Genomic DNA, 72,089 nt, shown 5'->3' on the forward strand with positions numbered 1-72,089 from the left:
GGATGAGATGAAAGTGTGGTCAGACGGATCCGGGTCAAGTCAGGCAGCAGAGGTTCTTGAGCGAGTAGACAGGCCGAGTCAGGAGCGGAGAAGAGGCAGAAGGTCAATCAGAGCAAAGGTCAAAACCGGAGGGATTCAAACACAGGAACAGGCTAGGTTTCTTAGGAGGAGACCGAGATAACCAGGCACTGATAAGCATTATAGCCAGCCTTAAATATCCCAGGGGGAGCATCAAGACGCATGCAACGCACACGCCGTGTGCGTGCGTGCAAATAGTCGCCATTCGTCAAGACGCATGCGCAGGAGCGCGCACAATGAGACGCAATGTTCCAGTCGTGACACGCACTGAGCATCGAATCCCATGCGGATGGCGGACTGTGCGGTGAACACGGTAAGTATCCTTACACTCTGAATAAAACTATTTCAGTTGGGTTTTTTATTTGCTAAAGAAGTGAATCATAAATTGTTATGCATCGATAAGAATCAACTAAATCATAATTGTGGATGATTCTGCTTCATAATACGCAATTAGATAGATAGTTATGTGCATTAAAAAGAGACATAAAGCAGCACAGGATGATGATCCTGCCTCTTATAAACTTGGTTGCCTGTCTGGTATGTGAAGAGTTACAGTGCACTCACTTCTCAGATCCTAGATTATTGGGGCACAATAAAGGGAGCACGGGCAATGACACAAAGTTATGTGAAATGAGGGGGCAGAGTACAATGGGCTAATATCACACTCAGTGGAAATGGGCATTATACACTGAATTGTGTGTATTGTATTCCTGTCACTGCACACAGTGGTACAGGCCCAAATCACCTCTGCACAGTGCACAGTTAAGTACATAAACAAGTAACATTCATATGCAATGTAAACACCGAATATGCCACAGCTATATATAGAAGATCCCAAAAAACACCATTACTGCACATGGACCTTTTGTACAAGCTGTGCCTAGAATGCCAGAAAATCTACAATAATACACCTAAAATAAAGGCACTGAAATCAATTTCACGATCATCTAATGAAAAATATAGAATTTAAAAACAATGAGATCATTTTATCATCTATGGGAATAGGTAAATGGCAAAATGACTATTCTGATTCCAATACATTGTTTTATTCAGAGAAGTAATAAAAATATGAAAATGTGGAATAAGAATACAGGTTCATCTCTTGAGCCATCAAACTATTTAACACTCTGGAATAGATTTAACTATTGCTCATTTGCACCTCTTGCAAGATGCAAATTGTATTAGTCTCTGAGATAATTAACACAGCTAGAATAAATCTCTTCACTAGTTTATTTTTTTTTAATAAAATTGAATCGTTACTTTAAAATTATTATGCATTTCAAAAATATTTAACAATATGTAAATGAAGGGCGAAACAAAAAGTAATAGTGTTGCTTAGTGGTTAAGTTAGTGCAATGAGAATGGTGCTAATATAGTAAAAGGTTCATTTACTTTTCCAGGGGCAGAATTTGTAAATTTGTATAGAGCAAAACGCAGTGTGAAAAGTGCAAAAAAAAGGCCCATTGCAGTCTATTTATATTATATAAATGATCCCTAATATCTGTTTATTCTGAGGTAAATTATTGCTTTCAAGAATAGCTATAGGGTTAACTTTCTAGCCCATTAGGGGACCAGGGGATTTCTTAGACAAAGTATTGGTATGGGCCTGTTATCCAGGATGCTCAGGACCTGGGGTTTTCCTGATAACAAAGCTTGTGTAAAGCTGGCCATACACGTGGCGATCTGACGATGGTCGCACGAAACATCGTCAGATGTGCCACACACCATTCAGGGCTGAATCGGCAGGTAAGGAGGTAGAAACAATAGGATTTCTACCTCCTTCTGCCGATTCAGCGCTGAAGGCAGATTTTGATCAGGCGCCTTCTATGGCGCCCAATCAAAATTTTCCAACTGGTCCGATCGGCGAGTCGGCCGATATCAGCAGCTTCCTGCGATAATGGTCGACTCGCCGACATACCATACACGCACCGAATATCGTACGAAACGAGGTTTCGTACGATATTATCGGTGTGTGTATGGTCACCTTAAGTCTAATAAAAAATCTTTTTAACATTTAACACAAAAGAGGGTTGATTCACTAAAGTGCGATAACGCATATCACATGCTTAAATTGCGTTAAAATTAAGGCGAAAAAAGTGCGATTCGTTAAAGTATTATCGCATGCGTTTAGTCACAATTAGCGTGCAACTGCATTCGTTAATTAGTTAATTAGCGCGCAGAAATAATACTAACGCATGATTAACAAACACTTAGACGCGCTAAATATCGCATTAGTCTATGCGAAAATTAACACCTACTTGGGGCAGGCGGCAATTATAGAAAAGTACAGTTCATGAGCTTTTGGCAACACAATATGGACTTTGCAGTGTGATTTATTCAAGTATGTGTTGGCCCTAGAGTGATGTAGCCTCCAGTGCAGGGAAATGGTAATTTAAAAAAAAGTAGTTTTACAAACGTAATAGTGTGTATGGCTAATATGGTGTAAGTAGCGCACGTGCGTTAATTAGCGTGCGCGACAAGTAGCACGCTGCATTAATTAGCGCACATTGCGTCAAATACCACATGAAAATAGTCTTCCCGACTTAAATAACGCAAACAGCATCGCCTCTAAATTAACGCAAATATCCTTTTAGTGAATCGTGCGTTAAGACGCAAAAAATAAGACGCAATAACATTTTTAACGCATGCTATAAATAGCGCTCGTTTTAACGCACTTTAGTGAATCAGCCCGTAGGATTGTTTTGCCTCTAATAAGAATTAATTATATCTTAGCTGGGATCAAGTACAAGGTACTGTTTTATAATTACAGAGAAAAGGCAAATCATTATAAAAAAACTGACTAAAACAGAGTCTATGGGAGATGTCCTTCCCATAATTAGGATCTGTCTAGATAACGTGTTTCGGCATAACGTATCCTATACCTGTAGTATCTAAATTTATACAGAAAATCTGCCATTACAATGTTTTTAGAAATTTCTTGATCATTGCATTAATCAGGGCTGTAACCTTCCCCATATTTCCAATTACTGAATGTAATAGATAAATAGGATTCAGAGGAGCTCATTTAGCAACACTGGGCAAATTTGCCCATGGGCAATAACCTATAGCAACCAATCAGTAAGTAGGTTTTTTACATTCTTGCCGGTGGGATGGCATTGCGGGGGAGATTAGTAACCCACGGCAACAAAGATTTGTTGCAGGGTAACTAATCTCCCCATCTGTCACCTCCCTAAAGGGCTTTTAACTAAAAATAATTAAATTTACGATTATATTGTTGGGGAGCAAAAGCATTTACAGTATCACTATTGCTTTGGAACATAAAATGAGAAGTCTAACTAATTTTATGTCTAAAAAAAGGCTCCAAAGCTGAGTTTCTAGATTATATTTCCCAACTGAGGCTCAAACCAGTGGATAAAACAGCCTGAAGGCCAGTCAGGATAAGATGTTTATTGGCTGTCCAAGATTTTCTTGCTACTGGAACAAAATAGTTGATGGGTAAGTGTTTTTATTTCTCTGTAATTATGGGGGTGCTGAACTCAAAATAGTGAAAACCATTGCTCTAGAATATAAGAATTTAACATTTCATTCTAAAACTTTGCAGGCTACACTTTCAATTAAATAACAAATCTACAGGAGGCTTTAATCCAATTTACAGTACAAATTAAATCTAACAGATAAAGCTTTGCACTTTCTATTAGGCTTGGTATTTTCCCTTACTTTCTCGGTTAGCTGAACTGTGGTCATTGAGCACTGTGGCCACACAAACTGTTCTGTCTGACTTATGAAGATAAACACATATACAGCTAGATGGGCAAATACAGTCTGTAAATGTCAGAAAATCTTGATTGGAGATGGTAAATAACCCTTGCTTTTTTTTTAAAGTAAATGGGAACAGATATTTTTCAATGTGTGCTACAGGTATGGGAACCCTTATCTATAGACCTGTTATCAAGAAAGCTCTGATTTACGGGAAGGCTATCTCCCATAAAGTCCATCTTAAGCAAATAATTATTTTTAAAATTATTTTCTTTTTTGTCTAATAATAAAACAGTACCTTGCAATTAACCCTAACTAAGCTTCATCAATTCATACTGATACAGAGTTTTCAGCAGGCTAAAGCTGGCCATACACGCACCGATACTATTCGGTGCGTGTATGGCATGTCGGCGAGTCGACCGATATCGCAGGAAGCTGCTGATATCGGCCGACTCGCCGATCGGCCAGGTTAGAAAATTTTGATCGGGCGCCATAGAAGGCGCCTGATCAAAATCTCCCTTCAGCGCTGAATCGGCAGAAGGAGGTAGAAATCCTATTGTTTCTACCTCCTTACCTCCCGATTCAGCCCTGAATGGTGTGTGGCACATCTGACGATGTTTCGTGCAACCGACGATCGCACAAAACATCGTCAGATCGCTTTAAGGTGATCACACACGGGCCCTGAGATGGGCCTACCTGACTGATATCTGGCTGAAAATCTCCATTGAGGGAGAAGCACAATGATGCGTTGATGCAGTCCTTGTCCCGATGGCCTGTATTCTGCAATGTGATCCAATAAATTTGATCCAAGGGCGACCTTGCCAATGACCGGAAGGTATGGTGATCCAAATTACATAAAGATTCCTTATCTAGAAGACACCAGGGTCTGAGCATACTAAATATTAGATCCTATACCTGTATTCTGACCACAGACAGGGCATTATGCATATTTAATGTATTTCTGTATTTACCCATGTAATGTTCTAAATGTGTTTATAAATGTAAAATGACTTTTTTTGCAGTGTTTTATTTGAGACATTTAAAAGTGAAGAAAACAAGACTAATATATACAGAATATCAATTCTGTAAATACAAAACAATTTTCTCTAACAGGACAATTATATCTAAGAGCCAAAATTAGCCTGGCTATTATACTGCAATTCAAATTAATCCATTCAAATGAAAATAAAAATACAGTTTATGCTGACAGTTCTAGTCAATGTAATTTGATCTCTCTGTAAAAAATAGCTATGTTACCTCACCCCTGTCATTATCTGCAATATCCATTTTCTGAAATGATTCTTAAAGTTCAAGTGGTTGCCAATAAAATTTTCTCCTCAGAATCTCATCTTTCTGCCATTAATGTCCAATTGTCTCTCCGCAACAAAATGCAATTGAAACAAAGTATCTAGTATCCATTGTTTGCAATGGTTCTAATTAGATTATATTAGCAACAGTGTTCACTTACAGTGTTTAAAAGAGATCAATATATGTTTACTGTACACATGCCAGAACTATTGTGTAGCTAAGGATGATGGTGATTATAGTTTGGCAATGGCTAGAGGGCAGAAGGATCAACATCCTACATGTGTAGAAGTTATATAGAAGATGACACTGTAAACAAACATTTGTTGAGATCACAAAGCAAAGACAAAGAAACTGTTTTATCTCTTTATATTGTTCTAAAAAGAGCAATAAATCATGATATAGCACATCTACCAATGTAGTTCTTTGTTGCTAGGCCTTTATAGAAAATGATTAGGAATCATAACATCTGGGGAACAACTGGGAGCTGAACACATTTCCATTTCTATGCAGTAATACTAAGCTTTCATTATTGCTAAAGGAACATATTCATTTATTTGCACATGAAACTCAATTTAGACAGCAAGGCAGAAGGCAGCCTGGATTTCAGTGTCACAAAGTTGGCAAGATGCTTGGCATTGCAGTTTGCAAAACTTTCCTTTTATTATTTGTTTTTTTTTTTTGTAATCCTTCACTGCTAGTTCAGTCTCATATAATCCTAAAACAATTTCACACTTTCATACACAGCTAACTCTAACTATTTTCCTGATAAGAAATGTATTTCTTATTTAAAATACTGTCAGGGTTCAAAGGTGTACCAGTATATGCTGTGCTGGATGCTTTTAAAATATCTAGAATATTGTATTCATTTTCTGGTATCTATTCTTTTGCACAATGTACTGTACGTTTTACAGAAATAAAAGGGGTATTTCCCTGATCAGATTGCTTTGTTCATCTAAAATGCTTAAGGATCTAATATACTTACACTTAGGGGCACATTTACTAATCCACTAACGCCCGAAAATCGTCCGAGTGCGTTTTTTTCGTAATGATCGGTATTTTGAGATTTTTTCGGAAATTGTCGCGACTTTTTCATAGCCGTTACGACTTTTTCGCAAAATGTCGTGACTTTTTCGTAGCGTTACAACTTGCGCGAATTGTCACGACTTTTTCGTAGCCTTCCCGCCAAGTACGAAAGTTTCGGATTCATTCAAGCTTCAGTATGGTGACTTTTCTTGGGCCAGGTTGGAGCTGCAGGGTGCCATTAAGTCCTATGGGAGGCTTCCAAAATCATGCTAAGTCTGAAAGTTTTGCCAGCAGTTTACGAGCGCTCAATACGAAAAAGTCGCGACAATTCGCGCAAGTCGTAATGGTTACGAAAAAGTCGCGACAATTTACGAAAAAGTCGTAATGGCTACGAAAAAATCGCAAAAAATATGAAAAAGTCGCAAAATGTTCGTTTTCCAATTGGAATTTTTCCCATTCGGATTTGTGGGTTAGTAAATCAGCCCCTTAGGGGGTGATTTATCAACATTAAGGTTTTTTTCACAATTCAGGTTTTTTTTTGCTTTAATTCAGATTTGAATTATGGTTCAAAAGCTTGAATGTCTTTGAGTGAAAGCTTGCGAGTTTCTATAGAAGTCAATGGGAGTTTCCTAGGCCAAGTCAAGCCATATTTTCAATTGGAGTTTTTCAAAGTTTTTGAGTTTTTTCAAGTTAGCAAATGTAAAATTTTAGGTATTAGAGTTTTTCTTATTTTTACATAATCGAGCATTCAATATGCAAGTTTATTTGATTTAGTGATTTAGAAAAACAAACTTGAATGAACAAACTTGAAAATTGATAAATAAACCCATTAATCTGTAAAATATAATAATCTTTTCATTCACAGCGGTCCATGTCTATTTATTATTCATGTGCTGCTGGCCATTATGGCACCATGTTAATTGGTAGTTTTCAGAAACAATGCTCAGAATCACTGGGATGTTAGAAGTGCCCAGTACATTACATATACATATTACTTTTCTTTAATTGCAGATCTTGATTTATATGCACTCTATGGTTTCTCAGTAGTGATGAGCAAAATTTTTCACCAGGCATGGATTTGCTGTGAAATTCTGCCTGTTGCCATTGGCAGATTTTTTGCAAAACGGACGCAAAAATTCGCCACAGAAAAAATTTGCAGAGTGGGGAAAAAGTTGTGGTTGAGTCAAAAAAGTCATGGTTGCATAAAAAAAAGTTGCTGTCACATCAAATACATCACATCAAAAAAAGTTGCATGGGTCATGTCATCGATGTGTTTCGCAAATTGCACACAACTCTTTTTTTTCCTTATTGTAGCACTGTCACTAAGCACACCCTCTTTTAGGATTTTCACAGATCTTGCTTTTTGAAATAAACAAGTAAAACCTAGCCTTGGCCTTGTACCTAAACTGAGACTCCTTAAGTTACATGTGATTAGGAGAAACAATAGGTTACCTGAAAGCAGTTTTAATGTGTAGTGCTGGCTCTTTCTGAAAGCTCAGACTCGGGCACAATGCACTGAGATTGTGCCTACACACCAATATTACAGCTAAAAAAATGCATTTGTTGTTTCAAGAATAAAATTTTCAATGGTAGAGTGAATTATTTGCTATGTGAACAGTATAATTTAGAAATAAAAAGTACACCATAACAATTATGACAGTATGCATTTAAGCTTGAATTCTAATGTTGCTAGAAATAATGATCTAATAAGTAAAGATTAAACTAGGAGTCATGTGTGAGTGATAACAGTCTAAAAACTACAGAGCGTTGAGCAGCATCAGCAGTGATCCTGGGGCTGCTGCCACCTGAGACAGCAGCCCCCTCTCTCCTGTTCCACACCTTACAATTTTAGCATCAGAGTAGGTCCAAGGGGCCACATTGATAGTAAAGAAACCACTATTTCACTCTCTGCGCTAGCAGAGCCAAACTTTCATTTTAAAAAACGAAAATTTGGTCTTTAAAGTTACCAGAAGTGGCTTTTTGCTGCCCCTGCTGCTTGATGGGAGGTTCACCTTGCCTCATGAGTAGCATAATATAAACCTTTTAGCTCTACCCCTATGTGACTAAACTACTGTAGATTTTTATTTTTTGCAAATACACCTGCTAAAGAGCAAAAGCTTTGGTTGAGCCAATAGCAGCAGGTAAGGCCAACTTTATCTTCTAGCTGTCCTTGTTGTTCTCATATGAGTAAATGAAGTTAGAAAATAGGAATCACACACACAGCTTCTTAAAGAACAGATACTGTAAACATACATGTATCAAGGATGTGGATGAATCTATCACCCTATGTACTATTGATGTAACTATTGATGTAAGAGATCTATTCACATCTATTTCCCATAATGAAGTGTCAATGAATATCTTTGTGAATCAGCTATACCTTAAATATATTTTATTTGTAACTTTGAATTTTGTTCTTTAAAAAACTACTTTGAATTTGATGATAATTTTTTCCTTCAAACACATGGCACTAGTATGGAAGCCAATATGGCTCCTGCCTATGCCAGGAAAAAAATTGTACCCCGAGAAGTTGTAAAACTGAAAGTAAAAGGCTAGCAAGAGGATTAGAATGAAAAGATCTGTTTACTAATAAAAAAATAAACTTCAAATTGACACCCCCAATACCTTCCAATTCCAATTTCCTGAATAATGTAATATAAAAACATTGGGGAATGTTACAAAAAGATAAGAGGTTTGGGAAACTTAAGCATAAGAGCATGAATATAGAGCATAAGAGAAAGATTAGAAATTATAGTCCTACAAAAGAACATATAAAAAATATGGAAAAAGAAAAGAAACAAAAAATGGAAGCATCCCTTGCTAAACAGTTTTTTCACTTGAAACACAGTGTTCCTCAAATTAGGTGGCAAATTTTGGAACATGTTGATAAAAGTAATAGTAATCCCAAGAGCACATTATTAAAAAGGGAGACATATTGGATTTGGACACTGTACAACCTAAAGGTCTCAATGAGTGTTAGAATTTGAACTGTTATTTATAAAATTCATTATACTTGTTTTTACTTTTTCCAGGTATTTATCCATTTGGAAGACATACAAACAATCAAACTGGTGTGCATAGTATAATTGTATAGCATGTTGGAATTGGTAAATGTATACTCATAACATGTTTTCCTACAAGTATATAATTTTGTTCCAACAAGTTTATAATTTTGGATTTATACAGATTATTTTAAATTACTTTTTTTTACAAAGGACTTTAATATATACTTGCACTGGTATACATTACCACCTATTTCTCACCCACTGGGGTTGTTCACTTAAATGCCTGTATTGTCAAGTTATCTGATGAAGGGTGGCTTGATTGCCAGAAATGTTATCTCACTGTGTCACCCTCGTTTGTTAATGAAACTTGGTGTTAAGCCTTTTTTTATGAAGCTGTTTATGTGCTTTCTACTTTGCAAGTTGAGCTACCTTAGTGATACCTTACCTGGTATCCAGGGAACATTGAATCTCATGTAAGTAAAGGCTTCCTAAAAGGTGTTAAGCATTCAACTATCCACCTAATATTCCATTAATATGCACTTACAGTAGAAGGGCAAATTCAGAGAGAAACTAGAAAAAAAGTCTGATATATTCATAGATTCGTACAAGGAAATTGTCTCAGCAGATGGTAGGATAAAATAGCAGAGCCATTGAAGAATAAAAATTCACTTTTGATGAAAACTGTGCCTCAGTGACAAATAATGTCAAATACTGCAACAATAATTTAGGTTGTCAAGCTTCCAAAGCATGGCAAGGCAGGAATAGATTTTTCTGGGACGGGGTTTGTAAGGCAGTGATCTTATTTGGGCTGATTGAGTGTAATTATTCAGAAGTATGAACTCTATTCAGCGGCACTGTGTTGTCACAACATTGTAAATTGTAGTGTAATTACTATACATTAATGGGCTGGCAATAATTTGTAGTGCCGTGTAATGGTTTGTTGCAAAACAAAATTGCATTTTAACAGCTATAAATTGAAACAAAATATGAACTCCATTATGCAAGCATGTTGTGTTGTGTTTATAGTGTCACATGGTCTATATTCAGCAATCTTATATCCTATATATTTGAAAATAAAATTAATTTATTATTGAAGATAAAGATGCAAAACTAAATTATGCTGGTGAAAAGAAGTGCAATTTATAGGATGGGAGTTTTTTAACTTAAGATTCTAATGGTTTGGCAAAATAAATTTCATGTGGTTAGCTCGACTCTAGTAATGACCCTGTAACAAGCATGTAGGTCCTGGAATCCATTTCAATTAAAAGCAATAAAAATGTAATATCTAAAAAAGTGAGCAGGCTGAATACAGGCATAGTATTATGGATCTTGTCTGTTATCTGAAACATTACTGATTTTGTCTTTTAATCATTTCTCTGGGATTGCAGAAGTTTGGAATAATGTTTTAGGTGCCCACCCTCCCTCAGATTGGACAAAACTGAACAGGATATGAGAAGACCACATCTAATTAAACATATGTTTGTATCTACTTTATGCCTCAGTATTATAAAAAATTGAACACTACTGACATTTTTTTTCTCTTTGTCTTCTGTACCTCTGACTAATACATTCAAAATCATATTTTACAGGACCCACTTTGAGTTTGGTTGGTTTTCTCAACAGGCTTGTAGGGACTAGAATATAAGACATTTGCAGTGATAGTACAATTATTATTTTATTGTATTGATTGCATGTATGGCAAACTGCAAGGTGAAAATATACCAAAACTTTAGGACTAGTATTAGAATGGCTTCAAGCACAAGTAAGAGCTAATTATGACATATCTCCCCAGCATGCCATCACATACTGGCCCCTGCTTTTTATCACATATTGACCACAACAATTCATGGGCCTACCATTCTAGCACATATTGGCTGCAGCATTCCATCCCATAGCATGTCAGTGGTGGCTAACTACAGAATGTAATAGACAACTGGGGTGACTGTGCTCTTGGGTCTTCCCATGGATGGCTGCTCCATTCATTTCTATTTTAATCAATCAAAGATTAAATATTGGATCCAGCTGATTCCATGCAATAATGGGATATAACAGTACAATAGCTGTGGAAAATCCATGGAGTATTAATAAGAACTAATGCTTTTTTGGCTCTTCATCACAAATATTTTGATTAGTTACATCTTGTCTTATAATCATGTCAGTGTAACGGTGTCCTGATCTATGCCTCTGCTATAATATACTGCTTTCTTGTTATTATTTGTAGGCAATCAATATTAATTGTTAAAGCTGATGGAACATGTTCTCACCTTATGTAACAGTTTTGCTTTTGCCTTCTGTGGAGTTCTTTTTCTGATTGAATTTCCTTGACTGCAGGCAGATAACATTAATTAAGCATTATAATGTTAAAGCAACTGAGAATTGAAATAAGCCATTATTATGTAGGTGCTGTCAAGTAAATATGGCTCTAAATAACTTCAACTGTTGTAATATTTACAGCGGTTTTAGCAGTTTGGTTGCACACTAAATTCTGGGGCCTAAAAAAATGAAATATAGGTGGCATAAAGAATGCAGTGTGAATGAGTGGCAGGGACTTGCAGTAATATAGTACAAAAGAATAATGTAATATGTGATTTGTACATCTGCATATTCTTCTCACAGTATAAGAAAACAATGAGATCTAAACTTTTCTCAGTTTTACTACTTAAACACTTTACTTAAAAAGGAAGCTGACACCTCTGCTTTGTAGCATTTTCCATAGTTACAAATTTAATTAACAAGGGAGGAAAACTAAGATATCCAGAATAACATAACAGTGCTTGAGGGCTCTGGAGTAACAGCTTGCATGCAAAATTCTATTCAGCTTGAGCTGCACTGCTAAAGAAATTGAAACATCAAAATGTCACATCAAATTTCTAAAGTTTAATTTTACTTACAAAGCCTTGGGGGATTGAATTGCATTGACAATACAATATGATGTATATGTATTTACTTATGTTTTTAATAAAATTAATGCAGATTGCCTTTTCATACATGATAAAGCAATTGATTCAAAATAACAAGCTGTATAGGACTGTTGGCTTTTAAATTGACTTTTGTAAACCACGTACATTATGAATAAGCTGCTAGCACTTTAATAGGGCTACATCTGTGTAGGCTCTGACCAACACAGGGACTCGCCTTTAGTTTTATAATGAATTATATATTGTAATTATACACACCATGATCCCTATTAAAAATCCCTAAAAGTTACTACAGGTTTGGTACATATTATCCAGAATGCTTGTTGCATGGGTTTTCCCAGATAAGTAGTGATGGGCTAAAAAATCATGTAGAAGTCAATGGCAGATGTCCCTTTTCCACAAATTTTTTATTTGTGCTTTTTTTTTTTTTAGATCTTTTGATAAAGCCATTCGTGGACTTTTTGTCCTCTTTTCTAACAAATATAAATCCGAAAGCTTTAGTAAATCTGCCCCAATGAGTTTTGAGATGTTGATAAATGGATGTCTAACAGGATCTAGCCATACATGAAAAGTTCTAGTTGGGTCAGGCTTCCTAATGAGTGGATATTTTCCCAGTTGTGAACCAAATCATCTCAATTATACAGCTCAGCATGCTGCAGTTTGACTGGACCACCACTGTTATGCTGTCCTATTTCAAGTCTCATAAATATCCCCAAGGACAAACTTCTACACCAAGGTCAAGACAGACTTCTAGTAGTAGTTTGTCTTTCTTTGTAAATAGATGTCCACAGTTTGACTCCATCCCCAACCCAACAGCTACTCATATTGTATACATTCCATTATTATACATCATATATTATGCAAACCACTGATTTGCAAGTGGGTTCATAAAATTTTGGTTAGTTCTGATGTTTTCAGCAATCACGTAGAAGGGCAGAAAAAACATCAATGAACTACTGTATATCCTTCTACTTTTGACATCACCGATTGACAAATATAATGGTTCCAAATAAGAATATTTATTTACTATAAAATGAATGCATATGTATAAATATGTAAAATGAACAGCACACCCAAAATATATATATATTGCACATATGGGTAAAAAAATGTAGTCTGCAGAGCTATGAATCTGAAAAGGTTAATTCTTTGTGATGGTACAAGATATTATAGAATGCCCTTTTGTTGAAAACTGCTTGTAAATAAAACAGAGGCATAGATGTGTTTGATATTTTACCCCATGTTGCCTATGTATATATTTATACATACATTTTGACCTACACCCAGGGCTGTTATTGTGGAGACGGGTGTGCTCCACTGTTCTCTCTCTCACTCTCTCTCTATATATATATATAGATAAATACACATAGGCAACATGGGGTAAAAATGATCTGTGTATATATATATATATATATATATATATATATATATTTATACAGTGCTAGTAAGCTGCACACCATGAGAAGAAGTAATACCTGGGTGCCAGTGCAGGAAGGGTAGGTATACAGGGTTGGAATGACAGCACACACAGGTTTTTCACAAAAAAGTCTCGTAGTTTAAGTAAATAAATGTGAGGCTTTATTCAGTCTGACATTTCTGTTCCTAAATGGAACTTTCATCAGGGACAGTAACACCACAGTGCAGTACACATGTTTATAAGCCCAAAGGGGCGCCAATGTTGTTGCTAGGCAACCCCAAACAAATATTGAAAGTGGCTAAAATAACAAAAAGCCAACAAAAAACACCACCAAGAGTGCATAAAAAAATGTATATACACAGTACATAAACTGTCATGGACATTATGTCCAGAGCTAATGGGTGAGCAATCGCACAGACCTAAGTGGCATATAGTAATCGCCAAATCTCATTAAGAGGTGCAAAGAATGGAGGAGCCCCGTGTTTTTTAACCCCCCTAGTGCTGGATGGAAGCCGCGTGTCTGTATGTCGACCCCAGAAGCACAGAAACTTGAGCACAATGTGTGCAAGGTTGCATCGCCATTGCTAGGCAACCACATAGCGGTGAGCAGGCATCAAATGTCCGGGTGTATTTAGCAATACGTATGCACAGAGAGCACTTGTGGGAAGTGGTTCAGCCATATATCATTGGGGACCAAGTGCCAACCGAGAGGGGTACCCTGATCATCGAAGGGGTGCTCATGATGTCGCAGTACTGGGTCACTTAACGTTCAAATGCACCCAAAACAGGGTAGGGTGCACATGGACTGACACACCACTACAACGGGTCAGCACTATATGCTGTAACCCATGCAGAACGGCTTCGTATTGCTTGCTGCACTACTCACATATGTGGTTCCTACTAACAATGTCAAGGTGCCCTTGGCCCTACGCAGGGCGTATACAAATACATGGGGGTGGGGGGAACCGCCTAAATTCCACACTTATTCCACACATCACATCCAGAAAAGAGGGGTAGACATGCCCCCCGCCTGCTACCCATGAAAACACCTTGTGGGGAGAAGTGGTAATATACAAAGTTGCCACAAGAGGTCTACAGGTTTACACTCAAAACGTTGTGACTGAACTGAGCATCGAAATTGTAACAATGTTTCAAGGAAGTTACACATAGTAACGAAAAAATAACCAAAAGAGTAGATAACATAAAATGTAACGGATAGATGGCAGTATAAAGTTGTCATTGATCTGTAATAAGAGATACAATTTGCAGTAAAGCTGTAGAGAGGAACTTTTACAATATATTGCAGAAATTTAAACAAGGCATCCTAATTTGTGTATCCAGCAGGATTCCCTCCTCAGCAAGGCCAGGTCCCTGTCACCTCCCCTCGATAGGGAAGGCTGGTGGTCAATGGCCATGCATTTAAATGTAGGCAAAGAGTGTCGCATGTTTAGAAAATGTCTAGCAACTGGTTGATTTGATTCACCCTCTTTGAGAGCTCTGCTGATGGCAGAGTGGTGGTTCCCAATACGTTCTCTCAGAGTGGTGGCAGTTTTGCCCACGTAATATAGACCGCAGGGGCAGGTGATAATATACACAACAAAGGTAGAGAGACAGCCAAGTCTGGGCTTATAAACATGTGTACGGAACTGTGGTGTTACTGTCCCTGATGAAAGTTCCATTTAGGAACTGAAACGTCAGACTGAATAAAGCCTCATATTTATTTACTTAAACTACGAGACTTTTTTGTGAAAAAACTGTGTGTGCTGTCACTCCAACCCTGTATAAATAAATATATATAATATATATATATTAAAAAATAAGTAGAGGCAGTTTGAATCTTTGATTTGAAAATCAACTGTATCTGCAATAATCAATCGGTATGCAGAGGTTTGAGGCTGAAATGGTTCATTCTTCGTAATGGTAAAAAATATCATAAAGGACTAGTTTTCAGCAGAAAACCTAAATGGAAAAAGGCTTGCTTTATTCTTCCCATTAATTACTTTCAAAACGGTTTTGTAAGCTTTCCTGAAAATGGCTTGCCTCTTTAAAATTAATTTCCAGTACTCAACACTTCTTTGGTCTTTTATACTCCAGTATATCTTTTCTAGCACGTCAAAAGAAAGAATAGATTTTCCTCTTTACAGCCCTCTAGGCTTTCAGCTAACATTACTATCTGGGATGTTGTAAGTTTTTTTCTTTTATGCAACTCTTGCACAAAATATTCTGTCTTACTTAATAGAAAATGTAATCCTTTTGTTATGAATATGGGGAATACTGTAGCAAACATGCTGTTCTCCTGTGTGTGGTACTGACGTCAGCAATGTTCTTGAATTACATAATAGGTTGTTTAAAAAAAAATGTTTGCTTTCTGGTAGAGCATTTAGCACAATAATGGCACTATGTTTCAGTATCTTTTGTATTATGCAGTCATTATGAATTGGTATAGTAAAAGCAGGAATATAAGCAACATAACTCCCAATTTTTTTTTTGGGACAAGGGTGCAAGTTGCATGAAACATAGATTTGTGCTTTGCATCCTGCCCTGGCTTTACTGCCCTAGACATAGGCTTTTGGGCTCAAGAATAGTGAGCAAAGACCCGCACTTCTCCTGTGAATACAGCATTGCCTGTCTTTGGCAGTACTTTATTCATGAGGGGCATGCCGTGGGTTGTAAACACTTGCATACTAGTAAGCACGAATGAATGAAAGTTTCAACAGGCACCATATTTACCACCTGCCTATGGTAGGTATAAAGTATAAGTCCGATAGCTCTGTATTTAGCACATGGTGCAAAGGGCGGACTGTACTGTATTTATACTAACAAATGGGTGCTGTATCCTGCTGTGGTGCTGGTGGGGGCCTAGTTTTATGTATCCCCCTACATTACTTTAAATGTATTAACACAGTGTGTAGATACAAATTACACAAATGTAGATGCTCAAAGGATGTGAAAAAATGTGAGCACTTGTATCCAATGATTTGATAAATAAGGCACAACGGGCCTGATTCACTAAAGGGCGATAAAAATTATTGCACGCTTTTTCGCGTTAAAAAACGCAAAATAACTTGCGCGCGATCCACCATAGTATTATCGCGTGCGAAAAATCGCCATTTTCGCATGGGGTATTTCTCGCACTAGTTTTACCGTTTTGCGTTAATTTCCGCGCTGAAAAGAATACGATCGCATGACTCACTATAACTTTTGCACGCTAAATATCGCATTCGGCTATACGAAAATTAACACCTACTACAGGCAGGCGAAAAATTATACAAAAGTGCAGTAAATGATTTTTTGCAATAAAATATGGGCTTACAGTGTTATTTATTCAAGTCTGTGTTTCCCCCAGAGTGACGCAGCTGCCAATTTGCAGCGAAATGTTCATTTTTAATACAGTAATTTTCTGCAAGTATTGGCGTGTATGGCTAACATGGCGTGCGTTTATTTGCGCAACTATTTCTATTTGGCTACAAGTGATGAAATGTTTCGCCAGGCATGGATTCGCAGCAAATTTTTGGACGTGCGTTGAATTTTTTTCGCGGCGGATTTTTTCATGCATTTCTCAAAACAATCTGCCAATGGCAAAACACATGAAAAAATTCACCACGCAAAAATTCACCGCACATCCAAAAATTGATACAAGTGTCAAAAAATAATAGTAACGGGCAACAATTTTTTTGCCCGCACAACATTTTTGCCGTTTTGGGGATCTTTCGAAAGATTTGCTAATTTTTCACTAAAGAAACCAGAACACATTTGCTCATCACTAGTGGCTACCATTTATATGCTACCATTTATATGTGGCTAATATTTATATGCACCATTTATATGCTTCGACAATTTTTATTCACTAATTCTATGCTACCATTCATATTCGGCGATTATTCGCGTGACCTAGCGCATGTACCGGCAAATACCGCATTGAAATAGTCTTTCGCGAGTTAAATAACGCTTGCAATATCGCGCGTAAAAAAGCGTGAGTATGCTTATAGTGAATCGTGCGAAAAATCGCCAAAATTAAGCGGCGGTAAAAATTTTAGCGCACAATAAGAATAGCGCACGTTTTATCGCCCTTTAGTGAATCAGGCCCAAGGTGTATGCATTTAATCATCAACTAAATTTGAAACTAGGTAGCTGAAAGTCAAAATTCCACTAAGGATTATAATGGCATAAGTACTCTGGTGTAAGGGGACATAATATATTCTACTGCATTGCTATTGTGCTATAAAGTAAAAATGTTATATATATAATGTTAGTTAATATTTACCTAATGAATATGAACTATTGGCACCAATATAGCTGTTCTAAGGGTTCACCAACCTCCTTCTATAATTGTGATGGCTTATCCTGAATGTAAGAGGTTCTAAACAAATGCCATACTCTACTAGGAGCCAGCCAGAGCAGCCAGAGAGTATTTTGGCAAACCCTGATAGTAAAAGTTAAATATATATCATGGGAGAACTGTTTTTTGGTCAGTTACATATCAATTTGTTTACCTTTTGAACCTGTGATATTTTCCACAGAATGTTTCAGTCCTGAATTTAGTGGACAAAGAAGCATGGCAGCATATTATTATCTCAGTGCTTGCTTCAGAATACAATCCTTTAAAAGATAAGTAAGCCATTTATCATCCCTAAAATATACAGCCCCCATAATAACATACCTTTCTCCCTGCACTCTCATGCAGATTCTGTATCATAAGCAGCTCAACTTCAGCTCTCTCAGTTACTAGTTCATAGTCTAGGGCAGGGATCCCCAACCTTTCTTACTCGTGAGCCACAGTCAAATATACAAAGACTTGGGGAGCAACACAAGCACCATGGAGGAGCCAAATAAGGGCTGTGATTGGCTATTAGGCAGCCTCTATGCACCCTATCAGCTTACAGGGGGCTTTATTTGGTAGGAAATCTTTTTTTTTATTCAACCAATACTTGCCCCAAGTCAGGAATTCAAAAATAACTCCCTGGTTTGGGGGCACTGAGAGCAACATCCAAGGGGAGCAACTTGTTGCTCACGAGTCACTGGTTGGGGATCACTGGTCTAGGGTGAAGCCCCTCCCCACTTTCTTTGCTTAGCTTTCCTTCTCTCTGTCTGCCAAGTCGAAGAGGTGTCGAAGCACATACTTGCTGCCTCAGCTCCAATAAAACTCAATCAGGCGTGCGCAGTAGACACCTCTTCGACCATCTTCACAGTCAGAGAGAGAGATAAGAAGAGGTCAACAAATAAAAGGGGGCAGAGCCTTATGCTAGACTTGGAAGAAGCTGAGAGAGCTGTAGTTGAGCTTCTTGTGATAAGAATCTACATGAGACCGAGTGGAGGGAGAAAGGTGTTTTATTCTGGGCACTATTTAGAGTCATTTTAGAGAGAGAAAAAATATTTAAATAAAAAGAATATATGTGCAGGTCGATCCTTTAGCCAGTAAGAATAAGACACCCTAATTCACCATTTATTTTAAATTGATAGGATTCATAGTGCACCATCTGTCATCTAATTTTCTGGTATTAGAGAAAGGTTTATATAGCTGCAACTTGTGGCTGTTCATATGTTCTCCATCAGGTTTTGCTGGGAGCTAGTTCATCAGCAGCTGGGGAGCCATATCCTGGTGTAGTCACATTGCTTATTAGATATTAGAGAGTGTATTTCAAATCATAAGTTTTAGAATAAGCTAAGTTTTTCTTTGCATACCTGTGAAATGATGAGTGTTTCTATTTCCTACAAAGAAGACCATTTAATCAATTGCTATATATAACCCCCATAGATCTGACTGCATATGGTAGTCAGCTCATAAGAATTTAAATGAAGATTGCTAGAATCTCAAAATGACTTTTTTACCTCTTCATCACTGAATGACATATTTGTAGTGTGATTTGCACATCATCTGTGATTACTACCTTGAGCTTTTATAAGCTTTTAAGATTCTATAAATGGAAGCTAAGTACTGCATGTATTAGGATGTCCCCTTCAGAGGCGTTCATCCCAAAATGTGTGAGATGTAATGGAAGATAAGAGGTAAGGCAAATGTAGATTTAGTTCCATAAAAAATAATCTTGATATCATTTTGTGAGTTCTTTTCCATTTGAGTATGCTGCTTGCCTTTACATCAGGCGTAGTAGCTCTATGCCATCTACCCTCAAGCATCTTTAGGTCATAAAGTGGTTGTGGAAGCTGAACTTTAGTGCAGCATGATCTTCTCTGTGGTTGCTAGGCAATAATTGTGTTCTCAAAAGTGACTGATTCAGACCCTTGGCTGCTACATTTGAGCATTTCATTTGCAATTCAAATTTCCTGACAGGCAGAAGCAACCAAGCTGTTCACCTAAGATTGCAAAAGTTATATTGAAATACTAGAAATATCCATTGCCTGGAGCCCTTTATAAATTTGTTTTTGATGGTAGTGTTGTGTGTGTGTGTGTGGGGGGGGGTTGATTTCATCACAATGTGAAGTTTATGAGACACTTACATTTGATGCCACCAGATTCCAGTACAGCATTTTATCTAAAATTGACAGAAGTTCAATAAATGGCACTCCATAAATATGCTTACACTGAATAACTGCTATGGCCTCTCCATTTGCGCATTGGTGGCTTAAGTCCCAAGTCCCACCCCTTGCAGATTATTGTCCATTATACAAGAAGTGCATTTTGCAAAACTTTCAACAGCTACTTTTATTAAATAATCCTCCCCAGTCTAGAAGCCCTGTGGAGCTCAAATGAGGAAAGGGGACATTTAATGGGAGGAGAGGGAACATGATTCACCAATAAGAAAGGGGGGGGGCTGTACTCATTATGTTGTGGAGCAGGTTTCTTATGGAAGGGATGGACTGTAATGGCTTTCTCTATCAAATCTTGGCTGCGCAGGAGCACCACCATACGCACTCGCAGGGAGAGATATTGCAGGTTAAGGAGTTTGTGGATTAATTGTAAGGTGGGAAACAAGGCTAAAGGGCATTCAGTGAGACCGCTTGGGGGGAGTTTTTGGCCTATGGTAGGTTAATGTAGAAGGAATTCTCAGAATGCAGGCTTAATTTAGGTTAAGTTAAAACAAACTATTTTATTCTCAGCATTGGCAGTGGTCCTGGGTAGCAATGGAGTGATGATTTTAATTGTTATGGGTCCTGAGAACTGGTTAGACAGTCTGGTGTGAGCCATCTCTGGCAAGGAGGGCCATGATAGCAGCAGAGTGAATACCATCAAATCAGTGTATTGGGGCTAATGGCCCATAAAATAACATGGGGTGCAAGAGTATGGATGAATAGCTCAGTGTACAGGAATAGAATCCCAGGACTGCTTGCCCAGTAAGACTGGCTAAAATTAGTGCTTGGTAGGGCAATAACACATAGTTTAACACAAAGTTTTTTGCACTAAACAAACTCAAATTCGAATTATGGCTCAAAAACTCAAAAGCCTGTTATTTATTAAATGACTAAATAGAGCGGACTATGGGTAGGCAGGAGAGGCTCCTGCTTTGCGCACCCCAATCGTTGCGCCCTAGGCAGCTGCCTACCCCTAGTTCTGGCCCTGGACCTGATGCCTAAACAATAATTTTGTGTTATTTGTTTGCTTACAGAAAGAGTTAGCACAAATCAAAAAGAAATGTATCACTGTTCTCATTGTAATATTTTTCTAGTGTGAAAAGAACTTCTCACCCTTATTCTAGGAAATGTTAACATTGGAGGACATTACACAATGAATCTGAATACATGTTGAGTACCCCTGTGGGGAAATACAAGTTTAGAATCTATAAGGCACTGTTGAAACTACCATTTCTCACATATCTGCATGAAGCCAGGAAATTGGTAGCATCCCTGTGAGTTCATGTGAGACTACCCCGGCCCCACTGTTCTATTTCTGTAAGAATCTATTTTCTGCTAGGCAAGACCACTAGACAAGGTCTTTATAAATCGAAAAGACAGTGACGTTTGTGTAATAAAAGACACTGGAGCTCATTTATAAATACTGGGTAAATTTCCACTGGGACAGTAACCCATACCAACCAATCAGTTTGGTTTAGCTTTTCAATCCGCTACGGGTAGATGAAATCAATAAAAGGAAACATTTGATTTGTTGCCATAGGCTAGTGCCTAGGTGCAAATTTGTCCAGTGTTTATAAATTACTCCAACTTCATTTGCTCTGGTCTAGTAACCCATAGCAACCAATAAGCAAGTAGCATTTGATGGTCACAGGTCAATGTAATAAAAAGTCTTAAGTTTGCCCATCAGTCCCTTTGCCAGTGAGGCTTACAATCACATTTTCTCACAACACGGTCAATTTCAATTGACCTGCTTGTGTATTTTTGGGAGTGTGGAAGGACAGCCACATGTAGAGAACACACAGACATACTTCAGATAATACACTGACTGGGATCACACCATGACCCCAGAGCTGCAAGGGAGCATGTGCAAGAAGGTCATTATAACCCACACTATGCTAGTATAGGGGATCAGATAACTGTTTTCCCTGTTTTTCTGTCTGCAACATCACCCAGCCCTGTTACAAGGGTGTTCCTTGCTTTGGAGCCAAAACCAGGGGGGTGGGCCAGCAGAGGTTATAAAGGATCCCTGCTGCAGGTGCCAGTCAGAGCCAGATCCAGAGACAGCAAGAGTGCAGAATGGAAAGGAGCTGACATAGAAACATGGTAACATGGAAAGCTGCAGGAGAAAGAGAGTTCTGTATCCTGTTCAGCTGCTGTGGATGCCTGTTGCCATTCTTGTGTGAGGACAGGTGTTTTTTGTGTGCCTGTTATGTGAGAGCAACTGCCTTATTCAAAGGGAGAGGTACTTTGGGGCAAGTTGCGCTACCTGGGGTTAAAGAGCTCTTAGGTAAGGTACATATTGCCGGGGACTGAACTAAACAATTGATTTGTCAACTCAGAGTGGAGTGTGGGACTGTAGCACATTGAGAGACTGTGCTACGTTTATAGATAGACAACACAGGTTTCCTGGGGCAGGGTTACAGTTTATAGTGTGTACTGTTTTATGCTTATTCCATCCTTTATATAAAGTTAATCTTTGTTCCTGTGAACTGTGTGTGTTTATTTTTCCTAGTGGAATTCCCCTGAGGTGTACTCCTCTGTGCCCATTAGGGGAAGGCACTGCACTGTATATGCCAGTTTTCCCAGTACCTTTCATGCAAAGGGGGCCAGGCCACTGGATTCCAAATAAAGGTGAACAGCCAAGAAAATAGAGTGTGATCCTATTCTACAGGAGTACGGTAAGCAAAGGGTTACACTTACAAACAGCTTCATTCTGTACACTCCTGTACTGAAAGAGCTAAACTTCCTGTGAAAAGCTGTAACTTTGTCTTATAAGGTTACTGGAACTCTTTTAGTTACCTCATATTACTTTTGGAAACTCACACGAGTAGCTGTAAAATACTGTAGCAGTAACATTTTGCTTATTAGTAGGCACCATTGTAGTTGTCTTTGTAATAGTGGTACTGTAAGCATAACATCCTTATTAATCAAGTGACAAGTTTGTGAATTTGAGAGTTTTTAAAATAGAAAACTTGTTCAAATAAAAAAAATTAAATCTGTCATTTTACAAACTCAAATAAAACATGAAAAACTTTGCTAAAGATTTGTGAAAGATTCGGCCAAATCAGAGAAATGGCTAAAAGGGCAAATGAATACTTACAAAACATAATAAGCAAAGTATGGAGTACAACTGGATAGATTCATGGCACCATTAGGAAAACATCATAAAAGGATGAGACCTGTATGTTTCAGATTACTTATAAGTTTCTGTATATAGCCAGGCAAAGCCAGCATGAAAAGGTTTTAATAGAAGGAAAAGGTTGTATTCAGTATTGTACTGATACAGCATGCTACCTCTTCTTCAAGGTTTACGATTAAGAAAATCCTTTTCATAATTTTCATATCAGTTCACTCCCATACACCTGAATATGTCTTTTTTTTCTTTGTCTACAAAAATTCTTGCACATCTTCTCTGTCACTCACAGTGAAACTGTCTTCTTATCCCACCTTTCTCCACTGCTGTTTCCTGCCTTAACACTTTCCGTCTGTGGAATTAATTCCATCCCTGAATTTTTTCGTTAGACTCTCAAAGCTCAACTCACAATTTGCCTTTAGGAGCACAAGAACAGTATTTGATTCATTCTTGGCACTTATGAGTCTGAACAACTGCATTTATCATCCCCCTTTTGTTACGCATCAACATAGACTGCAGGGTCTTTGGGACAAAAAATGCCTTCTTCCTGTATTAATACATAAATGCAGTGCTGGATACACAAGCAGCACTAGAGAAATACTTCTGATACATCTCAAACAAGGTTGGTCTCCTTAACATATATTTCAACTTGTTTTTATTTTTAAAGGCAGCAACAGTGAGAGTTTGCCATTGGTGATGTATTATTCTCCAGTACCGCAGAGGCTGGAGGGGTCCACTGGCTCATCTTGAGACTCAGCATATAGGATTTGTGCTGTATTGTCCCTCTAACCAACACATTTTATCATAAAAAAATAAAGAACAAATAAACTTTATTTATTTTCACTTTTAAGTGCTGTGAGTGCCTGCTGTGTGCCTTGCCCTGAGTGCCCTGCTTTATATGACATATTACTATATTACTTTTTTGCAGTGTGCACTCAGGCATTTTCTCCACTAAGTGAGTGCAGCTATATTTCGCACTTTATATATATCAGAAGTATTAAACATAATCCAAAAGTTGAATTCAAAAGGACTGAGGCGAACTTTCCATTTTAGGGGGATAAAAACACAATGAAATATTTAGGCACAAACATACCAAACATTGAAACACTATCTATAAATACTGTACATCTTTATAAACTCTATCTTTTAGAAGAGGTTAAAAAATTATTAAAGGAGACAAAAAAAGTACAATCACTGAGAGGAGTATCGCTCGCTGGCAGATATCTCAGGCAGCTGTCTGCTAACAGGAGCACTGGGTATCAGGTAAGCGATACCTAGCATTTGGACCCCCTTCCCCAGTGATTGTACCGTTCTTTCTCCTTTGAATAAATGGGACAAATTACAGCTAACCTAATTTGGAAAAATCAAAATAGTTAAAATGATGATAGCCCTGAAAATGCTATATTTGTTACAAATGCTACCCATTAGAATCCCCAATGTTTTGTTCTGTAAAATCAAATCAGCTTTCTCCAGGTTCCTCTGGAACAATAAAAAGTCCAGACAAAAATATAGTAAGTTCATCTTAAAAAAACAAGCAAGGTCGTCAATGCCAGATACTTACTGTTCCTATCTTGTAGTACACCTTGCTTCAGTGGAACCTAGGAAAAGAAAAAAAACTCTGGGTCATCACAGAGCAATACTTCTTCAAAGGGCCTCTCTATAATACTATTTGGGCCTCCACACAGAATATACCCAAAGGAACTATAAACACCCTCTGATAGGGGCTAAACTACAGGTATAGAGAGAAAGCAGGAGCATATGGCATCAGTCAATCAGTGATATCTTCACCTGTAACATCCTTATCAGGAAATCTAGATTTTTATCCTAGTATCAATAAGAAGGCCTTCCCCTACAGAGGCACCACAATATCTGATTTTTTACAAGATGGGAAAATTATATTTTTACAAGTAATCCAGGTAATTAAGCAGAACCATCCAAAAGATATTTGGTGTTACAAATACATCGCTATATCTCCTCATTGAAGCATGACTTAATCAATCACCAACTTACCTGGTGGGAACAATATCCAAATCAAGAACAAAAAACCTCCGTCAACATTCTATAAAGCATTAATAACAAACACATTTGAGTTGAAGAGAACAATTGACAATAAGTGGGAGAAAAAATAAGATATTAACATCAGGTTTGAAGGATGAAGCATTTATAGGTCCATGCATGAAAGCTCATCTTATTTCATAAAGTGTACACTAATGTTTCTGACAAACGCTGGCATTGTCTTGAAGAGACAGGTTCTATTATGCACATATGGTTTGAATGCTGCCATATTCAAAAATTCTAAAAAAATTCTAAAAAAAGATGCATTTGAGATAATCCAAGATATAACCCCATTGCCAAGTACCATAAGTATAACTTCACTGGTTGCTCTAGACTAGGGGTCCCCAACCTTTCTTACTCGTGAGCCACAGTCAAATGTAAAAAGTCTTGGAGAGCAACACAAGCATCATAAAAGTTCATGGAGGTGCCAAATAAGGGCTAAGATTGGCTATTAGGTACCCTCTATGCACACTGTCAGCTTACAGGGGGCTTTATTTGGTAGTAAATCTTGTTTTTGTTTATCCAAAACTTGCCACAAAGCCAGAAATTCAAAAATAACTACGTGGTTTGGGGGCACTGAGAGCAACATCCAGGGGGTTGGTGAGCAACTCACAAGCCACTGGTTGGGGATCACTGCTCTAGACTATAATACATCTAACAAGCAGGTAGTAATAAAACACCTTACACTGTATATGGCGTGGGATGCAAAAGCCCTAATCCCAAAAATGTAACAACAAAGTCCCCCCAACTCTAAGGGGGACATTTACTAATGATAGGATTTTTTCCCCCCAATTCTGATTTTTTCATGGTAAAAGTCCCCCCCCAAAAAGTTGCAACTTTTACTATGTGACATAACTGCAACAATTTCGAATCTGAAAATACTGCATCTAAAACTTCTAAGATCATGTAGAAGTCATGGCAGATGTCCCTTCCCTGGAAGATCTTTCTTTGCTTTGAATCTTTAGCGGTTTTCTGAATTTTTAACACTGCCTTTTGTGTGACAATACTAAAAAACTTTTTCCTACTTGTGCTTTTTCAGTTCAGATTTTTTGATAAAAGTCACATATTCGTGCAAATGAGTTTATTCACATTTAAAAGAAAAATGAGCAAAATAAGTTTTAGTAGATCTGCCTCTTAGGAAATGGAAGAAATAAAGAAATTCGAAGAAATCAGAAGGAAGAGGCAAGGCTCCCTTAATGTAGGTCTTTATAGGATCCATGGATTTCTTATAACAAAAGCCCCACTACATGTACAACAGATCAAAAACTTGGCACACATTAGCCTATTAACCAAGATACCTATACGGTTCAAAAAAAGATTATGCAACTTTTTTCTCCTATTCTCCCCCCCCACCCTAGTACTACTCTATATAATAAGAAATACCATTTAATGCAAAATGGATGTAATGCTCTTTTCTATGAAGGCATGTGCACAACAAATACTGTATTCTGTTGTTTTTCTCCCCCTCTTCTTTTTTGTTAACCCTTCCCCAAAATTTTTTGAAAAACTAAATAAAGAACTTACAAAAAAAACAAGAACAAGCCAAACATTTCAGTCTTATACGGGGAGTATAGTATAGTAACTCATCCTATGAGTACAGCTGCTTTGTTTGTATTTGCATGGTGTAGACAAGGTATGCAAAACAATAGTGTAGAAATGTGTTGTTTGTACCAAATGTATGTATACTATAGGTAAGCTCACATGCCACATCAAGGGTCCTCATTATATGGGAGTCCTACACTGCCTGCTGGTGTAAAAAATTCTATGGTGCATTTCAGATCATTAATTCCCATGTGCCCAGTTTACCTAAGCAGCAGCACCATGCTCACTTACCCTTTACTCAGGAATTCTGGTGACCAGGGAAACTTGTAAGCCTTGCTTGCAGCATTCTAAAGACTTTTGATTCCCTCTAGCGATGAGAGAATTTTTTCGCCAGGCATGGATTTGCAGCAAATTTCCAAATTTCGCCATTAGCAAATTGTTTTGTGAAATTTCTGTGAAAATTTGCTGTGGAAAAATTTGCCACGTGGAAAAAATTGCATTGCTCATCAAATTGTGCGCGGTTTTATCAAAATTGGGGGCAATTGCATAAAAATGGGCGTGTTCGCAACAAATTTGGTGCGGTCATGTAAAAAGGGGCGACCCGAAAAGTCACGGTCGACAAAAAACACACGGGCAACAAAAGAACTGCGTGACAAAAGCGTTTCACAAATTTTTCACCGTTTTGCAAATTTTCTTGCCGTTTCCCAGGTTTTATGGCAAAGCGTAACGGGACAGATTCGCTCATCACTAATTCTCTCACCTTACAAGGCACAGACAGGGCGAGGAAAGTTGGAATCAAAAGCTCTTGACTTGAATTTAAAAATCTGCATGTTAATAATCAAAATGCAGGTTAATGGCCTTTAATTTTAGTCAAATATAATTAAATCATGTTCCAAATATATTGCATTTAAAAAGAAAAATAATTAATAAACATCCCATATGTAGTAAAAAGCACTAAGTTTGCCCAGGAGGAGTAACCCATAGCAACCAGTAACATATTTGCTTTTATGCAGGTGACCAGTAAATTTTACCTGGTTGCTATGGGTTACTGCTCCTAGGCAAACTTAGTGTTTTTTATTAGTGCTTAGTGCTTTTTATTACATAACCCCATATATTATAAATTAAATCTCAATTGCAAAATGCAAAATTAGGAGCTATGTTGTGAGCAGGTCTGGAGGTTTCCTCCTAATTAGCCTGACTTTGCCCCTTTTATAAGCTTCAGTTATAAAACATGATAAAAAATATCAGATGCTGGACTAATTAACCAAAACAAGTAAAAAAAAAAATATTTTTGTCTGCATAGTATCCTTCCTGAGCAATTGGTGTAATCTGGGTGACCCAGTTTTAGGTATTTCAGGTGTTACATATTCATTTTAATTATTATCCACATTTTCCAAAAAATTGTTTGTTGTCTGCAATTAATGCTTCTAGAAAGGAACAGTAAGCAGGCTGATTACTTCCAAACCCTCCCCCCACAATCCTACTACATCCATATTCTAGGAATTAGCTGTAAATTTTGCTTATATTTGTATTTTTCATTCTTTTGTGAATTACAGTTTCGAAAGCTTTATTGGGTTGTTCTGTAAGTTATAATTACTGTGTATGTATTTTTCATGTACAGGTCAATGTATTAGGGCCTTTGCATCCTATTTTTCAGAACAAGAGAACTGGAAAGACAACAATGCTTTGAGACTAATTGACGGCTTTCTATATTTTGCTGCAATGCAGCCAAATATTTTTGTAGAGGCAGGACATATTTGTTATGCAGCTGTACACGCTTTACACCACTAGAGGGATCCATTTATCCGCAGAAATCAAATTTAATATTACAGCACATATTTTATAGCTGTTTAGAATTACTATTACCAACACTCCTTTTGCATCTGGGACCCCTAAAAAATCCAGTTGGTAGGGCTATGCCAAAATCTTTACATTTATTATTAACAGAAGGACCTAAAGAAAATCTGTAGAACTATGCAACTTTGTGCTATTACTGTAATGCTGTAAATGTGGTAATGTGATATCAGATAGTAACAGTGAAGTTAACAGAATTATGCATTGCTGTCTCATAGAAGTCTGTCTCTTAAAAAGTAAATCCACTTAAAACATCTATGGCTTTAATTGCTAGCTTCCCTTTTGTCACTGTAGATTGTTCTTAGTTATTCATGGCACTGAAAACCATAATAACTTGAGTGTTTGGTGCTCCATCCATTGTTATGGTACCTGTTGATCTGAGAATACAAAGTGCTGTAAGGTAAATTGTTCAAGACCAATTTAAACGTTTGCTTGCTCCAGAAAGCAGAGAGTTAGTTAATTCCAAATGTCCCATTTCTCGGGATCCTGCCAGTTTGGAATGCAAAATAAAAAGGGCTTTCGAGAAAGTGGATGGGTTTTAGAGCAGACCTTGACATAGCAGGTAGGGCTTAGGTAAACTAAGGGCACTAAGTTTGCCCAGAAGCAGTAACCTAGAGCAACCAATCAGCAGGTAGCATTTACTAGTCACCTGTTTAAAAGCAAACATCTTATTGGTTGCTATGGGTTACTGCATGTGGGCAAACTTAGTGGCCTTTATTACATATTGGGGATAGAATCAAAAGGGTGGTGGCCCATTGGAAAACAGCTAAAAGTGTTGATTTACCATTTCCCATGAATATATGGTATTGTGGGGGGAAATCATAAAAGTGGAGTAAACTAAATTTCGAGTAAGAAATATTATTTGAGTTAAATTGGAATTAAAAGAACATCAAACACACAAAAGCCAAAATACATTTAGAATCCATTTAGGTTATATAGCGATTTTATACACTTTTGTGTTAAACTGTTGTTCCGGAACTACGCTATAGTGAATCTGGAATACCAAATGTCTCCATACAAATCTGGAATACAGCTTGTGTTTTATAGTTGTTCTTATGTGCACATGAAATTCACACAATCTTAAATTTGTCTTTTGATTTTGTGGTGTAAACAAACATTTTACAACAATTTAACACCAAAGTCGAGTTAGCGCTACTTCAGACTCATAATCCCCCAAAAAGTCAATATCTACTAAATACCAGCATTGTCAAGTAAGCCTGAAACAGAACTGTGAATTACAGTTCTCTGTAAAATGCTTAAAATGCACTAATCACTGAAAAATTGGTGCTAATAGAGCCCACAATGCAAGGCTTACTAGCAGTATGCTATGTGGGCAGCCATTTTTGCTGATGTGCAGGCATATGACATAAGAGTGGTAAATGCACCCACCGAGTTTACATCACATGCAGGTGCATAATGAGCCACTTGGGGCACTCCCTCATTATGTGCATATTTGTGTACCCCAACCTGGCCATTGGCATTGACAGGGGCATATTTAGTGAAAAGAAGAATTGTATTTGTGTTTGCATATGTAACTCCTTAATGCCATAGCAACTCTGCCGCATCCAATTCTTTTAAAACTTTCTTCCATCCCCATCCTATGGATATATAAATATTGACAAAGAAGAGAGATCTTCTACATTCTTCAATTATTTTTTTTATCCCCACTGGGAAAAACCAGCAAGATTCTCCCTTGGTTACAACAGGATTTCAGTATTTTCTTTGTGCTTAGTGAGACGTTTTGTTACCGCTCGGCTGTAAGAGGATTGCAGGACTCTCAGAGATGAAACCATATAGGGCTAGAGGTGAAACCATACAGAATAAAGTTGCAGTTCCATTTTAAATCTGTCTCAAGATTAAAAATACACAGTGAAGGCCCGATAAATATTGGTTCCTAATGGGACCTTGCCTTGAAGATGCCACCGTGAAAAATATGCACTCTGTCACCCCCTGGCTGTTACTGCACTACAGTTCCCAGCATTCTCTGACAGCCCATCCCCAGATTTTTGTGCAGATGGCTGCTGTAATGTCTTCAGCTGAAGCCAATCAGTTAATTGGCTGAACATTACCTGCCCACCACTTTCTGTTGCAAACATGAGTGTTTACTTTCAGGAGCTACTGGTAAGATATTATTTTATTTATTACTATACACTAGTGCACTAAAGCAGTACACTCTATCAGAACTTTAAATATGCTTGTTGTGGGGGAGTTATTGCAACTGCTAGGAATGTTTAATGTTATTCTTTGACTGAATAAAAACCTAGATTTATGGAGAAACACACCAAAAGTGCTATAGCACACTATGTAAAATCACATGTATTTGTATGAACAAAAAGCCACCACTTTTCACACCAGCAATGCTTTTTGCCTAAATTTTAACAGGTTATGTCTTGAGCGGTATGATACAAAGACTTGATTTCATAATCCACTCTGTAATGGATTATCTCTGTAATTCAGCACATAGGCCTTTCAGTTTGATATGTTACAAAATTGGCTTAGAGAGTAAAGTTGGTTTTGGCCACTCTGAGAGAAATGTTGCTTTGCCCCCATCTGCTTTAAAGCTGCTTTCTGTATAAGCTGCAACGTCTAATTTGTGCGTGTTGTTCTATGTATGTGTCATTTTTTGCATATTTGCCCAGTATTTATAAATGAGCCACAGTGAGTTTATGTGACCATGTTTAAGTGCAATGTGGCAATGCAGGGTATAAAGTATATAGAATCAAATATTAATAACTGCATATTTTTACTGCAAAGGAGTTTGCATTGGTGCAAAAATACAAAAAGATTATTGCAGTGAACAATGTTTTGGGGGGTCTTCAGCTAACTTTTTCAGGTAATTGTACTAGTGCCATTAACATTAAATTAGACCCTGTGTGTTTTTCTTTTTGAAAATGACACTATACATATCAGTGGGAATAATTGGTTTTATGAGCTTCTCTTGTTTTCCTTCTGACATGTATCTCTGTCCTGTGCATACGTTTGTTTGTTCTGTGCTCAGTTTATATGTTTACTCCTCCTGTATAAGGCCATATATTCTCTTCATAAGAATGCCTTATCTTATTCCTATGAGATTTGTGTATTCATGTCTCTGTGAGAAGGTCAGTGTAGGTTTTCTATCTTTACAACAGATTCATTTTGGTTCGGTTTCATTTTAAGGAAAGTGACGGTGTAGGTATCTGCCTAAGTTGTAAAATGCCCATGTTTTAAATGTCTATGCAAAGGCCCAGCAATTTGAAACATACATGCCAAGTGAGCTGGCAGGTGATGTGTGAGTTGTAGTTAAACAGTAACTTTAGGACATCTACTTGCACATTCCCATAAAACTACAATTTGCCTTTTGTAAAACTTATACATAAATGTTTTAGGAACTAATGCAAGCTAATCGATAACAGAATATATGGCTATTTCATAAGAATACATGGATTGGCTATTGCAGAGTAAATGCTACAGACTGACCAGGTGGGCCTGATGAGACTTAGCTGGCCAATCAAGAAGCCGAAAGCCTGGCTGGTCAGTCTACAGGAAAGCTCTGACTGAGAGACATAGGTGTCTGTGCATCCAACATACAAGAGTAAATCTTGAAAAATTCAAGACTATTTTTTTTGCAACTTTTTTAGAGGTAAAAAATCTGAATCTGGAAAAAACCCCAAAAATCTGAGTGTTTGTAAATGGCCCATAGTCTTTCCACTGAAGTGGAAATTATTAAGGTGGAACAAAGGCAGTTATTAGACCTGAAATAATTTACAATTCTGTTGGTGTTTACACAGAATATTGTACATGTAAACTTTGGGTTGCTTGACTAATTCAAAATAGATTGTTACATGTAATCATATTTGCGGTTAACAGACACATTAGTAAAAAATTGTATTGGAATAAAATTACGGTTCCCATTGTAAATTGTACCATTTACAGTCCACTGAAATTACATTTCTATTTAAGACTGGAATGACTTCAAAGCACTAAAAATCTCATATGCATGTGTACATGAGACTTTTTATACAAATATTTGTACACATAAAAAATGTATATTTATATGTATAGTTGTACACATAAAAAGCTAGTTATATATTCCCATATATTAATGTACAGTGTATAGCTTTGGGCAGTAGCAGGTTAAGAACAGCTGGGGGAGCTACCCAGTGCTCATGGTTATGGGAGGGCCTGAAGTCACTGCTGCTCCCAACATCTATATTATAAACTATGTTTTGCTGTTGACACAGACATGCTTCTTTCATGTCTTTTTTACACAAGATTATTGCAATATCTTTGTTAAAGGAGAACTAATAGTTAACAGAAATGCAACATGGTTCAGTTCTTATCTACCTGTCCAAGGACACAACAGCACTTTAGCGGTAGTGGTTTAACGGGAAGATCTGTTCCTCAAAAGATGTCCCCATTACCATCCATTGTTCATTGCTGATTCACAGCACAGAGTTGCTGTCAGTTACCTGACTTAGGGACCGATTTACATCACTTGTTGACAAAGAAACCAATAGACTTTACATTACAATTAGCAATTATGACAGATGTCATTTCATATGCAGTGAACACCTAGGGGCACATTTACTAATCAGCGTATTTTTCGCGGCTTTTTCATACTTTGCGACAATCGTATTGTCACGCAGAGTACAAGAGTTTTGGATTCATTCAAGCTTCGGTATTGTGACTTTCCTTGGGCCAGGTTGGAGCTGCAGAGTGCCATGATTCCAATGGGAGGCTTCCAAAATCATGCACATTTTATGATTGTTCGGATACTAAAATTTCGTGACTTTCGGATCGCCAATACGATATTATCGTGATTAATACGATTTTTTCGTAAGAATATTTGTGATATTTGTGATCTTAAGAAATTATCGGATCCAATCCGAAGTTATCCCATTCGGAATTCGAACTCGCGTTTTCATGAATGTGCACCCTAGGGTAGTAGAGTATGTTCACTATACAAAATACTGCATTTTCTACACTTTTTTTCAAGGTTTAGTTCTCCTTTAAGTGTCACTTTTCTTGATTATAACTTACCTCAAACATTTCTTGGTCATACTATAGATACTTTCTCTTGGCTTCTGGTAATATTGATATATATGATATTGAATATATGATATTTTACTTTACCACTAATACTTTCTAATTTCTCTGAGTAGTGAATTTGTTGTATCTGACAGAAGCATGTAAAATTGGATATCAATTCCTATTCAAGCAAACTTGACTAGACTCTGTTTTATCACATTTTTTTAAATGATTCCCTTTCTCTTTGTAATAATAAAACAGTACCTTGTACTTGATCCCAACTAAGATATAATTAATCCTTATTGGAGGTAAAACAATCCTATTGGGTTTATTTAAATTTAAAATGATTTTTTGGTAGACAAAATATAGAGATACAAATTACAGAAAGACCCCTTATACAGAAAACCCCAGGTCCCAAGCATTCTGGATAACCATTCTGGAGTCCCATACCTGTGGTAGGAAAAAGGAAACTTTTTGTCTAGTCCATGCTAGAATTTAGCCATTCGTTTTTTGTTTTGCCAGAAAAAAATGCAGTCTTTTGTGCCAGATAAAATACCATGTTATTATTATGCACCCCTTGCCTTCCCCATCAGCCAATCAGATCAGAGCAATCCCCTGCTCTCTTTGCCTCTCCCTGTCTAAAAAGCCAAGTGCAGTGTTTGCAAGTTAATTGTACAATATTTTTTCAAGAATAGTTGTAGTATAGTGGAAATGAGCCTTTCTAACAAGGTAGGGCGATGTATATGATATTGCAGAGCTAAAAATGCCTTAACCCCAACTCCAATGCATTTAAGGTAAACATTTTTCCAGTTTTACTCATCCTTTATCCAATAGATTTCCTTCTATTACATCTTTAGATGATAGCACTTAGCTTTGTTTATATGGTGAATAATGTACCCCCTATTGTAAAATATAAGGAAAAATAGCTTTTATACAAGTCATGGAACATCGAGGTAACTTCTAAAAACCCTGGTTTTTCATAACAGTGGGTCTATTATTTATTATAATGCAGAAGTTTTAATGAGCCATCTGACAGAAATTACAACACAACACCAATTATAATTTATGACATCACTTAGCACCATTTATAAGGATATAATGTACCGAATATTCATGGCTAGTGATGAGGCATGGATTCACTGTGAAATTCGGAATTTTGGTAACCCCAAATTTTGTGAAAATTCATTGGGGCAAAAAATTTGCAGAGAAAAATTGTCCTTTTGGAGAGAGAAATAAGTTGCATGCCAAAAAAATCTAGACAGAAGTCTGAAAAATGCAATTCACAAATTTTTCAGCAATGTCGCAAATTTTTCAGAGAAGCAAAATGGAACAGATTTGCTTATCACTATTTATGGCTCTTGTGTCTTGTAACAATATAATTTGCAACATTGTGATGGCTCAAGTGTATATTTACAATAATGGGCCTATTTATCAATTTTTGATTTAGTGAGTTTGAGATTTTGTTTTTCTAATTCAAATGAACTTGCATTTAAAATGCTTGCTAATTAATAAGGAAAACTCATTTGAATAAAAAAAAAAACTCATATCTTGAAATTCTGAGTTTACAAACTCAAAAAAAAAACCTTGAAGATCTCAAAAATCTCTATTTGAAAATATGGGTTGGCTTGAAATATGACTTTGCCTAGGACAACTCCCATTGGCTTCAACATGAACTCGCAAGCTTTTAGATGCTGAAGTTTTACATTTTTTTTTCCCCTTAATAAATACCAGACATTTGAGTTTTTGAACTATAATTTGAATTGTGCGAGATTAAGTGCTAGAAAATTGTGAAAAAAAAATAGAACTTGAACGTTGATAATCTCCCCCACATGGACTTTATCAATTGTTCGAGTTTGTGATTTTTGAGTTTTTCTCTAATTTTGCATTAAAAAAAAAACTTGAATGCTTGCTTATTTAATAAAATAGTAAACTTGTTTGAATAAATAAAATACCTCAAATTTTCAAGTTTACAAACTCACACAAAACGCAAAAAACTTCTTGAATTGAATTGAAAATATATCTTGACTTGCTTAGGACAACTCCCATTGACTTATACATGCACTCACAAGCTTTTAGCTGGCAAATTTTTACATTTCAGTTTTCAGGGTTTTTATGCTTAATAAATAACAGATCTTTGAGGTTTTGGGACTTTTAGTGCAAAAAACATGAACAGTGAAAAAAATTCAAATTTGAAAGTTGCTAAATAACCTCATAAGTGTGTGTATATACATATAAAACAATTCAAATGTTATTATATCAATAAAAAATTAATATTCTGGAACTCCTTATTTATTCTGTGGGGTTTTGAAAATTCATAAATATGTATATACATTTTTTTTTTTGGGATAGTGACCATGGTTATTTTAGTGGGAAAATGGAGAGGAATAGAAGCATGCGCAGGAGGGTTTGGTTCACGAATGTGCGACATGCACAGGGGGTGACGAATGAGGGTGGCCTCGGGGTGCTGGTCTGAGCCCAATTGCTAAATATTATTAGATTCCTTATATAGTGTACAACCACCCCCAGCCCAAAACTGAGAACTTTCAAAGACAGAGGGGAAAAAAAGTACAAAACACCCCCCTTCATTTCTGTTTATGAAATTCATGTTAGTTTTGTTGCAGTGGTTTGACTGAATTGAGAAATTGTAATGCAGGGGTGGGATAAATAATATGACACTGGATAGACTAATGCTGATGGGGTATTGCATTGAACAGTTAGGAAACTGAGATTGCTGATGCTGTGACAGAAAGAAAGAGAAGGTTAATTCTGATAGATGGAGATAACACATAGTGGTAACTTGGGGACTGACACATGAGGTGAGCATTGGTGAGTAGTCCAGCAAAGAACTTCTAAATAAATGGGTACCTACTGTACAAATCAATGGGATGATATTGCTAATGAAAGGGGCTTTTGATATTAGGAAACCTTAATGCATGAATGGTCCAGTTCTAATTTTTTTTTTTAATTTGATGCTGGTCATGATATCCTATTCCCATATACTGTAGTCTGCAGGATCCTTTTTAGTTCTGGGGAATGTTTTGCAACTGAATAGTCCAAATGTGGGCTAAATAAAAACTTTAAAGACCTTTTTTGCTTAAAAAAAAAATCAACTCCAGGCGCCTCATTTGAAAGCCTTTGACATCAAGCTAAATTTAGCCCTTGATCTGCAAATAAAATAGGCTAGGTACATTAAAAATTCTCCTCGTGTTCCTCTTTGATGTTTATCCTCTGCTTCACCCCCATCAAAACCCACTTCACATTTTGATTGAACCTTTTAAACTTCCATATGTCCCAACGAGAAAAAAAACCAAAGAACAGGAAAACCGTGGTTTTAATTGGAAATTACAGCTCTGCTCTCAGTCTCGGCACGAACAGGAAGTTTTGATGAGCTCCAGAACTAAAACAATAGTACCAAATTGGATGAAGCTAGAAGGAATGACTTTTTCACTGCCCTACATAAGTGGAGTGTATAACATAATAGTTTATGTGCACGTGAAGTCTAAAGTGCTTTTAGCTGAAGTGAATTTATAAGCTAACTGTAAGAGAAATATGGTGTAAGTTTAAAGAACCATTTATATTCAGTATACATTGCCCAGTGAATGGAGAAGAAAAAAAATACTGGAAGACAAATGTTCAGGTGATTTTATCAGGTTGAATGTTCTAAAATGTTTTTTTTTTTTTTTTTCCTTCTTCCTAGTCACATTTCATTCCCTCTTATCAGGTCTCGTTTATAAAGGTGCAGTCAAAAGGCTCTGTAAAATCATTTCTCATACAACAGCACAGTTTTTATTCATGGCACTGCAATTTTTAAGGTAGTTAACCCTTGTACACGATTAATGTCATGTCTAAAAATGTACATACTGTAGCTATGTATGATAAACCCTTTCACCTATTCTAGTCCTTCCTTCCTTGTCTTTGTTTAACACAGTAAAGTGCATATTGAATTATTCAAACATTTAAATCTAGTCCAAGTGTTCTGTTCTATATCTTTTCCAGGGATTTATCAAATTTAAGATTTCAATATATAGCCCTCATCCAGTGATAGTGGGAGACAAGGACAGGTGCAGCCTAGGATGAAGTGTTTTGTAAGGATAGGTATAAACAATAGATGAAAGGCAGGAGAAAGTATGAGATAAACACAAGTTGAAAAGAATAGTCTGCTTTCACTGACAAAAACAACCAGTGCCACTCACTCCTGCCAATTGCAGAATGGTTATTTCCTGCAGACTGCAAAAATAGAAGCAATCATCACCATGTAATTTGATGAGTAATTTAAATGACCTGTAATTCCTTGTTAGCCAAAAGGTTTGGCCCTGGAAGCTCCTGGAACCACTGATGAGTATTTCATTAAGTAAAAAATGTCCTATAATTATGCCTAGTTCTGCAAAACTTGATCAGAAAATACATTGCAGCTTTGCAAATGTAGATATAGTTCAAAAGTCTATATAAACTTGTCAGGTATACACTCCACACATTTTCCAGGAATAGATGTTAAGATTTATTTGCTCACTAATAGAATGGTGGGTGCACTACCCTGGGCCTAACATTATAGGGAGGTGGGTAAACTGTACATACTTGAAGTAGCCGTCCCTTCTAGTGATAAGCGAATCTGTCCCATTTTGCTTCGCTAAAAAAATTGTCCCCGCGACTATTCTTTTGATGCGGGAGACAATTTTTGGACTTAAATCTTAACAACTTCTCCACAGCTTAAAAACAGCACACAGGAACTACATAACCCACAATGCAATGCACTGTTCGTTTTCTTATTGACATCACGTGTGCCGGGAATTGCAGGATTTGGAGGATACAGGCTGAAGGCAGGCTGAGGACACTCAACTACTGTTACATTTTATTTGAGTTTCAAAGTAGCCATCCAGATCAACAAGAGAACGGGGGGCTATGCTTAGATAACTGTTGCAAACCATATTGTTACATTAAAAATCATGAAAAGGCTACATATATTTCAATGTACATTACAAAGTTGCTGGAAATTGTGTTTCCTTTTTAAAAAGCTCAAGTTGTGTTTTTTATTGGAGGCAAAGCAATTCTTTTGGGTTGTTGAGTTTTTTAATGTTTAAATGATTATTTTTTTCGATTTACGATATGAAAATTCAAATTACAAAAGATCCCTTATCCGGAAAACCCCAGGTCCTGATGATTTTTGATGACGGGTCCCATAAATGTATTTAAAAATGATTAATTCTAGCAAGCTACTCATATCACAATGTCATGAGAAAACTTAACTGAACTGTAATTACCCTTGAGGAAGTCATTAATGTAAAACACAAGTGTGGGTGCCATTCATAAAATGGGTCAAAAAGGGCCAGGGTTTGGGACATTCACAGATCTTTGAGTGGCGTTGGCCTCGGTAGTAGATTTATTACTATTACTGTGCTGGTGTGACCCCTACAGATGCAGACTGACAACACCAGGCTCAATGCCAATGTCCATTTTATTTTGGCATATGTATTTATTTAGGTGTTAATATTCACTGATTGTTATTGTACAATGCGGAACAGTCTGGCAAATAATACAAGGATAAAACGATAAGCTATTAGTCATTTGGCGTAGTGCCTCCCAAACAGATAACTATATAATTATGTAAACAGCACAATCAGTCTTAATTTCCCTAAACAGTTTTGTTCTCTTTTACCTTTCCTTATTGGTTTATTTATTATTATCAATCATTTGAATTCCAGTGCAGATCTTTTCCTAATGTAAAATTAATCATTACATTACTATATTTTGCAATTTTTCTTTAATTCTGTATAATAAATTCAGCTCTCATACGCATTTCCACATGCAGCAGCATAATGAATAATTGTAAGTAACCCCTACTGTGCCCAGGAACGTTTATTCAAGTCAGCAGAGACATTTGATTAGTTACAAAGCCACAAGTCCTGCAGCCTTATAGATCTGCATAGATCTCCTTGGTGACTTAAATATCCCCATTTACACAGCAGGGAATACTTTACTCATTATCTTATTAACATTAGTAATGTAATAGTGATATTAATTACAACTCAATTACAATACCGGGCAAATCAGATGGGAATAAATTTGTACTGCAGGCAAATAACTGAAAGGGGAAACTGTGATTCACTTATATATACAAATGTGGATACTGGTTTGTCTGCATACATGGTAAAATATGCCCTTATATTTTATCATAAGTGAATCAAATGTGTCGCTCAAGCTGACAAATAAGCTGATTGCTGCATATTTACCTATGGGAATTCAAAATTAGAATTACAAATAATAAATTTGTGCTTGCAAATATAAACTGACTTGACTACAGTAACAAATAAATATGAAATAGAATGGCCATTTTCTTATTTGATTTCTGAACTGGTTCAGTTAGTATTACCTGCTGCACTTATTGTTTTTATTGTTTAATCCACTTTATTTGTGGTATTTTGTTTAATAGGACTGAAAAATATGTACAAATTGCAAGGACTGGATGATTTAATATTGTGTCAGTTTAAAAAAAAAAAAAAAAATACAATTGAAAAGAAACATTATATATCCTGAAAAATTTATTTATTAAGTGTCCCTATTTTTTATATGATCTGGTAACATTAGTTTAGCTGTATCACTGTGTTAGAATACAATGTACATGATGAACATTGTAAATTCACATATTTGCAAACAGGGCCGGATTTCTCTTTGGTGCGCCCCGAGGCCGCCCCTGTGGGAGTCCCCCATGCGCATGCGCGAACGCGCACCCCAGTTCGCATGCGCAAACGCGCTCCGGGTGCGCATGCGCAAGCGCGCTCCGGGTGCGCATGCGCAAGCGCGCCCCCAGTGCGCATGCGCAAAGCGCCAGCTCCCCATTGCGCATGCGCAAAGCGCCAGCGCATGCGCGAACGCTCTTTTTAACTCCCATATGGAGCAGTGGGGAGAGGTCCCGACTGCTACGTATGGGAGCAAAATTAAAAAATGTTCTTGCGGCGGGGCGGCATGCCGCCCCTAAACTTCTGCCGCCCTAGGCCCGGGCCTTTGTGGCCTCTCCGCAAATCCGGGCCTGTTTGCAAAGCTCTGTTATAATTTGATGAAAGAACACTGCTCATTATTTATGTGGTGAAACTGCAAAACTTTGATAAAGTGAAGTCAATGGGAAGGTGAAATCCCATTGTGTTTTTAGCCCTGCAATAGCATAAATATTTCCCTACCATGCTAGAGAATCTTCTTTCCACTATGCTACAACTGGTCTTCATAGAAAATTTTTAAAAAAAAGCCTCTCACTTTGCCAATTTTTTTCCAAACATGCTGCCCTGGCAGCTGGTTAGATTGTCAGTGGGAGAGCTCTGATCCGTTTGGTCGATGTAAAAATTTTAGCACAAGCTTGTGACAAATGCTTCACAACTGGTGAAACTGCAAATTTTACTGTTCCAGACAAATATTATACTCATACCCTACAGCGGTGTAATATTTTAGGGGTGCAAAAATGTTACCTTTAAAGAAGAAAAAAACAATTTAAAACCAGCATTGAATTCCACTTCTTTAACCAGTAGTTTAAATGTTTTATACCATATTTCAATGCACTTTTTATAATATTGCTGATTAACTTTTTGCATGGATTATGTCTGCCATCACAATCCATAGTTAGTTTACTTGTAAGGACTTCATTAGAGTTTCACAAATAATGGCACATATTTTACACCAATATCCCTATGAGATATTACAAGCATAGAGAAAACTCTGCCTCTTTTATTACATTATTATCTGAAATGAAAGCTGCAAATACAAAAACCCCATCCTGTACAATATTACAAAATATGATAATTCTTGCTATGTTTTGTTTAGTTGATCAGTCCCCGCATGCAACCAGATTAAGCAGCAGGAACTTCTGTCCATATTTTTGGCCTTCTAAATGTTTGCATGCTGGCTGTGCTTGTGTTATTACAGGCCATTATAGCACACAAGCTGGCATTTGTCAAAACATACAAATTACAAACATCCTTGCTAGCTCACCGACCATGAAAATAACAATGGTTAATTAAGACATAAAGCATCATTTATAGGTGTTTGAATCCTTTACAGGTCTCAGGCTTATTAGCACTGCTATTGCTCTTTGAAATTATATGAATAATTTAAGTCACTGTGTTTGCAATATCGAGTCTGCAGTAATATTGGGCTGCCATAGTATAACAAAACACATTGGAAAGAGCTCAAGCATGAATAGACCATGTCTGATAGTTACTTTTAATAAGCATAGTGGAGAATTGAAGCCGAAGAATTTGTTTTGGTCACTGTTAGAAACTGACAAAATACTGTTATTCATTGTGGACACTGAAACATATAATGATGATGATAATAAGCAATTTGGCTTACAGAGTACTGAGCAAGCTTTATCTGCCTGATGTCCATTGCATATATTCTTTATTAGCTTTATATCATAGCAATATCCTGGGTTTCAAATTGTTCCATACATTTGCCATAATACTGTACACTAAGTGGGTGATTTATCAACAGTCGAGTTTGATTTTTTTTTTTTTTTCGGAGATTTTTTGCTCTTAAAAAAACTCATTTGAGTTATCGTTTCAAAACTTGAATACCTGGTATTGATCAAGTGCAAAAAACCTGAATGTAAAAATTCACCATCTAAAAGCTTGCGAATTTCTATGAAAGTCAATGGGAGTTGTCATAGGCAAAGTCAATTTTTATTCAAACGAGTTTTCCTTATTAATAAATTAATGACCTTCCTCAATCCATTGTTAATATCTACTGTTAAAACGCCATACACCAGAAAATTACATTGCACAGGTATGGTGCTTTGACTCCCTGTACAAACCAAGACATATAGACGAGTATTCTAAAAACTTTTTTTTAAATATAATCAGATCTCCACAACTCTATTGTACACTATTGACACTGTTGATGTTTTAGAAATGTGATAATATTTAAGGTTAATAAATGTGATTCTACTACAGTTATGTTATGAATACACAATGTGTGCTGTCTAATGTGATTGCTGTGCGCATTTGTAGTGAGCCTGTAATTTAGACACTACCAGGCAGAGCTCTGTGATGCAAAAGATAATTTTACAAGAGAACTAATGACATTGAATAAATATTTTTGACATGATAGGCCTTAAAGTTAATCAAAATGATTGATAGAGAAGGCCATGTATTTTACACCCATGTCAATAAACTTAGAGCTTTACATTGCTTCATACAGAATGGTAATGACGTTGGTTTTCTTTTATTGTTAATTGCGCATTAAGGAAAACCTGTTGCACAAATTCAGACAATGGGGCCACAGAAAGGTTAAAAGCTCCATCAGAATGCAGGTGACTAGCTGTAATAAAAGTTTTCTGGTAATGTTTTTGCATAAAAGCTATCAATCTCAGCAGTTTCACCATCTGTTAATAGGTGTACTTGTCATTTAGCACAAGCCCTGCAGATAAACATTAATCTAATCTCTCTCTTGGGAAACAAATAGCACCGAACATTAGGCACATGCTCAAAAGGAATCTAACTGCGGGCTTTTCTCTCTCATTGCTTGCTAATGCGGAAAGCCAACTGCGTGCATTATCTGATGTTGGCAAAATCGCTCTGCAGTTTTTCAAGGAAATTTGGGAAGCTAAATCTTTATGGGAGCAAAAACAATTTGAACCTTGGAAAATGAACAGGTTTTAAAAAAAAAAAAAAAAAAAGTTAGTGTTTAATCATTTATAGTAAAGTGTTTAGAAAGGGGTAGAGATTTGTAATTTATAAACTGTCAAATTTGAATGACTATTTTCCATCATAATGTTTGTAAATTGTATTTTGTAATTGATGTGAAATATTAAATCCCTCAAATTTCATTTTGTTTCATTTAGATTTTTGGCAGGATTCTTTATTTATTGCTATAGCTCAAGTGATCATGGGAATTAACCTTTTCATTCAACATTTTTTGCAGATTTTTCTTTTTACATTTAAAACCTGATGTTAACAAATGACTGATAATCACACAGTGTCACTAGACCCCAAGATTTGCCACCTAATTTCTTAATGCTCTGACCTGCACATACACGATGCACAGATGTTAAGGATGCATACTGTATTCTAGTTAACTTTCAATGTGCACCTAGTATAAAAGAAGTAACCTTTTAACCTTTTCTAATCCTTTTAATCAGGATGCTCAGTTACACAAGTTATACACCCAAGAACAGCAATAGGATCTTCAAGACTCCTTGATGTTTAATTTTTCCTTTTAAAATGGATCAGGCAAAGTGTAGTACATCAGTGGCCCTGCCACAATGTGCCACTCGGGCCTGCATGCACTTTATATTGTATAGAAAGATCTCAAAATCATTGTCCCTTTTATTATAACACAGGGTGATAAGTGGCAGTCACACATCTATTACTATATATCTTGGCATGTCTTCACAAACTACTGCAGGTCTTTTCTTTAAACTGTAACTCTATCTATCTATCTATCTATCTATCTATCTATCTATCTATCTATCTATCTATCTATCTATCTATCTATACCTCTGTTTCTTCTACTGTGAAACAGACTTCTACTGTGAACTACATTAATTGCATAAATACATAAATAAATAAAATATACATTAAATATATAAATATTTTGTTAATTCTTATTACCAAAGACCCTGTGCCTGCACCGAAATGAATGAGATACGCTGGGGTGCAGGCACATGTAGCCGAAATACGCATAAAAACGCAAGAGAGCGTATCTCATTCATTCTGGTGCAGGCACAGGTAGGAGGTGGAGGGCGTATTCCCATCAAGCCGAAAAACGCTTGCTACATCTGACATCAGTCTCCTATAGAGATGCTGAATTTTTCCCAATAAATTTTCAACCCTCAATATTTCCCAAATTTGTCTTCTTTACCCAAGACAAGAGGGCCCCAGTTAATTCAGATATGATAGAATGTCATCTGTGTATATGGGTATATATTACCTAGTTTTGGTGAGGAGCAAATTAAAGGAACAGTAACACCAAAAAATGAAAGTGTATAAAAGTAACTAAAATATAATGTGCTGCTGCCCTGCACTGGTAAAAGTTGTGTGTTTACTTCAGAAAGTCTACTATAATATATATAAATAAGCTGCTATGTAGCCATGGAGGCAGCCATTCAAAGGAGAAAAGGCACAGGCACATAGCAGATAACAGATAAAACACTATTGTATTCTACAGAACTTATCTGTTATCTGCTATCTAACCTGTGCATTTTCTCCTTTTTTCCAGCTTGAATGGCTGCCCCCGTGGCTACACAGCAGCTTATTATATAAATTATAGTAGTGTTACTGTAGCAAACACACCAGTTTTACCAGTGCAGGGCAACAGTGCATTATATTTTTAATACTTTAAAGCTCTTTCATTTTTTGGTGTTACTGTTCCTTTAACGTGAACAGTGGTTTCACTGCTAGGTGAACAACAGGAGCAATAGTGGGCAGCCCTGTCTGGTGGCCCTAGACATAGGGAACTGAAATGACACAATATCATCTTACGAGTATGATCTCATATTATATTCACATGCAAATCTTCAAACACCTTAGCGGGGTCTAAAGATACAACTGCTCTGCTCAAACAAGAGTGTATAAGTTATGTGATTACTTGTTTTAGCCTAGTGGCTAGGATTTTTAAAAATAGCCCACAGCTATTTTTTTGTCGCTCACGGCTATTCTTTAGTCGTGGTCAACAATTTTTGGACACTCTGCGAATTTTTCCGCGGCAAATTTTTTTCATCCGTTTCGCGAAACAATCCGCCAATGGCAAAACGCAGGAATTCGCTGCGAATCCATGCCTGGCGAAACATTTCGCCCATCCCTAGTCATTGCTTTCCTTATGTTTGCAATTTACCATGAAGGCCAGGGGTTTTGTTACATGGTAAAGAGTTAATAGCTGTAAAGACCTCTTCTTCAAATATAGGGTCATTTAATAGTGGCCCTAAGACAGCAGGTCACTATACCATTCAGATATGCTAGTAGTTGTGCAGGGCCAAATGTAGCATAGCCGTATAGCTGCTGGTAATATGTAGAGAATGTTTCTGCAATTTCATGTGCATCAGATCTCTAAAGGGTATCTGGATGCTTGGGACTGCACAAGAGATGGATTTTAACTTTTCTATGTAAGACAGAAGTTTCTCATTTTTCTCATTTATAGTAGTATCTGAGGGACTTGTAATATATTGGGATTAAGCTTGAGTCATATGTTGCTGCCCTTGGCAAATCCAATCAGTAGCAGTCCTCCATTCCTCAGCTATAGCACTGATAAGTGAACTTCCAAGAGTTGCTTTAAAAGCAACCCAAAATATAGGGGGGGGGGGTGCCAAGCCATTACTTTATTTTCAGTGCTTTTGATGGAGGTAGCGACTGCCTCAAAGACTATGTCATTTGCTAACCATAGAGGACTTAGCATCCATTACCTGTAGGTAGATGCATCGCTAGTTTCAGACCATGTGCCCATTTTGTTCTTTCTTGCTCATGTACAGGGAATGTGCAATTTATATTTAAAAAAATGTTAATTGGTTGTAACAATTATTTTAAAATTAAAAAGGTTTACTTTACTAAAAGAGAAGGATATTCCACTTACAGAGTGTAATTTCTCTCTTGCTTCTATAAATGTCCTTTTAGTGGCAGATTGTAAGCTAACTGTGATGTGCTGAGGTGTTAGACTGTGAAAGGTATTGGAGCTTGTCTGGCATTTTCTTGCCTGCTTGTTTTGGAAAAGTGAATGTCACAAATAAACATAATGAATTCTTAGGAGGTCTCCTGTCTTCCAGTAACTGTGTGGCAGACTATATTTCAATGTGGAAAAGCTCACAAAGCTATACAGCATGAAATTATGAAAGAGAGGAATGTAACACACTGAATACCAGACAGATTTGTATTTAACTAAAAATGCAAGATTTCCTAAAACTTGGATACAAATGCAAGTTAATAAATATGTAGGCAATTTTGAATAATACTTTTCGCTATTCATTTGTTGTGCAACAGTTGCACAAAGGTAAGTTATTCAGTTACATTTATATGTGTAGTGACCATATATTCTACATATTACGACTAGTGATGAGCGAATCTGTCCCAAATTTTCCATGCCAAAATGTTATGCCTGTTTCGCAAGAGAATTGCAGATGGCAAAATGTGAAATTTCGCTGTGAATCCTGGTGAAAAAAATCGAATCATCATTATGACTTTCTATCCATAACTAGATTGCTGGATCAATCTATCCATAATCCCTATAAATACACAGGGTAGTTGGTGACTTTGTAGTTACTGAGTTTGTACAGATGATGGTTGAAAAGGTTGCAATGCAAGCAGCTGCTTATAGGAAGGCCTTCCAAAAGGGGATCTGCCTTTCTTTCAAAATGCTATTAGGCAAGTACAGTATTTCCAGCAAAGTAGAAAGGTACTTGTAAGGCAACTGTGTTAATTATGCCTAAATATCTATACCTGGCATAACCCCTCCACTGACTTTAATATTTTGTACATTGACCACTTTTTCATTTAAAGTGATATTGAACATTCAAGTAATTTGCCCAGTCAAGATCAATTCCTTTTCTTAGCTTCTATTTAATATACCTCAAAATAACCCCAGTGTCACAAGTATTATATATATATATATATATATATATATATATATTATATATATATATATATATTTAGTGCTTGTAAAGTATGTTATGTATAGTTTTATTAAATCATCTTTATTAAATTATCTACCAACTACAGAAAGTTGTTTGGAGTATTCTATTGCTTGAGAACACTTCTCTTTTAAGTTTACTTTGTCTTAAGTAACTTGTAGGGATTGCATCTACAGTTCTTTGCTGGAGAGTTTATGGGCTAGTTTATATTAGATGAACTTGTTCACCCTTTGTTTAAAGTAGTTGTAGTAGTTCAGTGCAGTATAAGTAACACATTTTTGATGATCTTGTAATTTTTCTGAGCTAGTTTTGCCATAAACAGTTGCTGCTGCACTACTGTGCATATATATCTATTTGTTGATTAAGTTGATCATATGGTAAATGGGGATAATTATGGGGGGATTACAGTTTTACAGCATTTTTTTTCTGTATAGATTATATTAGTATGCCTGATACTAATATTGGGCATATGGGGTAAAATTCTACAAACCACTATAGTATTGTTAGGAAATCTATTAAAAGAGAAATGTTCTGCTTAATAAGAATATGATTTTCCAATCATTAACTAAGTTAATGTTAAACAGGGAATTGTGTTCTTAAGGACCATCTGCTCTGTTAATTTGTAGTAACATTCTTTGGAAAGCCACCATTGTGTAAATATGGTCTTTAAAAATAACTTTTCATTTTCCAGAATCATTTTTTCCACTATATTTTTTTTTTTGCCAGCTGTAAAGTAAAATGCCTATTTAATAATACTATCCAAAGCTGATTTTAGTGTGTACATGTCTTGAGCACCAGGTATAGTTTAACTAGGATTCTAACTGGTCAAAATCTATCAACATTTACATATTTAAAGCATCATAAAAAAACAATTTTCGCATTTTAAAATATTTAAACAACCTGTAAGCAGAGATTAGTAAACCTCTGTAAATGTGGTCAGTTAAAGGTGTTACACCATGGCAGGCCTATGGAATTAGCCTGTTTTCTTGGTGACACTACAGCTTGCAGTTTGTGACATCTGGTTTCACAATGTCATTTATGTCTCTTCTTTATATCCCTTTTTTGTATGTTGGGCCAAAGCTCTTTCACATTTACAAAATGATAAATTAATTCTAAAAAGCCTAAAAAAACCTGGAGTTTTCTTGAAAACATTTTACCACTAATGAGTGGCTTCTTTAGTTCTGAAGAAAATGAAGTTGCTTTAGACTTAAATTTACTAGACACTGCATATCATGACCTGGATGAATAAAAATCTACACACACATAGCAAAAAAATTTAGCAAATTTAAAAAAGTCAGTGTTTTGTGGCACACTTTATCCATCTCACAGAAACAAGACTATCAAGATATTTCTTTAGCTAGATGCATCTCTGCAGTCTTGCCTCTACCGTTTTTCCTAGTTACACTTGCAGAGGCTTTGAAATATTTAAATGCATTGCTGCATCAGTTGCATATCTGAGAATAGGAAGATACAATAACAAATGTACGTGTGTGTGTATATATTTCCACTGAAGGCAAAAGATTTGTTTTTCTTCATTGCATATATTTCATGATATATTTTGAGGTTTGTTTCTGTTCAATGTCATTTCTAACATAGCTATGTTTTCTTCAGTGACTGTAGAATATTTACTTCTATGCTTTTTAAATTTCTTTTTGGCACAAGATAACATACCTAACCAATGCATAAAGACTTATTCCCTTGCATTTCAGGGTCATCGAAGTGATCATTCTTTGCTCCCTCCAAATGTTTGTTTTTTTTCTGACCCACAAATATTTTTTATTATGTAGTTAACTTCAATTTGCTAAACAGGTTCAGGAATCTGTTCAGGTTTCCCAATGACATACAAAAGAGAGATGTTTATGATTTGGACTGTACAGTATATATTGAGAGAAACACCCATGGCAGTGAATTCCTAAAAATGGCTTTGATTTTAGCATGTTAAATTTGTTTTTTTTTTTTTATTATTATTTTATTATTATGTCTCTTTTATGTGTAAAACTGGCAACCACTAGTCGTACATTATTTTACTATTTTTACCAAATATAAACATTTTATTTATTTCATGCCAGTGAGACCCTTATATTTATGGATAGATAAGTGCTGTTTCGTACTAGGCTGTGCATTGCTCTTTTGTTTTTCAGCTCTGCAAATCCATCATATCGGCTACATTTTTAAATCTATTTAGTTGATTTATTTATGGCATTATGAATTGCGCAGGAACTATAATGAAATCAGTGACTGCCTGCATAAAAAGAATCTACATGTAGGTTGCATACAGAGATGACTTGATTGCACAATCTTTTGCAAGGTCCTGATAATTCAATGACATTAAGCTAATAAAACTATTCTGCGGAGGTGGGGTTGAGGTTTATTGAGTTTCTATTAGGAAATCTAAAACAGAGAGAGGACAAAAATGAACTGACGCACAGTGTCATCTTCATCCTAACCCACCCTAAAATTTCATGAGCTGGTACTCTTTTACTGTGGTAAAAATAGCAGGCAATGGAGCACAGGCTGAAAATTATTTGCATATATCATATAGACCTATTGATGATATGAGTTATTTTGAAACCATCATTCCCTAATCAATTGCTGGAGAGTAAACTCTAATATACTGGAATCTTAAATTGATGCTGTCAGTGGCAAGGTGAATTATGCTCAATAAATTAGTTATTCTGTGTAAAACATTTCCAACTTAACCTTGAGGTGGCAATGAATTGAACTGTTTAAAATACTGTAGCTATTTCAGAAGGCAAAGTCAACAGGTATTTTTGCTATACATATATTTGTGTGTGTGTGTAGCAAAAATACCCGTAGACTGACTTTGCCTTCTGAAATTAGATATATATATACCAGAAATTTAGCCTTCTAGCATGTAGTCATTTTAAAGATTTGCAAATCTGGATCTGGCAAATTAGAGAGTCTTGTAATAAAAGTCTAAAGCTGACATAAAATATTGGGGCCCTGCTCAGTATGAGCCAAAGGACATCGCTGCATGCATCATGGCTCACTAAAGGTACAGGACAGTGCCCCAGGTACGTTTGTTGGTAAACCTAATGTGCTTTGAATAGCTTTGTGCTACTTTTGATACACACACAGGACCAGTTTTAACACAGCAGACACACTAGATTAAGGTCACATCTGTGAAAACAAGTAGCGGCAGTGCTTTTGCCCTTTTTTTTTTTTTCAAGGTTTCATTTAAGATGGATTCCACTTCGCTAGTGGTTTTTAAAATCTGTTTTACTAGAGCAAGTGCATGAAAGAGGCAGCTGGCAGGAATTGCTAAAATGGTGCCCTTTCAAAAAGGGGTCCCTGTTAGATTGACATCAGCGTTAGGAAAGCTTCAGGAAGGGGTAATAAGGGATAGGGTACTTGAATACATTACATGAGCAGGTACCTAGACTGTTTTGCCAGGGTATGCGATCTGCTTAGTCTTTGCTAAAGCGTTTGATACAATACCATACAGAATGTTACTGTTTAAATTAAGAAACATTGGCCTGAATATCTGTACTGAGAACTGAGAATAGACTGAAAGGTGGATAAAACGAGTGGTGGTAAATGGAACATTTTTTAATTGGTCCAGTGTGGTTAGTGGAGTACCGCAGGGGCCTGTCCTTGGTCCTTTGCTTTTTAACCTGTTTATTGGCCTGGAAGTGGGCATCGAAAGTACTGTATCTGTCTTTGCTGGTGATACTAAATTGTGCAAAACTATAAGTTACATGCAAGATGCTGCCACTTTGTAGATCAATTTGACTGGCAAATGAGGTTTAAAGCCTATAAAGGCAAGGTTATGCACTTTGGTGAAAATAAAATAAATGAGTTATACACTAAATGGTAGTGTGTTGGGGGTATCTTTAATTGAAAAGGATCTGGGGATAGAGTTTTGTTATTCTAGGCAGTTTCATACCATGGCTAATAAAGCAAATTTTAGTGCTGTCTTGTTTAAAAAAAAAAAAAGGACATTAACTTGAGGGATGAAAATATAATTTTGCCCCTTTTATAGGTCCCTGGTAAGGCCTCACCTTGAGTATGTGGTGCAGTTTTGGTCTCCAATCCTTTAGAATTATATTAATGAGCTGGAGAGGGTGCAGAGTTGTGCAAATAAACTGTTAAGAGGGATGGAGGATTTCAACTAAGGTCTACCTCATCACTGGGGTTGTTTTCTCTGGAGAAAAGGGGCTTACAAGTGAACATTATTATTCTTTACAAGTATATTAGAGGGCACTATAGACAGATGGGGGGGATCTTATTTCCAACAGAGAAGATCAGTGTTCCAAAGGCCAGTACACAGCAACACCTGCCAGGTGATTCTGTGATGGCAGATTCTATTAATGCTTTAAGAGGGGCTTGGATGATTTCTTAAAACCGCATAATGGCTATTGTGATCTTAAGATCTAAAGTTAGTATTGATATTGGTATATATACTGTAGTTTGTATAAGATTAGTTTAAAGGAACAGTAACACCAAAAAATGAAAGTGTATAAAAGTAACTAAAATATAATGTGCTGCTGCCCTGCACTGGTAAAAGTTGTGTGTTTACTTCAGAAAGTCTACTATAATTTATATAAATAAGCTGCTATGTAGCCATGGAGGCAGCCATTCAAAGGAGAAAAGGCACAGGCACATAGCAGATAACAGATAAAACACTATTGTATTCTACAGAGCTTATCTGTTATCTGCTATGTAACCTGTGCCTTTTCTCCTTTTTTCCAGCTTGAATGGCTGCCCCCGTGGCTACACAGCAGCTTATTATATAAATTATAGTAGTGTTAAGGTGGCCATACACGGACCGATTTTTTACTTACAAACGACCGATTCCCGAACGATCCGATGCTATCGTTAAGTTATCGTATAGTTGGTGGTGTACGAACGATCGTCGTCCCACTAAACGAGCCGACATTATCGTCCCCAAAATCGATCGGCCAGGTTTAAAAATTTTGGTCGTTTAACGATAAAATCTGCCAGTTGGTGTGAGTGTCAGACATTTGTCTTTCAACGATTGTTCTCTGCGCATGTCACGATTGCCAGCAGCGGAAGTCAACGACATTCGATCGTACGTAGATGTACGATCGTACGTATTTTACGATAATGATGCGACGAAATCTTTCCCGAATTATCGTTGCTCGTGGATGGCATATCGTATGGGAACTCGATCGCCATACGATCGTTTGTCGATATAATCGTTCATCGCACAACGAGCGAAATCGCCTCGTGTATGGCCACCTTTACTGTAGCAAACACACCAGTTTTACCAGTGCAGGGCAACAGTACATTATATTTTTATTACTTTAAAGCTCTTTCATTTTTTGGTGTTACTGTTCCTTTAAGTATGTGTATATATTTGCAGTGGGGTTCATTTGGAGGGGTTGAACTTGATGGACTTTGGTCTTTTTTTCAACCCAAAATAACTATGTAACTATGTAAGAATTTACAATAGTGCAGTAAATTCTTAAAATTTCTGTTTATTCAGTAGTTTAAACTGTAACCATGTCATACAATAGTGGCTTGACTTGACATTAAACCAGACTTTTAAATGCTGACATTTCAAAGAAATCTGAAAATGTCATTGAATGTTCTAGATATTGGATTTCCCTATTTAGTTTCTTTAAAGTGAAACTTCAGTATAGATAGGCAAGTGCTTTGTTTATAAAAGATGCATAGATGCATGTGCTGTATATCTACCCCTAATGGTTTGATTATCATACCATCAGAAGGGCAGCACATTGTGTTGACAACAGATAAAATGCCCCCTCCACAAAGGTATTGGGCAATGTGTCAAACCATAAAATATAACTACAGTATGCAGATACAGACAATTTCAGTAGTGCATTCTTGTTCATTTCACTATTGTGAAAATCTCATTTCAAAAGGGATTTTCTCATGTCTTAAACAGCCCCAACTGATATTTCATATAATAAATTGTACAGTATTTAGCCCTATCCACACCGCTTTGGGCACTTCTGACAGTGTTACTCTCCACGTGTGGTACTTACCTAAAGGCACAGGAAAACCTGAATCACTCGGCAAAGTAAAGGGAAATCTAATACATGAAACACTCCTAAGTGGATATAAGGTCTTCACTAACTACCTTTGCCAGTGCAAGCTATCTCACAGTATAAAGCCCTTAAAGTCCTTCAGCTTAGTTTAGTTTAAATATACTTGCTCCAAAATCTCTTTGGGTGCTTACCGGTACATTAAATCTTTAGGGATTTGGTTTGTATAATTTGGGTCAATTATTTGTCCAAGGAGAAAAAGCCAGGGATGAGGGAACCACTCAGGGTCTTTCTCCGTTGTCTACCTGTACCTGTAAAAAAAAAAAACAAAAAAAAACAAACTGTAGGCCTCATATGAGTGCAGTGTGGTAAAATGACTACATAATGTGGTGTGAATTAATGCATATACTGTATAAACTGTACTTTTGCTCATACAAGCTCTTTGTATGTGTTAAAAATAGTGATTTACTTCCAAAAAGTGCACTTTGCACCATATGCTGTCTTTGTAAATGTGTCTTATTAACATTTTGTGCAGATTTTCACTTATAGAAACTATGACCCTGGCCTCTGTTAACTTGTAGGGGCAGGGACTTCAGTGACAGGTATAGTGGCAGAAGTATTCTTCCACGAGCCCCCAGGGTACCCCACATCAGTATAAACATGTTACAGTTGATGTTGCACATTCTACTGTAATGCTTATGACTAGTGAAGAACATTTCCTATAAAAGGAGTTTTCTTTTAGCTTTGCAATAACATTTACATTGTCCTGCCTTGTTAGAGAACTGCTTTCCACTATGCTACAATTATTTTCATTGACATGTTGTTAATTTCTTCCAAACATGGTGCCTGGACATCTACTTAGATAGACAGGAGGAGAGCGCCAAACCCATTGGTTGATGTGGAATTTAAGGGCCAGAAAATATCATCTGTGTTTTTTTTCTTTAGCAACAGACCAGGTTTTATTTTCTGACAAAACAGACCATGTGGTGAAATTCTAAAACAGATGAAAAAACTCACCATGAAGCTGTACCAACCCAAAAATTTTTTTTTAACACTGCTTATGATTTGTAGTGGGTTTTTTTTTGCTTATTTACCAGAAGTGTCTGCATTATAGAGATATATATATATATATATATATATATATAATGTATTATGTAGGGATCCCCAAAATTGGCCCCCCAGGAGGGTTCCCATTTAGACAGGCACTAGAGGGTGGCCTCATGGGATTTGGACACCTAAAGGTGGTCCTAGTTGTTTTTGGGTGAAAAGGGGAGTTTCCATGTAGTTCAGGCAGTGGCCACTGGGTGGTGTGTTAGAATATAAAAAGGGAAGGTTTCCTGTTTCAGCAGGTCTTTCTGCCTGGGACCCCTTCTGGACAAAGGTGAATGACAGGCCTGTGTTAAGATAGTAGATCTGGGAAGTGGTAGACCACTCTAGGAGTGGGAGACAGGTTCATTAGTGGGCAGACATCGCCCCTACAGGAGATAGAGGGATTAATATCCCCAGCACTCATAGCTGGAGTCAGGGATAACCGTGTTAAATTCAGGAGATTGCCTAATCCAGTGGGTGCTCGGGCGTGAGTACCGGGGTGAGGTCTCAAAGGGGTGTCCGCTTGGCGGGAGTAACGGGGAGAGCCCTAGAGAGGGTCTTCCGATGTGAGTACCGGAGGGAACCCCAAAGGAGGATCACTTGGCGGGAGTACCGGGAGTAGCCCCAGGGAGAGAGGGTCTCCAGAGGGAAGTGAGAGAGTAACCTGACGTTTAACAGTACTCCTGTGTAACCTGCCTGTCTGTTCTATCTGCAATAAATAAGTTCCACTGGTTAAGCATCATTCCAGTGTCCTGGTCTCTTCATCCAAAGAGGATCCTCACTGCCTGGTAAGCAGCTACCCCAAAGGGAAGGGGCAAGGTGCCAGGAGTGCTGGGAGTCCCTGTCCAGAGATTGCAGTACAGTATCAAGTTCCCAGGGAGAGGAATTACAATTTAATCTGTCCCTATCTTGGGTGGAGGCACGCCAATAAGTAAAGTAACACCTGTATGCAGGCCAGGATTTGTGGCCACAAAGGCCCGGATGGCAGTGGCACAAATTTAGGGGTGCCACAACAAAATTTTTACATTTTGCGCCCATATGGAGCAATGGGCAGTTTAAATTTAGCGCATGCGTGCTTGCGTCGGTGCGGTGGGGGGGAGGTTTGTTCGCGCATGCGTGTGCAGGGGAGGGATTTGAAATCCGATGCTGAACTCAAAGTGGGATTCATATCAAGAGAGAGAAGAGAAGCTGCAGAAACAAAGTTGTTTAATTTAATGCTAGAAACCTGTCATTACATTTGCCAATGTTGACTTTACATCCCTTTAAAAGCATTAACAGAATCTGCAAACACAACAGCACCCGGCAGGGCATTCCCCAATGCCACTGCCCTCACTGTGAAGAACTACCTACACTGGTTCAAATGGAAGCTTCTTCTAGTCTAAAGGGAAAGCTCCCGGTTTGTTGAACATTTTTAAAAGGGAAAAAAAGATCCCCCTACCTATCTATAATGTCCTCTAATGTAGCGTATTTTTCGCCCTGTAAGACGCTCCGGAATATAAGACGCACCCAATTTTAAAGGAGGAAAATCTAGAAAAAAAAGATTCTGAAGCAAATACTGTAGTAAAATATTTTATATCAACTGTATAAAGTTAATTGTCTCTGGGCTCGCACATAATGAGGCTTCCCCCAGGGCCCCCCCCAAGCATCCTTCAGCTTCCCCCAGGGCTCCCCCAAGTATCCTTCAGCTTCCCCCAGGCCCCCCCCAAGTATCCTTCAGCTTCCCCCTGGGCCCCCCCCCCAAGTATCCTTCAGCGTCCCCCAGGGCCTCCAAGCATCCTCCAGCTCCCCCACGGCACCCACAGCATACTTCAGCTTCCCCCCCCCCCGGGCCCCCAAGCACCTTCCATTTCCCCCCAGCGGCCTCCGGCTCCCGTGATGTCTTCCTCTCTGTGCCGCGGCTTCTGTGCTTTTATAAGGTTGCGCCCTGTGCGTGTGACATCAGTACGCACGGGCGCAACCTTATAAAAGCGAGTATGCGGCAGAGAGCAGCGGCACATAGAGGAAGACGCATTCGCCGTATAAGACGCACAAACTTTTCTCCCCCACAACTTTTTTTATGCGATCATAACTTTTTTGTCAATTTTTTTTTCAACTTAACATAACTGGTTGCTCCCAAAAAACTTTTTTTGATGTGGCCGCGCCTTTTTCCTCAATCAGCGAATTTTGCCACAACACATTTTTGCAACAGTTTTGCGGAAAAATTTGCCAATGCAGAATTTCACTGCAAATCCATGCCTGTCAATAAAATTCGCTCATCACTACTGTATTTTTCATCTCTCCTACTAGTTGGACATCTCTGCACCTTCTCCGACTCATTAATACAGTATCGCTTTTCCTTAAGGTGAGGCCTTACTAGGGAGTTATGAAGAGGGTTTTCGTCCCTCTAGTTAATGCCCTTTTTATGAAAGATAGTACATTATTTGCTACAGTAGCCACAGAATGTGACACTGCCTAGAGTTACACAGCTTGTTATGGTTGACACATAAAGGGAAGACAGTAGTTATGCCACGGATATCTCTATCTCTTGTAGTTGCTCTCTGGGACCACCCATCATTCCTTTAGAGACTATGGGCCAGAATTATCAGAGACTGAACTTCAACTCTATACTTTCTCTTACAGAGGGCATTGGTGGCAAGCTCCTAAAACAGGAAGCAGACAGACATAAAATATACAAAGAAGGATTTCATACAATATAATAATTACAATAGCAGAACCAAGAAAATGTGGGTGGGTCATAGTGCTTGGGTGCTGAGCTTGATTCTCATTAAAGCACAATCTGCAAAGTATACTGTGGTAAGGACTGTATACTGGAAGCTCCGCTGGGGAAGAAACTGATGAACCATGTAAAACCCTGCGCAATGCAATAACAAAACAAATAACCTACATTCACATTAGGTTCATTCCCTGTGCATTCAAAACTGAGAGACCCATTTATCAACGTTCTGATTTTGTGGTTTTAGAAGTTTTTGAAACCACGACTAAACTTATTTTCATGATTATCCATCATTTATCAAAGATCTAAACTGAAAAAGCACAAATGAAAAAAAACTGCGGAAAAAAACATGAAAACTCCAACTTTTTGGTATTTTCGCACAAATTACAGCGTTAAAAAAAAAAACAAAAACCCATAAGACCCCTAAAACCACAAAGCAGAGAAAGATCTTCCACTTGTAAAAGGGACATCTGCCATTGACTTTTGTATAGTCTCAACAGGTTTTAGATGGCATAGTTTTGCTTTCGTATTTATTGTGTTTTTGTTGCATAAAACTACATGTTACAAGACTACATGTTAAATAATGAAGCAGAAATCTGATGCTGAGCTAGCAACTGCAGTGGTACAATTCAGCACCTACTGTATATTAATCAATCCAAATATATTCTGCTTGCAAATACAGTGAGAAAAAATCTCTGCTTACACATTTTATTTCTCTTTTCTGAAAAAGATCATATCACTTCTTGGCACCTGCAGATAAAAACTAATGATTCCAAAATGTTTTTGCTGAGCAGATGTCCTGACTCTAAATCAAATGCCCCATAATTTAGAGTGGAATATAAAGTTTGACAAAGAGTACAATATAATGCACATTACCATGGAATGTCTTCTGGCAGCAACCCATGGATAGATCAGAGGAAGAAATATATGTAGAGAGGAAGATATTCCTAAACTGGCTTAGTAGTTTTTGTTCTTAACATAACATGCCACCAAATGGCAGTGTAAATCACCCCACAACTTAGCTTGTGTTGTTTGCTACTTTTTCCTAGTTCTAGCTACAGTAAATAACACAGACCTGTAAATCTGTCAGCCAGGAAGTTGGTCTATTAGCCATAGGATGCAGGGATTCTTTTTTAATGGTTGCAGACTAAACTGAGAAAAGAGACTACTATGTAGTATGTCCTTTAGATGTCAAAAAGTGGGCAGGTCTGTGTTCCTCCAGTAAGGTGGTGAGTTTTCTTCTCAGGGAATGTGCTGCTCATGTGGTATTTCCCCCATAACTGTGTAGAGAGAGGGTAAACTTATTCCAGAACTCCCTTCTATGCCCACCTCTTATGACCCTCCTTCCTTTCTTAAAGCCAAAGATCCTTCTGTATAAAACTGATGGACAGGTCCATAATATCTATACTATCCCACTACTCCTCTGTTATAACTTATTGGACATCACTTACTTCCAAAACTCAACAAACAAAACAGAACAGATCATATTCCTTTATTGTCAATCACTGTAAACCACCAGGGGCATTTCAGGCCTGCAATGCCACCCCCTTCGACCCCCCACACTTACCTTTACATAGCCAGGTCCAGGTTGGACCCCAAGTGTAATTGTGTTCTCTGCACTAGCAGAGCTGATTTTCCAGCTTAAAAAAAAAAACAGAAATTTGACTGTTAGAGTTACCAAGAGTGGCTTTTTGCCGCCCCTGCTAACTTTGGGGGTACTGCCTCTAGAAGCGAGTTTCTCAACTTGCCTCATGGCAGTAAAAAACACATTGCAATCAGTAATTTTAGTACACAGGTTTAATGCCTTGATTTCATATTTAATTCTGCACCCTCCTTTATTCTTCACATTTAATCCTTTGGAAAATGTTGCCAAATATAATATGTTAAAAATATTGCATGAATATGCCCCTTTCTCAGTCTAGAAACTACCAAACTACTAGTGCACTAAAGACTCTGCTACCTCACAAGTCCAGCTACCTCTACAGCAAATCCTTACACTGGTTACTTTTACATTCTTATGTCATTTAAACAACTCACCTACAAAGCCCCCTTTTACAATTCCCTGCTTTCTTTCAACAAGTTTATCTCCTGTTGATCTCCAAACTGACCACTTTGTTTCTCCTAGATACCTTCGTATCTTCTCACATGCGTATCTACAGGTTTCATCAGAGCAGATCTCTACCTGTGGAATTGTATTATCATACAAGAGCAGGCATTCCCCTACCCCGATGCACTACCTAAACCATAGCTATTGTAAAGGGATTAAACAAGTTTGCTGAAACTGATTCAAATAAATCATTATCAGAACAATGTCTGTCGTTAATAGCTTTGATAAATTAGACCATTTCACTCTCTATTGCCCCATATTACATGTACTGTACTGATTGTTCATGATATAAATTCTGTGCTAGGGTGATAAACAGGAAGGTCTCAGGGTTGTTTAGATGGGAATACATTTAGTATAGGCAGGGCCTCACATTTAGCAAACCAATACAGATGATCTGTGTCATTTTTACAAAGGTTCCAGAAACCAAAGATATTGCTTTAAAGGAGGCATATTGGATAAATGGGAAAAACCCTAATATTGTAAGCAATTATGAATATTATATGGTGCTGGTTTCACTTTGTGCTAAAAATTAATCCTATCTGTAAAAATGGCCCCTTTATTGGAGCTCCCTATAGGTCCTATCATTTCTCTGACCATGTTTGAAATGAAGGGTGGGTGTGTCCTAACGGTCCTTGCCAGAAGCACAGTAGGAGAGGGAGAGCCAATCCCAGCCCTGCAGTCACACAAGCACAGGCAGGCTTCAGTTCAGTTCAGGTCAGCCTAGCTGCTGATTGGTTCCTGTCCTACAGTGTACTGAGAGCCACCAGCTCCCCTGTACATCCAGAGAATTTAGGCAGCAGGAAGTGGAACAGATGGGCGGGGCTAGTGGGGTTTTGGGGGAATTTATCAGTAAATCAGTGTGAAACAACTTTTTTAAGCACAATCCTTCTATATTTAGAGGAGTATAATTCACTGGTACATTCTTAATTTTTATAGGATATGTCTCCTTTAAAGTGTTGATGTTATGCATTTTGCCAATCCCTGCACAGTTTGATAAAGTTTGAAGCAGCTAATAGAAATGACTAGCTGATTAACTGATAAAGCTGTCCAGTAGATTTGCCAGCAACTCAGCTGACATTGTTTAGTGGGGAAACTGGACAACTGGTAACTAGTATTACTTTGATAAATGCTTTGATCGAAACTTAACTATTTTTACATAATTGTCCTTTATTTTAAAGAATAGTTTTATTTTACAAAACCAACAGGTATGTCAAACTAATGATCGATCTTTCTAAATTGATTTGTTTCTATGGCAACCATATATATGGAAGGCTTTATGATGGTCTCACAAAATACTGATGGCTTTTATTTTCTGTGTTCCTTTCTGTGTTGACTTTTTGCTTTGTAGTTTATATTGGCTGTCTTTGAATTCCTTTGATTTATTGTTGATTTGATGTTTGTCTGCATTTTACAATCAGCTGCCAAAGAACTGTGTATCAGATATATTCTTTCTACCTACAACAAAGAAGCTACATAAAAACTCTGTGCTGATAATCTGAACTTCCTTGTTCCTGGTCTTTTGGGCAAAATGTTCGGGTAGATTCGATATAGGCAAAGCAGCCACAATCAAATATACATTTCATTTCATAACTCACCCACTAAAATATACTCACACTTTTCCTGTACATTCTATATATGCATTTCAATTAATATCTCACAAGCTTTTGTTTAAACATATTTTTTAAATATTCTACTCTACCTTTTAGTTTTAAAATAAGTAGGTTACATAGGAACTTTGTTGCACAGTAACATGTTACATTTGGGTTGAAAAGACACACTTGTCCATTAAGCATATCCCTTCAATGCATCTCTTTCACTATAAATATACACTCTTACAATGAAAATGGTACGGAGCAGTAACGATAGTTCGGGTTTGGTAAAAACTGTTCTTCCTTCTGAGAATTTGACAGTTTAGAAATAAAGAGCAATGCATTATCACTCCATTGAGCAGAATGCTCAAAGCATTTAACCACATTCTGAAACTGACACAGTATCAGATTTAATAACTGTGGCAATTCCTTAAAAACCTTTCTGACTCTCAAGGATGTAACAAATGCTATAGATGTGTGTGTGTGTGTGTGTGTGTGTATATATGTGTATATATGTGTATATGTATATATATATATATATATATATATATATATATATATATATATATATATATATATATATATATATATATATATATATATATGGTTAATCTGAAATGCACCTCTATTTTCATACAGTGCCATAGTTTATTATCTAAACGGAGATGATTGCTTAGGTTTCCATTGTGAGATTCATTATAGGAGTGTTGCATTGTAGGAGATATTCTTTGTAAGCCATTCCAGTGTCACTTTAGCCTTGGAGTCCTTGCTGTGGACATTACTGTGGTCATTGTCATCAGGCTTACCATAAGTGCTGATATTTTATCCAGATGCCCAGTCAGTGCTGATGTTCAGTGTAGGTATGGATCAATAATATTAAAGGAACAGTAACACCAAAAAATGAAAGTGTTTTAAAGTAATTGAAATATAACGTACTGTGGCCCTGCACTGGTAAAACTGGGGTGTTTGCTTCAGGAACACTACTATAGTTTATATAAATAAGCTGCTGTGTAGCCATGGGGGCAGCCATTGAAGCTGGAAAAAAGGAGAGAAGGCACAGGTTACATAGCAGATAACAGATAAAACACCATTGTATTCTACAGGGTTTATCTGTTAGCTGCTATATAACCTGTGTCTTTTCTTCTTTTGAATGGCTGCCCCCATGGCTACATACCAGGGTTATAATATAAACTCTAGTAATGTTTCTGAAGCAAACACAAAACTTTTACCAGTGCAGGGCAACAGTACATTATAGTTTAATTTCTTTAAAATATATACATTTTTTGGTGTTACTGTTCCTTTATGAGCTCTGCATAGCACTGGCTTGTGTGGGAGAATGGAACACAACATATCTTTAAAAAAGGCATGTCTAAGGTCTGCCAGAAGGCATGACCCAATTGGCTTGTTGGAAAAAATATATTTATTTTATACAAGACTAAGAGTTGTTTGAAGCAATACATTTGCTGCAAATTTAACACTGCCCCCTCTTAATGACCTTTTATGTATTTGGGGTGGCAGAGGAAAGAAGTGAAAAGAAGGAAAGTCACAATCGCTGGGGGTTTCCAAAAGTTAGGCACCCTCCAGTGATTTTATTCACTTACCCGATACCCTGGGTTAGTGCTCCTCTTAACAGAAAACTGCACTGCCCAGGGTTCTGGCAGCAAGTACCAGGAAGTGATACTTTTCTTCATGCTTCTTCTTTCATTTTGTGGGTACACTATGCAGTATAGTGACAAGCCAAACTTTAACAAAACAAGCGTACTTTTTCACCCGACTTCACATGCATTTACTTAATACAATCACTGGGGGTGCCTAACTTTTGGCACTCCCCAGTGATTGTGACTCTCCTTCTCCTTTAACTTGCATGTCATTTAGGTGTTAAAGATAGGGTTTACCTGTACCCACTAATGCTGTCCTCTGCACCCTGTGCTGGATTTTTTTATCCAGTATAAGGTGTGAACTGACACCCCAGAAAGAAGTGCATAATAAGGGGCATGCTTTTACACCCCTTTGTGCTCTTGTACTTCTGACCTAGGTTGTAGTACAGAAAATCACCCCTCAGATTTTTCTCCTTACAAAAAAAATAAGGTTAAAACTAACTTTAATCACTTTGTAATACCTGTACTTGATGTTAATACAAGCGCTGAAGTTGTGAAATTCCCTTCCTTGTAACTTTCTTACAAACCCATTGAAAAATAATAATGTCTTAAGGGTAATAACCCACCAGCATAATCCTTCGTAAAAAGTGTCATCCCTTGGTTGCCAAGCTTTCTGCAGTTTCTGTAGTGAAAAGAATATAAACTAGAGGTAGTACAGTAGTCTGAAATGTTAACTCCATCTCTAGCAGCACTTGTGAGAGAAATCAGGGCACAGGGAATTTCCCTTAGCTGTAGATTAGTATGTGAGAATACATATTAAAACAACTGCAAATTTAATCACTGTTTTGATTGTACAAATTCTCTCTCTCTGACTGATTGCCAGGATTTCATTTTTCTTTTCATTAGACTTGATTGAAAATGCCTTAGAGATTTCCTGACTGTGGAATTGCTCAGCAGCTGCCAGGATACAGTTACCTCTACAATATAAGCTAAAACAAACAAGGATTCCTTGCTATCAGTTAGGAAGTCCATTTCTCTCCCTGTTATGCTTGTATGATTACCAACTTTAGAATTTGAAAGTATAACTCGGCAGGAAAATAATATTTTAATATTGTAAAATTTGTATCTGGACTAGGCTTACATTCCAGTATCTGTAATGGGTGCAAACAATAATAGGTCCCTGCGAAGAATGAAAAGGACAATGGAGCTCAATTATTATAGCAATGCAGTTATGCACTTTGGGATTGAAAGTATGCAACCTATATATCTCCATAATGGGATGAAGGTTGTTGAATCCTTGATGGAGAAATACTTCAAAACCTAGCTGTGGCACACAATGGCAGTTCACAATAGTGAAGGACAACAAGACTTTTCTTGTAATAAAAAGGAAAATGACCACTTGGTCATTTATGTCCAGAAGTGCAGAAAACAAAGTGCAATTTTTAGCACAATCACCATGTTTTTTTCCCCATAGAGTTTCCCCCCCAGAATTCCTGTGTCATTGAGTTTGCAAGGGGACACAATTGTGCTGCATCTGATGCAACTGAGCCCAGTTTACAAAATTACCTTCTCACACATATTGTCCCAAATCAGACACAGTTGTGCAAAAGTCCATCTGGCATCATTTCCAGTTTCACTGTGTGGGTGATGCCTGATTCTTTATTTGCAAGTGTGTTGAGCCTATTGACGCTGGGCATAAGAGGAACTCCGGAGCTTTTGCCTGGTTAAGAGGTAGCAGTAGCTCCAGGATTCTCCTGTATCCATAGGTTTAGCAGCACTTGATTCAAAACAGAAGGCAGAAAGAAACCCAGAGTGGTGCCAAGCACAATTATACAGAAGTGCAAAGAGTGCATTTTGGCGAAAGTACCTTAAATGAATGGGGTTTAATGTGAAACTCACGTCAGGGAAAAGTGTGTGGGTAGTCGTAAATTATCCCTATAGATTCACAGATATATAGATTCCTTTAAAAAAACACTGGTTAGGCCATTATAGGGTTTTATTATGCCCCAACTTCTTCATAGTAAGAAAAGCAAAAATTAACAAAGCAGAGAGCTTTCACAAATTAGTTAAAACTTTGATGGTTATTTCAGAAGAAGTACAAAGAAATACATATATTCCTCTTTACATTTCTTATGTTTGTCATGAAAAAAACCCAGCACAAACATATTTCCACCATATTGTGTCTTTATTGTGTCTGTCAGTCTTTGTTTTGGTTCTTGCTTCACATGTTACAATAACAGGAAACAATAGAAATAATGTATAATAATAATGTTTTTCCCAAATCCGATTTTTTACACACAGAGTTGGTAATAACCAAACCACTTTAAATTTTATATATTAACACTTTATGCAGATCAAGACCTATTTGCATTTGGTCTTTTTTTTAAATCAGAATGATCTTTTCACTGTTAAAACCTGAGAAAAGCCAGTAGATAAACCCCATGCATACAACTACCACAATCTGTTTCTCCAGCAGGTGTGAAATGGGGACAGTCTCTCTTCTTTTATATTCCATCTGTTTTTTAGCATACACCCGGGCCACCTTGAACAACAGACCAATATGTTTGCCATTTTGCTGAACTTTAAGAAGGCTCTAGAGATAAAGCAAAAGGCACTGAAATGAAATCTACTCCAGCTTTACAGCAGGAACGCTTTAGAAAGTTGTACATGTTGTTATTAAAATTCATCATGAAAACACTGCATATAAAATAAAGAGCATTATTTGCTTAATTAGAACAATTCTTGGGCTTTTTCTTTTTTTTGTGTGCTATTGCACTCTCAAGCAGCTAAGTATTAATGAAATTTATTTGTGACAGAGCGTAGGAGCCAATGTAATACATTTTTATAAGCATGCTAAGGAGCTATCACGTTCATAAACACACACACACTTATATATATATATATATATATATATATATATATATATATATATATATATATATATATATATATACAGTATATATAAGTCCTCACGACAGCACTTCACTCCAAAAATGCTATTAGATAGCCGTCCTTGTGCACAGAATTCAAAATTCAAAATAAACCACAACCAGCACCAAGGGTCTTATAGTTCAACAATCTCATATATAATATATTATAATAGATGTGCTATAGAGAAATGAACCTTACAATGGTTATTAAATACATTATGCATCATATTTTATAGGCTTGTTAAAGTGCTGAATATAGAAAAAGTATTCTGAATACCATTTGGCCCTTCATGATAGTTGTTGGGTCACAACACCTGACATGCAGAAACAGGATAAAATAAGGATTAAGCAATTGTTGGCTAGGACTAGCAGCACAGCAAAATGCCAAAAGGGCCTTGGAACTGTAGGACATGATTGGCTGTAATTATAATAATGTAGTATAATTCTCATCACTTGGGATTAGCCCTGTGTGCTTAAATGCCACAGCCAATTGTAAGTGTGTCTATCTTTTACAGGAACAGACCTAAAATAGAAATTGCTCTGCTTTCACTTTCAACAATTTTACTTAAAAACCAATAAAAAAAAGTAGAAATTTCAAGGTTGATTTACATGATTTTTAAAAATGATGCAAGTGTAATACAGGTATGGGATCTGTTATCCAGAAACCTGTTATCCAAAAAGCCCTATGACGGGAAGGCCATCTCCCGTAAACTCAATTTTATGCAAATAATACAAAATGTTTACAAATATTCAATTTTCTCTGTAGTAAAAGAGTACTTTGCACTTGATCCCAACTAAGATATAATTTATCCTTATTAAAGGCAAAACAAACATATTAGGTTTATTTCATGTTTACAAGATTTTTAACAGACATAAAGTATGAAATTATGGAAAAATTTCTTATCTGAAAAACCCCTGGTCCTGAGCATTCGGGATAACAGGTCCCATACCTGTACTTCAACTTGAAATAGACATCATTGTGTAATATTTGAAATATATTTTTGGTACTTATATTAGCCATGACCAATAGTGATGAACAAAATTTTTTCCCAGGTTTTGGCTAAAAAAAAAAATATAAAAAAAAATGCCCATAGACTCTAATAGATGCAAAGGAAAAAAATTGCAGCAGAATGAAAAAGGTTGCTGTTAAAAAAACACCCAAAATTTATTTTGTGGATATTTTTTTTTTTTTTGGCAGTGAAATTGGACAGATTTGCTCATCACTAATAGAGATGTAGCGAACTGTTCGCCGGAGAACTAATTCGCACGAAAATCGGGTGTTCGCAAGTTCGCGAACTTTTAGCGATGTTCGCAATTTTGGGTTCGCCTTAGCTGGAGCCAAATTTTGACCTCTCACCCCAGAGCCAGCAGATACATGGCAGCCAATCAGGCAGCTCTCCCTCCTGGACCACCCCCGGACCACTCCCTTCCATATATAAACCGAAGCCCAGCAGCCATTTTACATTCTGCCTGTGTGTGCTTGATGAGTTAGCATAGGGAGAGAGCTGTGCAGGGGTTTGAGGGACAGTTTAGGTAGCTTTGCTGACTAGTAATCTACTTTCTACTGCTCTGTATGTAGCTGCTGGGGACAGCTGTCCTTCTGATCTCATCTGCTGTAACCCAATAGTCCTTGTAAGGACTGCTTTTATTTTCTGATTACTGATTACAACAACGTATTTTTCAGAGAAATGTTTGCCCTTGATCCCCCTCCTGCATGCCACTGTCCAGGTCGTGGCACCCTTTAAACAACTTTAAAATCAGTTTTCTGGCCATAAATGGCTTTTCTAGGTTTCAAAGTTCGCCTTCTCATTGAAGTCTATGGGGTTCGCAAAGTTCGCAAAAGTTCGCACTTTTTGGCAGAAGTTCGCAAACGGGTTCGCGAACTTTTTTTGTGAGGTTCGCTACATCCCTAATCACTAATGACTGACCTGCAGTCCTCCAGCATATACTGAGCTACAACAAGCTTTGCACCAATATTCAATCCACTGAGAAGTCTCTGTATTAGCGGTGAGCACATTTTTTTCACCAAGCATGTATTTGCAGTGAAATTACGCATTTCGCCATTGGAGAACTCCACAGCATTCACACTTCTGTAAATTTCAGGTGTTACCTCTATGAAAAGTTACAATGTGCCATAGATTGCCTAGATTAGTGGAAGAGTACATATGCTGAGGACTTCCCATACCAGTCAGTTGAACTGAAGAAGCTGCTCGGATGAGTAGTGAAAGGTCTTCAATGATTACTTAGCAAGTCTAGTTGCTTTAGATTTATTTATACTAGATATACCATGACCTGGATGAATGAAAATCTTCATAGTCACCTGCTTGCTATTATGTCATCTCAGTTTAGGATAGGAGCTGGAAAAAGCTACACTAGTATCTGGAAATAATAGAAAGAACAGCAAAATACCTAGTTGATTATCATTACAGATATAACAACATTACTCAATCAATAAAAAAGGAGAAAGGGGAGCATTTCATTACAATACAGGTATAGGACCCGTTATCCAGAATGCTCGAGACCAAGGGTATAAGGGGTCTTTCCATAATTTGGATCTCCATACCTTAAGTTTACAAAAAAATCAATAAAACACGAATTAAACCCAATAGGATTGTTTTGCATCCAATAAGGATTATTTATATCTTAGTTGGAATCAATTACAAGGTGCTGTTTTATTACTACAGAGAAAATGAAAATCAGTTTTAAAATTCTAAATTATTTGATTAAAATGGAGTCTATGGGAGATGGGCTTTCCGTAATTCGGAGCTTTCTGGATAATGTGTCTCCGGATAAGGGATCCTATATCTGTACTTACATTTCACTACATTTAGTTTTAGGACATTAAGATCATGACCAGTAAGATTAATGCATTTGCTATACTATTACACATACACCTTTAGCTGGAGTTTAACAACTATGCAGAAGCAAATTAAAAAAGTAAAGTAGGATGTTTCCTAATGAGATGTTCTTTAAAAGTATTCATTCTTGTATGCTGATCTCATGAAAGATATATGTAAAATGAATTGTACAGACATAGCACTGAAGAGGCTTACAAAAATAGGCCACGAAGATCAAAACTTTTGGTTTTGTCTTTATTAAATATGATGATCAAAATCTTTTTTTTTTTTTACAACATTGTATAAAAATCATAAATAGGTGTAACAAGTAATGCACTTACTTTTTGGTTAGGGATAGTTTGCAAAAATGTTCTTGCATGATTAGCTTTATCCAGAATACCAATTGTGGTAAAAGTCATGATCAAAATGGCCACAATATTTTTTTTTTAATTCTTCAGAGTTAAAACATAACATAGGTTTCTGCCTTGGGTAATGTACCATTGGGGACACAGTATTGTGGGTCAGCAAAGAAAGAAATAGCCCATTTACCCAGTTTTAGTCCAAAGTTTTTTTGTTTTTTTTTAATAGAACAGTAGCATGCTCCTTCTATCTAGTCTGGTGCAGGAGCACGTTCCAATTATGTGCCACACAAACCTTTCTATTGAACTTCAGTTCTGATATTATTCAGTCACAGAACAGGAGATTTAAAAAATCCCAAATTTGCGCCACCAATATTTTAATTTTTTTTTTCTTTTTTATATATACATTGCTGCTGTGAGAATGTTCTTAAAAGGCAGCTTTCCTCAAATCAAATCTGAAAATAATGATCATATATAAAATAATTACCTTTTCCGGTTAGTGCCCATTAAGAAAAACTCCCACACTGTGCTACTTTTACTTGTTTTATTGATTTAAAAAAATCACACTAAGTGCATTAAGCAACAAGCATTAACAGGCCAGCTTTATATTAGGACCCGCAATATAATACAATTATTAAGCTCCAAAATTGTGAAACGCTCTTACGCTTTTTCAAGAATCCGTTTCTTGAAAAAGCACAAAACATGTTGGATATTTGTCCGCAACGGGTACCCATATCACAAGAGTAGGCAAAGTGACTTCATGTCCCAACTGAAAGACCCCAAAGAGGTAGCAGACTGGAAAAACATGAAGAGAATGGCACAGTGGAATAAATGGCACACAGGGAGCGTGTGGAAGATCTGGCAGATGGGCAGACTAGGGAGAAGGAAATGGCAGGCAGGGGGCAGGAGAAGAAAAAATTCTCATAGAACAGATGAAAACGGGCAGAGTGGAAACCTTGGCACAGGGGTGATGGAAGGCAGATTGAGGAAAAGAAAATAAATATTTAAGGAATAAGAAGAATAGAACACTGTTACACTATAGATGAAATTATGAAATAAATGGAGAGGTTAAAAGGTAATGTAATCATAAAATAAAAAATTCAATAAAACATATGCTCTGTAGTGATGAGCAAATTTGTCTTGTTTTGCTTTGCTGAAAAATTAATGAAATGCATGGAAGTCGACTGGCACCAATTTTTTTACGTGTGTCAATTTTTTCTCAATGGGTGTTTATCCTCACTCCTACAGTGGGACTTTTTTTTGCGACACATTTTTTTCAGCAACTTTTTTTACTTGCACAATTTTTTTTTCTCACTCCAAATACATTAAACCCAATGGATGTTTTTTGTTGCTGATATTTTGGTTGAGGTGAATTTTTGTGGTGGTGTTGTGAAAAATTTGTCAATACTGAAATGAGGCATTAAGCCAGCAGTTCTCAACCTGTGGGTCGGGACCCCTTTGGAGGTCGAACGACCCTTTCACAGGGGTCGGCTAAGACCATCGGAAAACACATATTTCCGATGGTCTTAGGAATAATTTTATGGTTGGGGGTCACCACAACATGAGGAACTGTATTAAAGGGTCGCGGCATTAGGACGGTTGAGAACCACTGAATTAAGCGAATCCATGCCTGGTGAAAAAAATCACTTATCACTAAACACTGGAGATGAAATTATGTAATAAATAGAGAGGTTAAAAGGTAATGTAATCATAAAATAAAAAATTTAAAAGAACATGTGCTCTGTTGTGTTCTGTCCTGTTTTGCTTTGCCAAAAAATATGCAAAATACATTTAATCCAATGGACAAAAACTTATGCTGGCACTGCCCCTTTCTGTACTGTTCTTGTTACATACCTTCCTTGATTTGCCAAAAAAAAAATAAAAAAATCTCTGGACAATATTATGTTGTATCTTGCTTTTTGAAGGTGATCTTAATGCTTATGCTTTTTGTTTACACTGACATAAACATTTCTTCAGATTAAGAGGAATCCATGATAGTCTGCCTCTGCCTGCTTTGTTGCTTTTCTGCACAGGTGGAGAATCGGCCTTGTATGCTATTGGCTTTAAGCACTAATGGAACATTGTTTGATTCTACTTGAACCTGTTTAAATGAAGAGCTGAGATTAAATAGACTCCCATGCCTTATCTGTAGACTGATAATTTGTAGGATCTTGCATAGGAAGTTGGGAAATAAAAGTAGTTTGTGTCGGTCTTTGCTACACAGAACTAAAAAAAGTAGATATAAAAAAAGAAAAAAAAGATATTTCTTATTTCAAAAATATTATTTGGCTATAGTATTAATGCAAATACTGGCTACTTAACGCTAATAGGGTAAACAGAATCTATTCAGATTGACATAACCAAAGGAAATAGTTATGGGCAAGAACATTCATAGCAAAAAACATGCTTAAAGAGGTTGTTCACCTTTAGAGGAGAAGGAAAGGTAAAAACTAAGTAAGATTTATCAGAAAGGTCTATGTAAATACAGCCATAAGCACTCACAGAAACACTATAGTCCTCTATCAAAAGAAACACAGGATTTCTTGTCTTCTTTTTTGTAAACATGATGTTCGGTTCTCTGACTTCCTCTCTCAGAGAAATCCTTAATTCCCTGGGCCAAAAGCTCCCCATTCTCCCCTCTCCTGCTCCCCCCTCCCACAACAATGCTAAGGACTCCCTTTACCCTCCCTTAGGAATGTGTGATCTGAGCTATAACAGCTAGAGCTGCAGCAGGAAGCTACTTAAAATGGCAGCTGCTGTCTTGAGCAAACAGAGAAAGCTTCTATAGCTGTTTACTCAGGTATGGCAATGCTTTCTGCAGAATAAATATATTGTTCTAGGTGGCACTAATGTGGCGAATCTATTGGCAGTAAAATGCCAAAATGGCTTTCCTTCTGCTCTAAGTTAACTTTTAGTATGTTATAGAATAGCCAGTTCTAAGCAACTGTATTAGTTGACTACCTTTTCTGCTTCTATTGAGTTTTTAAATCTGGGGTCACTGATACTAGCAGCCAAAAATGATTGGTCTGTGAGGCTACTGTAATGTTGTTATTGTTACTTTGTATTATTTATATTCCTATTCATATATATTCCTATTCATTCCCTTCTCCTATGCATTTTTCAGGCTTTCTCAAACCGTTCAAATATCATTGTCTGTTTGCTTGTACTGAACATAATTCTTGCCTATTGTTTTATTTAAAAATATCCATGATTTTTATTTTGCACCAAACAATGCAAAGAGTAAAAGCACTGTATAATAAGCTCTTTCTAATGTAAGAGCCTGTTGATCACAGCTGGGAGTAGGGTTTTTTTTTTTCTTTATACAGAAAAGCTGTTTATTTCCATTTCAAAAAAACTATCTTCATTACAGGGGAGATGAAGAAATTTCAGTTTAGAACAAAACAATTATCTTCTTTAGTGCTTTATAAATGAAAAATTATAGGCAGAAAACAAAGGTGTATACGGTATAGGCACAGAACGAATAAAAAACACAGGAACAAGGAGACCACAGGATTTTGAGAGCTGCTTGGTCTCATAGGGAAATGACCAGGTAGTAGATTATAATCATGTAGCAATGCACTCTAAAAAGAAAAAACAGTAGCTTAGGTTATACATTGATGAGATGAGACAACATGTAAAAAATAGTAGCACTCATGGAAAAAGATTATTTCATTCAACTTTTCAGTTCTACT

This window comes from Xenopus tropicalis, chromosome 3 (assembly GCF_000004195.4).
Source record: "Xenopus tropicalis strain Nigerian chromosome 3, UCB_Xtro_10.0, whole genome shotgun sequence".
NCBI lineage: Eukaryota > Metazoa > Chordata > Amphibia > Anura > Pipidae > Xenopus > Xenopus tropicalis.